This window comes from Pteropus medius, unplaced genomic scaffold, assembly GCF_902729225.1.
Source record: "Pteropus medius unplaced genomic scaffold, Ma_sr-lr_union100, whole genome shotgun sequence".
Classification (NCBI taxonomy): domain Eukaryota; kingdom Metazoa; phylum Chordata; class Mammalia; order Chiroptera; family Pteropodidae; genus Pteropus; species Pteropus medius.
Window position 1 is genome coordinate 2,592,294 of NW_024351732.1, and position 72,089 is coordinate 2,664,382.

General features: G+C 37.5%; 1 long non-coding RNA gene across 1 annotated transcript; it reads right to left on the reverse strand.

Moving 5' to 3' along the window:
• Positions 1-10,405: 10,405 nt before the first annotated feature.
• LOC120588986 (uncharacterized) lies at positions 10,406-19,789 on the reverse strand. Its single transcript, XR_005649362.1, has 3 exons — positions 19,436-19,789; positions 13,262-13,350; positions 10,406-10,455 (listed from the first exon to the last, which is right to left on the reverse strand). It is a non-coding gene; the product is annotated as an uncharacterized LOC120588986 (long non-coding RNA).
• Between the last annotated feature and the right edge of the window lie 52,300 nt (positions 19,790-72,089).

Here is a 72,089-nt window from a genome sequence, read left to right on the forward strand (position 1 = left end):
GCTGCTGTTTCCATGAGCACACATTGAGTAGCACTGCTCTAAAGTACTAATGCATTATTTGTTAGTTTTACACACAAACGTTAAGGAAATATTGGCAAAATAATAGAATATACAGTAACTAAATAAATATTTCCTATGATTAATGACTAATCTCTCATTCTGATTCTCAAGGTCCTAGCTTCTAACATAATAGGTATTCAAATAATAACATTCAGCGCTTATGGTTTTTATGAGGATTAAATAAAATGACATTTGTGCAAGTACTTTTTAAATGAGAAGTTTTATTTCAAATGTGAGATGTGATAATAATTATAGTACTAATGGTAATAGAACTCACTGAAATGTGATAGTACCGTAAGTTGGGCTTCCGAAGAGGAAGGTGAGTCCTAAATCTTACTCCAGAGATTATTAGGTTTCTGTAGGTTAGACAGGGAACCCAACTCCCATGTACAGAGAACACTACATTCACAATTGCTTCTATCCCTGGGAAAATGCACCCCAAATTCCAAAGTTAATTTTTAGAACACACCTATTTATGAATTAGAGAGATACAGAATATTGATTAAAAACACAGACTCCAGAGGCTTCTCACTGATGGAGAACTTACACATGAGTGAGAGGAGAAGGTTTGATGAATCCCTTTGGTACTGGGTAACAGTCAGAAATGCCATTATGAGCTCATGTTTATAGACAGATAATTATAGACAGACACATATAGACATGTTGACTAGTATGTAAACGTGTGTGTGTGTTTGTACCCTAACTCTGTCTGCTGAGGGGGCCTAGAGTAATACCTTAGTAGAAACAAGCAGCATACCTAGCACCTGAATCTTGGTTTCTAAACACCATTCTCCTATCAAAGAAGCCAGAGTGCCTTGCAGAAATGACTGACGCTAGAGCTATGGTGCAGAAAATACAGATGACCCTGGAGCCTCTTACAGGGCCAGAAAGTAAGAAAATTCCAACAAACAAAGAAAGTCAGCATTGAAGTTATAACCCAAAGAATAAAATAAGTAAAAGTGAAAGTATATTTTAAAAATTAAGAAACAAAACAAAACAAAACCCTACTAATTAATACCCTAAAGCCCTCTCCAAGATTCTAGTGAAAGGCATCTTTTAACATTACATGAAGGATAAAGGATTTGAAGTTAGGAACCTTCATTTGAAACTTGGTTCTGATGCTTACTGTGTCTTCTGAGAAGTTATTCAACCCGAGCCTTGATTTCCCAGTTTGCTTATATTCCTTTTTCTGAGTTGTTATGAGCACCACATGAGATAATACATACAAAAGCACTGTGAAACTATAGTGATATGAAAATATTAGTTGTTATCTATTAGCTTCATTAGCCTACTGCAGTGATTTTTTTAAAGCATGATCTGGGAGCCCTGAGGGGTTCCTAAAACCCTTTTTTGAAGGTCTATGAAGCCAAATGGTTTTCATCATAATTTCTAAGATGTGAATTGCTCTTCATTCTCATTCCCTCATAAGCATAGAGTGAGGTTTCTCAGAGTCCACATGCCATGGGATGATGTCATTATTTTAAGGGGACATGTATTGTTTTTCTTGTGTTTTAACAACTTATCAGCTTAATTTTCTAGTATGATTAACAATAAACATAATCCATAGAAACAAAAATTTAATATTTTCAATACATTTTAAGACTGTAAAGGGTTTTGAGACCAAGAAGTTTGAGAAGCAGTATTTTCTTTATTATACCTCCAAAATGATAATTAAAGCAAATTTTAAAATCTAGAATCAAATCATTTTAGGGCTGACTTTTCACTGAATTGGTTGAATGACTGTCAAACTATTCTGAATTTTGAGAAATTATTTCATTCAGTAACACAGGGGCTAGGGCCTAGTGCAGCTGAGACACTGACGTGCAAATGTGACCAGAACTCTAACCTTGGGTCAAGTGATGCAGAAACAGAAACAAATAATTCAAATATAGTATTCTAATACACTAAAATGCAGTGGCCTCCCTGGAGAGAGGTTAGGGAGATTTGTCAGAGTAGCAAACATCTGAAATTGGGCTTTAAGGAAAAACAGAAGGGAAAAAATCCAGAAATTGGATTTTTAGTCCAGAATTCTAAACATTCTGTAAGATAGAAATGGCAGCACAGAACAGCAATGTTTTCTTAAGAGTGACTAGAAGTTTGTCGTGACTGAGTTTCCTACCAAGTATAGATTTTATTGCCTGGTTTTACTGTCATTCTTTAAAAGATTCCTACTAATGTTAAAACGGAAGTTTGATGGGTGTTATAGATGTGAGTAGAAGTCAAAACAGCAATCATCTTGGTTTTTCTTTTTTCAAAAAAAGAATTTTTTAAACAGGAAGAGAAAGGAGGAAACAATAAAGGCACTTTTTTTTTTTTTAAGAGAGGTATATAGTATTCTTACATTGTTTGTTGTATTAAAAGTTCTTTTCATGGCCAGCTCAAGTGAGCCACACTGCTAGTTTGTCTGATTTCCAACCCTTCAAATTATATTGTATTGACACTTCAAAGTTCTGTTTCTAATATTTCTCTCAAGAATTTGACAAACACTGAATGGTTTACAGTACAGGCGAAATCTGATGCGCATTTCACATGTATCCTCTTGTGTTGAAAGAACAAAGTAAATTATCTTTTGATGGGTAGCTGAACGTATGCTTATGTGACAAGAATGCTTCCCTCCTTTGCATATGCTGTTTAAACTCAATTATCTTCCTTAAACCTGTAAAGGTTTTTGTTCTGTGGGGTTTGATAATCATTCAATGTGCTCCAATCTCTCTTTGACTTAAATATTGCATTGTCCTCTTGGAATCAGTTTTTACTTTGTTCCTTCAGGTGTTGATGTTCATAATATCAATGAAAATATTAAATCTTCAACAATTCAACCATTTTGCATGGCATGTTGCTCACAAATTTTAACTCTTTTAAACTTTTCTAATTGGTAAAGAGAAGGGCAACATTCGGGCTTCAGAGATACCTGTTTTGTAAAGTTGGACAAATATTATGACATTTAACAAAGGCCAATGTGTCAGTTTTTATAAAAAGTAAATTTTTATGTCCCTTAGATCTAGATTAGACCATAACTAGTGATGCACTCTACATTTCAAATAGCAAAAATTGTTTCCAAGTTAGGTATGTGTAGACATACCCCCACACAGGGTAATGGGCAATGTCGAGATCTTATTTAAGGAATTTAGGTTTTCCTCCTTTTCAAATTGATCATCTGCCTGAATAACATAATTATGGAACACAGCTCCAAAGAGGAAACCAGCGACCTATATGGGATCCCTGATCCTGAAAAATGCAACTCATTGACTTACAGATTGCTGTTGACAATTTAAAAACAAATGCTTTAATAAAGCAAGTTGTTTTCGAATGTTAACATAATAACCCTGATAGGCAGCTCTTTATAATCAGAGGCTAATCATTATTAATTCCTTTGACATTCAGTGCAGTGGCATTAATTATAACAAACTCGGCAAAAATCGACTTGCAGTCCAGAGCTCTATAGCAAATGTGTTCCGATTTGGAATTCGTTGTTGTGTAGTCACTGGGAGGTGTGGCTATATTATTCAACTTTGAGCATCTTATTAATCAAAGCTAATATCTTACTCTTTGTAGATTTTTTAAAACTCCTATTTTGGAAATGTTTGATAATTACTGCCTATTTTTTTCTTCTTGGATTCCATGATTCTGAAATTTTGTTTGATCCAAAGAAAAAGTTTCTATTTTCCATATCTAGACTTTTTTACACAAATCTCTTCTTTCGATTTATGTACATTCTCATTATTTGTCTTAGTTTCCTGATTCATAAAAACTTTTAAAAAATGAACACTGCACCCATTTACTATAACTAGTAAACCGAATTGACAGAGTAACTATGCAAACTAGTTCTTCACTTCTGAAATTTAGCTGTAGTAAAAAGTCATGAAAATCCGAACATTCTAAATTAGTGCTAATTTATTTTGTCTCAGGCATATAGGTTTTGTTACATCGTCATGCTTTTTTTTTTTCTCTAATTGCTTTTGTTAGTAATGTCTTATTCTAGGGACAGTGATGAGGCAAAAGGCAAGCTGTCTTTAGAATCAAACAGCTCTGTTGTTTATTTCATGATCTGAGAAAAAGACAATATTCAATATAATGGGAGAATAATTTTAGGCATGTTGTAAGGATTAGTTATAACGCAGCTCAGAGCACATGGAAGATGTTTAATTCACGGTGAGTAATAGAGGCTAACATTTACTGATCACTTAATTTGAGTCAGGCAAAATGTGAAATTACATATATCATCTCCTCTAATCTTCAGAACAACCTAGTAAGATAAATAAACTTCTTATCCTTGTCTTAAAGATACAGCAACGGAGATATATAGATGTTTAATATTTTGTTCAAAGTCATGTAACCAGTAAGTGATAGAAGACTTAGTGGACTAGGGATTTCAACCCAGGACATCTGATCTTAGAGCCTGTTTTTTAACCCGAGTTGTTTCTTCTATATTTTGTTATCCAGTTATTACTTATATTATTAGATACATTTATGCCATAGAATTTAGTTATTAGGCAACAAATTCCCTCTTGGGAATTCTGAAACAAGATAAGACTATTAGTCTAGGAATATTCCCTACCCCCAGACTGTTTCCCCTTTTTCTCTGTCTCCATCTTTCTCTTTTGTCTTTACTCTCCCCTGACCCTCCCTCTCTCTTTTATTTCACCTTTATTGAGGTATACTTGACAAATAGAAATGGCATATACTTAAGGTGTACAACTTCATGTTTTGATATATATGTACATTGTGAAATGATCACCACAATCACGCTAATTAGCATACCCATTAACTCACATAATTACCTTTTTCGTTATTTGTATTTCTCTTCTTGTGGTGAGAACATTTAGGATCACCCTCTTAGCAAATTCCAAGAATACAACACAGTATTGTTAAGTAGTATCTCCATGCAGTACATTCAGTCTCCAGAAGTTATTCTTCTTGCATACTGAAACTTTGTACCCTTGACCAATATCACCCCATTTCTTCTTCCATTATGTCCCTCTCGTAACTACCACTCTATTCTCTGTTTCTATGAGTCTATTTTAGCTTTCACATATAAGTGAGATTATGCAGTATTTATCTTTCTATGCCTGGCTTACATCACTTAGCATAATGTCCTCTGGGTTAATCTATGTTGTCACAAATGCCTTCTGCCACATCACTGTCCCTAAAATAAGACATTACTAACAAAATCAATCGGGGAAAAAAAAAAAAGCATGATGATGTAACGAAACTTATATGCCTGATAAAATCAATTATGACTAATTTAGAGTATTCAGATTTTCATGACATTGTTTTCTACTTTGATTTTCCTTCTTTTTTAAAGGGTGAATAATATTTGATTATATGTATATTCCACATTTTCTTTCTTTATCCATTCATCTGTGGATAGACATTTAGGTTGTTTCCGTGTCTTGGCTATTGTGAATAATGCTGCAAAGAACATGGAAGTACAGATGTCTTTGAGATACTGATTTCATTTCTTTTGAATCCCAGCAGTGGGATTTCTAAATTATGATAGTTCTATTTTTAATTCTTTAAGGAACCTCCATACTGTTTTCCATAATGGCTGCACCAATTTACATTCCCACCAACAGTGTACAAGGGTTCCCTTTTCTTCACATTGTTCCCAACGCTTCTTAGCTAATACTGAATTGCCAGCATCTCCTAACTGAATTTAGCATCAATGCTGGGATCCCAGAACTATGCAGAGCTAACTGGAGTGGAGACATTTGTTTTCTTTGGGGCATGGACTATTCTTAGAACCACCTTCATCACTCTGCCACTTCTTGCTCCACTTTTAAGAGTAAAAGTAAAAGACCAATAGAATGAATAAAATAAAATAATCTAAAAGAGCATTCTACAAAATGGCAACAATAAAATAGTAAAAATATGCAGCTGTAATACACACACACACACACACACACACACACCCATCTAGGAAAAATCAATACAGCGAATCAATTAGAGTCACTCACTTAAATTTGAAACTACTGAAAACAGAGAGCAGCATCCTGAGTTGGCTGCTTGCTCAAAGAAGGGGGCACCTCTCATAGGACAGTCAGTAGAAGTTGCCAGTCTCCTTCCTGCTCCTTTTCCTTCTTCCTTTCTCAAATTCTCTCAGCTGATTTTCCCCTTAATGAAACCTAGGCCTGCTCCAGAAGTTGCTGGTTTATGCCACTGATTCCTCCTATTGGTTGATTAAAAAATCTCTTAGGCAGCTTTCCCGGAACACACAGCTCTCCACTTACTCTTAAAGGCAAAGGAGCATGTGGCCAGTATAGCTTGAAAATGCCTCTAGGTGATTCTAAATTACAACTCCCATTTTTGCTCCTCCAATTATTTGAATCACATTTATAGACTTTTAAAAGTGTGACTGAATCATCTCATTTTATTTCCTGATAGACTCAAACACAATGCTGTCTTGAATCAGCACTCTACTGGTGACTGTGTAGGAATGAATGAAGCAGGAAGACCTGTGGCATCTTGGAGACATTCTCTGATTCCTCAATAAAGTAATTCTCATTCATATAGTTAGACCTGGACCTTTTTGTTCAGGATCCTAGGAAGTTAAGAGTTGGAAAAAGCACTACAGATCATGTTGTTTAATGATTCCATTGTAGATTAGTAAATGAGGTCAAGGAAAGGGAATGACTTGACCTATCAAGTCCCAGAGCTGACTGAGGGCTAAGACAGGACAAGAGACCAGTTTTTCTTGTTTGAAAAACACTTTGTAGAGGTGAGAGGTCGTTCTGAGAAAAATACTGATATAGCGGCAAGCCGCTAGTATTTTCCCCTCCTGAATCTTCTTCTTGAAATATCAGGAAGGTTTGTCTTAGGATCATAGCCTGAGTGCATCTTGTTCTCATCCAATGTCACTCTTCACACCTGTGACTCAGGTTTGAGAAACACATGATCCTGATTTTTTCCTGTACTCATATCAGTTGCATCATAGTTCATACTCTAAAGTAAAAGAATAAGTCTGCCATTTTATACCTGGTTGACTGTTTGAATTTTCCAATTCCAAGTGTCACCCAAAGGCTTATGCCTATTCTGGATAGCAATGCACAGCATCCCTTATAATAATCCTAAGGCAATGGGAGTTTGTACAAGCAAATACGAGAAAGAAGCTCCAATTACTGAGAGTTTGAAGACAAATTTTTAAGACAAAACTTTATGCCCCTCAATGTCCAGTCTTTAATTTCAGACTTCATTAACTTAATATGCAGGAATGTCAAGAGGGTATCCTTATAGTTGGAAGGAGGCAGAGAAGTTAAGGAAAGATAATGCAAATGGCTAGTATATGCTCATTAGAATCTTATGGGCCTGAGTTGGAAGCTAGGCTTTACCATGCAACACCTGTGGGACCTTGAGCAAGAATCTCGAGCTCTTTGGTGATTAATAAATGTGGTAGCACTTACTACTACAACTACCAATATTATTATTATTATTATTATTATTATTATTATTATAGAATTTGTCATTAGGAAAGATGGAATATGCTGTTTTCTGATTTTGGTTTTAATCCTAAATTCCACTATCTGATGTTACTGTAATTAAATAGATGATTTTCAACTGTATAAAACCAAAAGTTTTGCTTTCAAATGAGCGGTAGCATGCTACTTACATATATTCACTTAGGATGGTGCTAATATTTATTTTCATGTCTTTATTATTGTTTTGTTCAATCATTTGCTGAATTACTGTTTGTTCACTAGGACTGATAAGGTTTTACCAAGTCCATATCTAAAGGACATCAGATTGCCCACTTTTAAATAGAAATGCATGTATATACCTACGTAAGTCTTTCTGGGTATAAAAGTACAAGTAGGATATTTTGGAAATCAAACTGATTTAGCCAAGCTTTTAGGATGACATTCGACTCTGAATAAAGACTCAACAATTGATATTTAGTACAAATTAAAGAATGAATGGAACATGGCCATCTTTATCTCTGATTCCTCCCTTTAACCTAAATAACTATACTATCCAATTCCAACTAATTCTGTAGGTCCCTCACATGGGTGAGTCTAGCCATGATTTGACATCAGATTCAGACTCAGAATGACTATGGGACTTGTGACTTTCTAGGCATTATATAAATACTGAATTCAACTTGCAAACCCGTAGATTGAAAGTCAGACTTTTGGCTACAAACTTCCAGAATGGTGAAGTACAGAGGAGAGCAGGAGTGAAAACAAGCAGAACAAAATGAAAGATCATCGATCTCCTTTCAGCCTTCAGATTTAGAAATTCGAGCTTTTGAAGATGGACAGGGGAATGCCGGAGAAGCCTGGAAGGGTTGAAGAGTCTATTGATGAGACAAATAACAAGAAATATAATTTTACTTGGTGGTCCACATGACACTCATGAAACCCACCATTCCCTACTCCAGATGATAATACGGGCCGAGCAGAAATGTATTCATACTCTTGGGGTCATAGTCGGGGAGGATGCTCTTACTGCTCTCTTACTGATGACTCAGAGATTCTTTTTATCTTCCAAGAAATTGCACCTCACGACTTAAAGATTTTATCAGAATCAGCTTTCTCAGGCTCTCGTTCAGCCATGATTCAGTGCTGTCTTCTTACTTGGTAGCCATATTAAGTGTCCAATGTGAAAGCTGAATTATTTTACCCTTCTGCCCACCGTTTGCGAATTCTTCCAATGATTCCCCTATTGCCCAGATCCCTGTATGGCAGGCAAAGTCTTCCCCAATCTCACCCATGCTCATCTAGTAGCATATTTTGGTGCATTTTTTGTTGACTCCAGATTCAACTACTCTCAACATCTTACATTTCTCTGTGCCAACTCATGCCTCCATATTGCTTTGTGCTACTCCTCTTTAAAAATTCATTCTCACCCTTGTTCAACTCCTAGTCAATTTTCAATATCAGCCTTAGTGTCATCCCCTGTTTAAGTCCTCTACACAGGAAGAAATAAGTAGTCTCTCTTTTGTTTTCTCTACTGTACATGCAACAATCACAACACCTACAATACTTACCATAATTGTTTTTATTTATTTATCTATCTTCCCTACTATGCTGTTATGTTTCCTGAAAGAAAGATTAGGTCTATATTCTTTTAAAGTGACATCTATAGGCAACAAGTGAGTTTTTCAGGTTCCACACTAGACTCATTAAATCAGATTAATTGGAGATGTGGAGAAAAACTCCAGAATCCTCATCTTCAGCAGTCACCATGTAATTTTTATGTGAACAAGTTTGAGCAGCACTGAACTATGACTTATTCTCTCTACTCAGATTGTCTGGCATAGTGAGCACAATAGGTGTTGAATGAACAAATGAATGAAAAGATGAATGGGTAAAAAATCTTATACATATCCTATGTCATCCATATCTAATGTGGGGTACTCTTACTCTTAAGGGGCTAGTTAACATTGCTTTTAACTACACATTTTATGTTCTGTGGAAGTCTAAAGATTTGTCTATATTTTATAAGTCATCTGCTCTTGTGGTCCATGATGCTTCCTACTCCAGCTTTTGCACATATAGTTTTGCTCCATATCAGCCCAGACACAAAACTTAACTCTTCCACTAGTTTCTATGAGAATTTCACTCACGTGGAACATTTTGAAAAATTATTAGATGTTTTGAAGATTACAGAGTTCATGGGGGAAGAGGCACATCATGGAATCTTCTCCTTTCATTTCCTCTCTTCTCTTCTGCCCAGTTTAGCCCTCTAAAATTTCTCCTTATGAAGCATAGCTCTTCAGCTCTCATTAGCACCTACCTTCAAACTTATTTAGACAAACTCCACTCTAATTATTCAGTAGAAGTACACAAGCTGTTTCATTAATCCACCATCCTAAGACAGAGTGTATTTGTTGTTATAGAATTAAAACTTTCTCTCTTTCATACATCTACACCCTCTGCAGGATTGATGGAGAGAGGCTATCTTTGAATCACAGAGCTGAATTCTTTGGGGTGTTCTGGGATAAACAGACAGAAGGGGTAGTTTAGCAGGTAAAGGTTAAACCTTGAAAGATGCACATAGGGGACAGCACAACCAGGATTCCAGATGGGTTTGTGTATTGGTAGGAAGAATGAGGAAGGGAACAGTCAGGAAAATAGCAAGCTTGTCTTGTCTAACAGGATGCTGAGCTGTCTGTTCTATTTTCAACCTTCATTTCTTACATAGCGCTCAGTTCAATCCTTGTCAGGCTCTCCTTACATTTGGCTGAACCCAGAAATCCAGATCTGCACATCAAAAGTTGATGAGTCCAGATGTTTAGTGGAAATTAGTTTACTCATCATTCTGACTGACTCTGTTTAATTCACAAGGCCAGCAAACTCTGGTGCATCCCAACCACAAAGGTAATTTGAAACATGTTAAAGGAAAACTAACCTTGAGTTGGATCAGTTGTCATGGCGATATTGTGGGACTTTGAGATACCTGTACTTGGACAGAAAAAATATATGCAAGGCTTAAAGCAAAACTTTTCAATGTTCTGTATTATTATTATTATCTTGTTCAACAAGGCATAGAAAGAGAAAGCACAGGTTTAAGGGTTTAAACATACTGGGGCCTAAATCCAATTCTAGCATTTACTAGTCTGTGATTTTGAGCAAAGTAACTTACCTACCTATGCTTCAATTTCCACATTTGTACAAAGGGGATAATAATAATAATATATTAGATTATATGGTTTGATGAGATAAATGAATAAAAAGCACCCAGCTTGGTGCTAACAAAGAAAGGATTCCACCTCCCCTCCCCTGTCCTTTTCCCTGTTAATTCTGAGGTTATTTTGTCAATTAGGCTCATCATGTGTCTATGGGGTATGGAGGCTTGCACTGAGGTATAGAGTTGTCCAAGGAGACAACTAGTGCACATGTGTGTGTGTGCATGTACGTGTGTGTGTGCATGTATGTGTGTGCACTATACATATATACAAGCAAGGTCATCTTTTCCTTTGTTTCAAAACATATTTGACCATATAATGCAGTGATTAGGTTATCATAGTTTTAGTTATTTATTGTACACACATATTACTTATAGTTTTCAAAGTGATTTTATGTCCATTATTTTACTGATCCTATAATAACTCTCTAAGGTTGGTAAGGCAGGGATTTCCATTTTATAAAGGGCATTGAGGGTCTCAATGGTTGTTCCAAGTTTGTCTTTCAAAGAAGTGATGGAGACAATTCAGTCCATTTCTAACCAATGAGTTTTGCTTCATACTAAGATATGAGATATAATATTTTTGTTTAAATTAAACCTAGTTCATGTCTTTTTCCACTAAGGGTGTCAGGCAGTGCAGTGACAGTCCTTTTTCAAGGATGCATTCCTATTTCTTGGATTAAACAATGCATGGGGAAGGGATGTGGTCTTTTGCTGTGGTGGTCACTACTGTCATGCTCCTTGCCTGGGCCTCAGTGACCTTCTTGAGGGTAGAAAGCTCCCTTGGAGCATCATTCTCTCCATGGGTCCGGCCATAGGAGTCCTTTGTCTGATCTCTGCAGGCCATGGCTTCATGGCCACTCTCACTGGTTATCTACTGCTGAGGAGCACAGTACTTCCAAACTTGCTTCTGCCGATGTAACTCAAATGGCTGAATCTGGAACAATTGGGCTTTGGCCAAGACTCTCCCCTTTTCTCTGTCTTTGTCTCTCCCACTGTCTTACCTTTTATGTGGCTGGTTTGGGATTTCTCCTAGCAGAAGGGCTTCTGGGTAATTAGCACTCTAGCTCCCAACAGTGTTCCCAGGGACAGGTGGTAGAAGCTGCTCCTAAGGCATGGGCCCAAAACCTGGCACAGCATCACTTTCTGTTGATAGTTAATGGCAAAACAGCCCTCACATTCTTCCAAGACTCAAGAGAAGGGGACATAGTCTGCACTTCCGGGTGGAAGGAATGTCCAGGAGCACACTCTGTGCTTCACTGCACCACATGCCTGGGACCCTTACACCTACAGGGAACAACATTTCACTTTGCTCAGGTGACTACTCACCACGAGTCAGGTATCTTTGAAGCGTCTTTCTCCTGAAGGTGTAATTCCATCATTTCTAATACTCATGGTGAATGAGGTTTAATCACTATTAATAAGTACGTGATAGTTACATAGCCAGGTCTCATTTCCTAAAACTGGAAAAGGTCTACCCACTTCCTGGGGTCCGGGCTGGCCGAGGGAGATATTTTATTGTGTAGTGGTAAGTCAATTTTTTTAACGAAACTAAATAATTCTTCTAAATTAGGCACACATATCTCATCCCAGCAAGTCCCAGTCTTCTGAGTTTTTGTCTTGCCAATTTTATTTCTCATTAAATCTTTCTGATATATATATGTTTACATATATATATGTTTACATATATATGTTTATATCTATATATAAACATATATATGATATATATGTTTAAATATATATGTTTATATCTATATATAAACATATATATATAAATAAAAAGTTTCAGGGGCATTGACAAACTGAATGAGTAATTGAAAGAATGAGTAGATACATTATATCGAAAGGATGCATATTTGTCATTCCTAACAAGGATGGCATTAATTAACAGCAGTAGGTAGCAAGGCTACTGTCTATGTCAACAATGACACCCTATCTTCAAGGGGCTTAGACTTTCATAGTTTCCTACTGTTAAAACAGAGTAATCCAGGTGCAAGTTTCTCAGTCCATGGACTCCCAAAAAATGGCAGTTGGCTTTGTTTTCTCTCCTGTGATAAGACTTTAAATGACAGCTCACTGTGACAATGAAGTCATTGTTAATTCTTACATGGGAATCCCTCAGGCAGATCTCTTTAAAGCACTAATTTTTGAGGTAACTCAAATCAGACATCAAATTGTACTTTTCATAAAAATTCAATGAAACATCAAGCCAAAGGCAGGACAGATGTTGCCCTTATGAAATGATCAGTGGATTGTTTGCTAAAAGTTCATTTACAGGTACACCGTTTTGTGTAATATGCTTGTTAGTCATGTTCAGAATGTCTCGTTAATGAGCTGTTTCAGTAGTTTCAAGCTCTGGAGTGGGATTGTGGCACGTGCATTTTTTACAAGCTCCTGCGGGGATTGTCACACACCTATGTTTGAGGCTCGATCTGGTAACATACACGCACACATATTTGCACAAATAAATAGGTACTAGTGTCTTCACTAAAAACATAGACGTAAAGAAGCCAAGAAAATGAGGAGTGAGATAGTGGGAGGTTAAAGAAAGGAATGAAAAGAACAACTTCTTACTAACCTGTTGTGGCTTTAATTTCACTTTATCTCCAGTCCATTCGCCATTATTCCAGAATAGTTACTTTTTTAAACCACTAATCCAGTCACGCCCTTTTGATTAAAAAAAAAAAAAAAGAAAAACATTTGATGGTTTCATATTTCCTGTGGAACGGAGTCTAAATTACTGATCATGACTTTTCATTGTGACCCTTCTCACCTTCTCAGACCTATTTTCTTCTCTTATTTATTCCAGCCATATTTAGCTACTTGTCATTTGCTAAATAAGCCTCATATTTCTACATTTCTATGCCTTGCTTTAAGCTTTTTTTTCTGGAATGCTCTTTTCACCACCTGGATTCAGAAAATATTCATTTGGCAATATGAAGCTAAATCTCAAGTTATTGAACTTTCCTGACACTATCTAACATTTGAAGAGATAAGATTAAGAAAATCTACCTCACAGGTTGATACATGCAATTTGGGGGAAGGGTAAATTTTGATGCAAGCTCATCTTTCTAGGAGGTTACTAGAAGGCAACATTATTGAAAATGATATACCCAATTGGATTTCTTTAACTATCAAATTTGTTAATGGTTAATGTCCATCTTAAATATGTTCATGACAGAGATATTTCATTCTGACATTATGATGAAGACTTTTTAGGGCCTCAGAGTGTATAATGCAGATTTTGAACAGGTTAATTATTTTCCTCTGGAAAAACCATGTAGCTCTGCACCCATACACACTACCTTCATGCATTATCAATGCTAACAGAAGAAAATCATGACTTTCTATTTTTTCCCCAACATCTCAAGATAGAAATTATGGAACATGCAGAAGTTGAAAGAATTGTAGAGTGAACATCTGTATACCTAATACCTGGATGCTGTAATTGTTTATATTAATTAATTATATTACATAATATAATATAATATAATATAATATAATATAATATAATATTTGCTTTATCATATACACATCTTTTTATCTATCCATCTGCCCATCCATGGATTCAGCTTATTTTCCATGCATCTCGAAGCAAGTTGTAAACATCAGTACACTTCAGATCCTTTCTCTTGTTGACGCAGAATGTTAGGAGTTCCATGTGAAAGCTTGGCCATTGAAGCATATGCATTTCCCTTCAATCAATAACAAATAATATTTACACTAGAATCTTAATCTGTTTCCTGTCAAAAGCATGGCTAAACTGAGCAAGCTCACCTATTTCTCTGGTTTCTCATAAAATTCTCCTATCAGGTCACATCACCAGAGAGCAAAGCATTTTTAATATAGAAAGCTTGGGTATTGCAGAAATTTCATGAGAAAATGATCTGATAATATGTCATTATTATTTATGAGAGGTTAATATAAAAATTGTGGGATAGCCCATGCTTTTTCAGCTTCTGTAGAGCTATGGTTAAAGACAATTTCCTTAATATGACTTGTTATCCTTAACCTATGAGTCAAGGGATACTGCCCTGTTGAACGAATAAGTAACAAATGTTAAGAGATACACTCCTTGAAGTTTCAGAGTTGCTCAGTGGAGGAATGAGAATAGTGACATGGGAATCCGGGAAGAGAAGGTGCAGGTAGGTTTGTCAGTAGACAAACCAAATGTTAGGCTGTTATTTAGCATTGTGAAATTAATAATCAGAAGCAATAAACCTGGAAATAATTAAAAATAGGGAACTCTTGGGAGGTAGACTGGGCAGAAGCAGGTTATGGAAGGAAACTGGTTATTTTTATCATAAGTTCTTCTGTAATCATCATCATCATCATCATCATCATCATTATCAACATCATCATCATTCACAGCACATGTAGTATTTATTATGTGCCAACAATTATTTTAAACTCTTTACATCTATAGTACAGTTTTTCTTAAAAGGTACGTTACATTTTACTTAATTTTCTTTTCATCTTTATAAAAGTCCTATGAGCTAGATATCATTGTTATTGTAACTTTACAGATGTAGCTATTGAGTCTCAAAGGAAGACTTGAGGCTTTGAACTCAGGAACTGTGTTCTAAAGTCCATGGTTTTTACTGTTGCATTTTGAAAACATTTGTTAAAGAAAAATATCCATAAGTTATGTTTAGCCATTAGTGAAATCTTGTAAGCTTTCTTTAATCAGATAATAAAACTCATGTAAGTGCTATATGCAAAGCCCCCTTTCCTGTTTTGTTTTGGAGGCTTAAATGTTGTAATTATTCCACTCTCGTTTTGGTTTCTGATCTCACTTTTATTTTTACCTTCTCTGTGTGTAGTCAAAATATCCCAAGTAAATAAATAAGCAAACTGACAAATGTAACAATACATTATTCCTTTGCTCACTTTTGTACTTCTACCCTGATGATTTTATTCAAAATTCTATACCTTTGTTATGACTTTTGTAAGAATGCTCTCTGTGTTCAAAATAACCATCAAGCCACTCACTAGTAAAAATTCACATGGTGTTGAAAATGCAACATAAAAATCTTTATTCAGGTTACATTAAACTGATCATCATTTGCTTCTCACTAATGAGAGGTTTGCAAAACTTGTGGATTCTGGGCAGAAAATCTGATGTTACTGAGTCAATCTTTATATCTCTAAAGATATAAAGAGAAGATCACAGGGCTTACATTTTCTCTGTGAATTAATGCTTCCCAGTATAAAAGTACCCATATCATATTCTGACCCGATCATTTTTGGTCATTCATCCTTCTTGAGAGAATTTATTCTTCAACATTCTAATACTGCTATACCTCCCAAGGATTATCAGGAAGTGACTCTGCTCACATAGCACTGGACCTCCGAGCAAACCACTCCAGGAAAGAGTACAGGGATCCTATGAAATCCGCAGGGACCTAACAATCCTCTAACATTTCATCTCTAGTGTCAAGAGGCTCTCATCTCGAAAGGGATCAATGCATTAAAGTAGGCTTAAAATATCTTCTTGAGGAGTATATCCTGCCTTAAAATATATGTATCCTCCCCTCCCCTTCCAGGATTGATGGATATTTCAGTCTCTGGAACCAAGGTGAGCTGAGAAAATGCTTGTATTGAAGAAAAAAACAAACTGTCAAAGAACATCTTAGAATTGCAGCCTGAATCTATCTCGAAACAATCAAAGGAGAAGTCCTCTGTTATTGCTACAGTACCGGCTCCCAGTAGAGTTGAAATGTAAGTTGCGAGTAACTATGCCTGATTTCATGGAGTGTTTGTACCTTAGCTAGGGATATCATACTGCTGTTCCTAACATCACAGAAGGAGAGGATCTTAGCACTGAAAGTGTAAAAACAAACTAGAAAAAAGTTTGAGATGATGCTATTGTTAAAGCAATCAATACATGAATGAATTGAATGGTATTAAGTGTTAGAATAGAGAAGAGACAAGATCTGAATTATAATTTAAAGAAAAAAAATTTGATTTGGTTAAAGCGTAGAGAAGATATAGGATGGGGTGGAAATAGGAGCGGAATCATCAGGTAGTTATTACCATAAATCGGATATCAAACGGTAGTATGGTGGATTATGGTGGAGGAAGTGAAAATGGAGAGAAGTATGCATTTGTGGTACATACTGTGGACATAAGGAAGTGAAAGATGTACAGATGAATTATGCAGGTGATGGAATCATGGATTGAAAAAGGAAGGAATCGGAGGTGACTTCTAGGTTTTTGGCTTAAGCAACTGGATGCTCATTCACTGAGATGGAAAACTTTGGATTGAAACAAGTTTGAAGATATAAATAAGGACTTTGAATTACAATGAATACACTATTGATCTCCACGAGACATATGAAAAAGAACTTGAGCTATTTTAATATGAGACAATATGTTCTATGATCACACATATATACAAACATGCATAAGATAGAACCAGAAAATGAATGAATTAGGTTTCCACATACATGTCTATGGACAGCTCTTATGTTTTAAGTTAAATCCAAGACCTTAATGAAGTATGCAAGCATCAGAAAGTGGTCACTTCTTAGAAAACTTAATGCTTTAGTTAATTATTAATAGCTTTGAAGAAGAGGGCATTTTATCGAAGTAGATCTTTAAAACATGAATGATATGATTTGTCTATAAAAGAATAAACTAATTTCTTTCTTTCTTTCTTTCTTTCTTTTTTTTTCATTCAGCGGGTAGATTTTGCATTACTCTTAAAAGCCATAGGGTGCAGTGGAATTTCTTGATGCAAGGGATATAAACTGAAATTACTAGTGACTTGTATTTTTCTCCACTGTTATAACACCTTGTTTATTATGAAGGTTTCAAAATGTTTGTAGAATGAATGCCCATTTGCATATCTTGTCTTTTCAATTAGGCTGCAAGCTTTTGACAACAAGAATAATGTCTTATACTTCTTGGAATCCATCCAGTAACCAGGAACATGGTACAATGAAAAGAACTGAAATCTGGATTACAGAAGACACGAATGTGAATTACAGTGCCACTGCTTATCCTTTGTTTGACTTTTAGAAAGTTACCCACCTTGATAAATGTATACTTTCATCCGAAAACTGTAATACTAATACCTATGCTCATGTGGCTGCCTTGAAGATTAAATAAGAAAAGCGTAACAAAGCCTAACACAGTTCTTGGTATATACTGAAGTGTTCAATAAACATTAGTTTCCCTTCTCTAAGCATGATTCTATAGACGGTCAGTAAATATTTGTCGAATAAATGAATGACATTATCTTTAGAATATCATCACCATTAATTCCTAATGGGTTATGCATTTTGGGTCAAAAAGACACTTTGTCAACACTTTTCTATTTGGTGTTAATCGTTGTGTAGTGTCACAGATCACAAAATCACACTTAATGTTTGTTGCTGTTATCAATCAGTACACCTGAACACAACCCACAGAATATAATTGAGTCAGATTAATTTTAATAACTGCAAGTGAACATTAGCATTCGTGGGAATGGGAATAAAATTGTCCCCATCACAAGTTAAATTACTGCTACTATTCACAAATTTTAAAACAGCTGACTCTGAATTTCCACGTGAATCTTTTAAAGCAATCTTTCTATCTTCCCATTATTTTTTAATAGACACTTAGGCAGAATTTCATCTCAGTTGTACTTGGAGTAAAGCTAGAAAGTTGCTGGGAAAAAAAAATCTGTTTCTTATTAAATGATTTATACCAATATTACTTAAATCTTAAGTGAGGAATTAGAAGGGCTAAAAATAGCTTTCTCAAATATGGTTTTGACATTGTATTTTGTATGATTATTCTCCCATTGAAATACTAATTCATAGGATCCCTATACTAAATACTATGCCATAATTCATGTACACTATAAACTCTAGGTGCTGGGCAGAAATTGGAGAACTACTTCTTGATAAACAAATAAATAGATTTTCTAAGGATTTTCTAGCTTTTATAGAGGTATTTATGCTCTAACTTCCAATTAACGTTTAACCCTTTTCCTAATAACACATATCTAAAGAGATCAGCAGACTCTTCTTTACTCTGCCGAGTAAACGGTTTGTATTTAACACCCCCCCCCACACACACACAGATACATAACGTACAGAAAAACAATATACTTAAGTCACATATACAGGGTGAAAAGGCTACTTGGTCTATGAGGGACCGGAGATTCTGGTTCACAATAGATTCTAGATCCTGGTTGTTTAAAAAGCACTTCAGAATTCCTTCCCAGTCTGGTATTCCAGGAAGTATCTAGGTACGGCGTAAAGTGGCTGGCTTCATTGGAAAAGGTACATATGCCAAAGATACATTCCTAGGACTACGTGAAAGGAAAATATCTTAAAAAATGCAGGCTAAATTTAAAAAAAAAAACCACACGCATACAGAAAAACAGTCTGCCTAGGAAGGAAGGATGACTTTAATGCACAAAAGACTTTTACAGGGTTAATTTGAGATAAAGTAAAACAGGGGCAGATGTTAGGCACTACACATACCAATAGATTGGCTACGGCCATATAAGACTTACCCTTTTCAAGGAGAGGTGATAATTAATAAGGAGAACCTTAAGAGAAGAAAGTGTTGAGGCCGCCTGCACCATATACGACGTGACCGAACCCAGTTAAAGCCTCTATGTAAACGTTTAAGATTCTGGTGGGAAGAGGGCGCAGGGAAGAGGGGGAGGGACAGACGGCGATCTACTCGTCTTGTGGCGCCTAAGACAAGCTTCATAAATTAAGTTCCCTTGTTCGTTAAACCTGCTACTTACAGATCTGGAGTGGGCTGCCTCTTTCTTCCATCTCTCCTTGCCCTCCTCTCATGGGGACCAGTTTCTAGTTTCACCCTGGAAACTCTGGGAAGGAGTTGGGGAAAATTTGCTCCGTGCCTGAGCTGGGAAATCTATTTTCTGCCCTCGGATCTAGATGCTTCTGGTTTTCAGGCCCTTTGGATTTGAACTGGAACTACAATCCCGGCCTCCCTGGGCCTCCAACTTGCAGACGCGAATCACGGGACTTCCCAGCCTCCCTAATCTCGTGAGCCAATTCCTCATCATAAATCTCTTTCCATATACAGCTGTCCCTTGCACAATGCAGGCGTTAAGGGTGCTGCCTCCCTGTGACTACCCCCCCCAAAAGTTAACTACAGTGGGCTCTTCACATCTGCAGATTCAAACAACTGCAGATTGAAAACAGTATTTTTGATCCGTGACGGGGAATCTGCTGTTGGGAATGGTAAAATACTGTTTTGATCGGTGGTTGGTTGAGTTCCTGGATGCGAGACCTACAGATTTGGAGCGCCACTGTATTTACTGAAAAAAACTTCGTGTATAAGTGGATCTGTGCAGTTCAAACCCATACTGTTGAAAGGTAAACTCTCTCTGTATTTTTATATCTGATTGGCTCTGTTTCTCTAGAGAACCCTGACAAGTACAATTTCTATTTATTAAATTGGAAAAGATAAAAAAAGATGGATAAAATTTATTTGTTATCAAGGTTATACAAAAATTGGCATTCGTACGTTTCTAATGGGCATGTATATTGATATCTTTAAGAAAACAGCATGTGAATGGGCCACCAGCTGTAAAACTACATACTTTTAATGCCAAAATTTCTCTTCTTTAACTATAATTAAGAAAGTGTATAAACTTATAGGTGCAAAAATATTTAGTATGGAATTGCTTATAGTAGCAAAAAAGTAGTAATGTATTAAATAGTATTTTTAAAAATAAATTTTGACTTATTTATTAAAAGGGGACTATAATACCAACATAATTTAAATAATAAGAATAGCTAATAGAGCGTTTAATAAGTGCAGTCACTGTGGTCATTAAAATGATTATGTAGCTCTGTACTTACTGACAAAGAAATAACCGTATTCATTTTATGTTAAAAAAAACCAACAAAATTATGCATAGTATAATCCAATCTTTCTAAATACGTAGGAACTTCATAGTGTGCATATTCTTAAAATAAGTTTTGGAAGATTATATGGATTATTCACCTGGCACAGTCACCTGGCACAGTCTATTGTCCCAAGGTAATTATTCACACCCCTTTTCACTCTAAAAAGGTCCCAGTTTGGATAACAAATAATAAAGACATGCTAGTTATGTACGATTTTTAAAACTCCCTTATTTATATTTACATTCAATTAAATCTTGACACGAACCTATATTTTATAAATCAAGCATGGAAGAAACAAAAATGAAATTATTTTAATGTGGAGGAACCAAAAAGTATGTACCAGCCAATATGTACAGTATAAACAGTAAACATACTTAGATCAAGTACATTATAAATTAAAAGCTTATGAAAAATATCCTAGTTTGGTGTTTTTGTCCATGTATTTTTAGTCATTTATTTGTTGAGAAGAGTTGAAAGGAGGTAAAAAAAACAAATTACCATCATTTGCTCAGCTTCAAGAATCTGATCCTGTGATAAAACAAATATAAACCCAGTTCAAAAGTTTTCTCAGAAGGAAACTGCTTTTTAGTGACAGGAGGAAAAGAATCAGTTCCTATCAATAGCAAGTAAGACGATAAAAATCTCTAAAAGTTGAAAAAGATTTGTAAAGAGGACATATTCAATAAGTAACAAATGGTCCAAGAGGAGAAAGGGAATGGAGGAGTACGTGGCGAGGAGAAAGTCTCCAGCAGTGATTCTGCCTTGGTTAGAGGGTATCCAGGGAGAAACTCACTGTATTAGAGACAGTGTGTGCTTTTCTTAAATACCTGGGTTTGTGAAGAAAGAGAGAGATCTGTAGAGAATTGGAACAAACATTACATAATGGAAAGATAGTAGTGGTGGTAGGATTTTGGGTTTCGACGTGGGACAGAAGGCTTAAGTTAAGGTCTAGCTAGAGGAGTTAGCATCAGCCTCTTGATACAGTGGAGGGAGCTGGGTGAGAGAAAGAAGTTGTTTTCACTGGTTTGAATTGAAGTTTGAATCAGCATAACTCAAACAATTGCTGATCTTAAGGGGGAAAAAATAATGTGACAAAGTTAAGCCAAGTCAGAGAATACCAGAGTTATATTTAGCTGGAACTTGTATTGATGAATTTTTAAATCATAAAATGTACCATGCTCAGATATGAAATCCAAATGACAGCCGTGGTGAATCTGTAACATCTAAGACTTGCTAAAGCCCCCCATGCTATGATTTGTGAAAAGTCCAAAGCTGTCCGCAAGAAGTCTGCAAATTCCCAGGGGAATTTCTTTCTCAAGTTCACCTTTGATCTGAGTTCTACTTGTTCACCATCGTATGCTTGCATCTCTCCTCACCCAAGTCCATAAACTATAGAATTCAGTCTTTGTTGAACAAACATGCACACACGCATACCACTCACACACCCCTCAGTGAAGGCCTTCGTGGGTGTAACTGACTTTACTAAAAATTTGGGAATAAGGAGAAATTTACAAACCAAACATTTTTGACTGATTAGATCCTCTGGATTTTTAAGTGTCTTAGCCATTTCTACAAATCCAGCTTCTGTTCCTTGCTGTTTAACCCACCTCTCCACTCTTTCTTTCTCCTTTTTCTCATCTTTTATTCTCTGGCCCCTTTTTTTCTCAGACAAAAAAGAAAAATACTTTCTGTGTTCTTATACAGAGCAAGTTAGCTCTTTCTAGTACACAGGCTTAGTTTTGAGCTCCTTTTGTGAATATAAGCTTTAAAATTACTCTGATCTAATTAATTTCTTTGACAGTGTGTCTTATTCTCCATCACACATCTGTGTGAGGTGCAGATTTATTTTACAGTTTTAATCCTATTTCTCAGTCTTGCTACCAATACATAGAAGTTTTGTATTTCTTATGGTGGGCAGTTAAATAATTCATACTCTTAATAAATAGCAGATGAGAACAGTCATTGAAAAGGGAAGAATATTTTCATCTTATCTCTAGCAGTTAATCGTTTAGAGTAAATCTAAGCATTTGATTATATTTAAAAACGCAAAGCTTTATTGTTTATCTGGTGGTACTGAGCCAAGTTTTAAACATTGGAGAAAGTTCAGGTAAGTAACATATGTTAGATTTCAGAAAATTTGCTAGGTTTTTTACACTATTATGCTTGTCTTTTTATTTACACATTAGTTAGATTTATGAAAAGTGGAAAGAAGTTAGGAAAACGTTCAAATTAAATTATATATTCTCATGAGAAATAAAAAAAATTAAGTAGAGTCAGTGTTATAGCAGGTTGAAAAAATGTTACATTGAAGTTATTTTCTTCTTCGCTTTTGCCACATATGCTTATTGGAATAATAAATACACAGACTTTGGGGGAAATGAATGCATACAAATATTCTCAAAACAATTCAACAAAAGTTAGAGGCAGTGATCAATCGAGCCACAGAATAAACCTATTAGCTCTTTTATTCTCCATCTTCTGTCATAGAAATTCTTGCATTGGAAGGCGTTTCTATATTCAGTTGCTCTAGACTTAGCACATCCTTTAATCTCGGCAGCACTGTCAAATATCTCAGTGACTGGGCTTTTTCTCTACGTTGACAGTGATCCTTTCACCTTTTCCAATGGTTCTTCATCTGACGGCTTCCTTGTGACATTAACTGATGTTTCTCCAGACAAGAATTTATTTAAGAGTAAAACAGCAGCCACAACTATAAATCTCTAGAAACATAAGAATTCAGAGAGTATACAGCCTCAGATGTTATAAAAACAAAAACAAAAACAAAACAGAAGAACTAGAAGGGAATGCTTCCCACTGCTGGCCTGGTGTCCTTACTCACAGTGGTGCTAATTAGGTCCCCCTTGCCACCAGTACATTGACCTCCAAAACTTTGGTATGCATTTTTTTTTCAGATATTAATGTATATACATTTTACTTTATTTATTTATCTGTCATTGTATTCCTAAAATAGTGTATCTGGTTAAGCAAGTGATAGCAGAAACATAAGGTCCAGCTAATGCTACGCATGTCTCCATCCCAACATCATGCCAGCACAGCTTTCAAGTTTCCCATCTTGTTAACTCACTTAGAACTTCCAGACCATTAGTTTTTGTTATGAATGATTTTAGCATGTGGTACATTTTTCTTCCTTTTCAGTCATTTAGTCAGTTCCCTCACTTGGGCAATGATATAGTATCATGCATCACATAATCATTTGATTTGGGTTCATTTGGTGTTTCAAGTTGGATTTCTCAGAAGCTGACACTGAGATTCAGATTCATGAATAGGATGCTTATTAGGGAGTGCTCTGAGGGTATACCAGTGATAAGGGGGAAGGGAGCACAATTGGGCAGAAGAAGCTGTGACACTATACTAATGAAGGGCTCAGTCAACCCCATAGGGGGCCTAGGATGGCTCTTTAAAGTTGTCCTAAGTTGAGGCAAGAGGGTAGTCCTTTTTCCACTTATACAGATTGGTGGTTGGATATAGGCGTTCCCTGGAAGGAGGAAGACGGAATCAGGCAGTTTTGTTTTGTTTTTTAATGGGAGGCAATCCTCAAGGATGAATGTCAGCTGAAGGTCATCTGGCAGCCCTCACAGCGGCTGGGAGAAAAATTTTCTCATTCTTGAAGATCCAGGTGGCATATCACATTATCTACCACACACTTCAATGGTTATTCAATTTACAAGATTTCTTTAGATCAATGAATTACAAACTTTTTTTTTAAAGAAAAAAAAGCCCAGTCACAGAGATATTTTTGTTCCAAACAATAGCTTACACAAAATCTTTCTATATAAAAGAGACAGAAGCAGCTGCTTTCCCAGAATGTCCATGAAATGACTCCTAAGATAACACCATAGATACTTAGATACCCACAGTTTCTTGGAACACAATAAAAACCCATAGCTGTAAAACTTGGGCGATCATCAGAATCAGCTGAAAAACTTAAAAAAACAGCAAAACCACACACAGATTCTTGAGCTTCATACCTAGACACTCTGGTGCATATTCATGTGATTCTTCTAGATTTGCACTGTTGATAATAGCTTTTTAAAACTATTATTAGAAGAAAAAAGTATAGTTATGAATCACTGTTTATTATCTGAAAATTAAAAAGACCATGTTATACTGTTTGGAAGCTGAGCCTGGTTAGCAGCCACGCTGTGCTGCAAATTTCTTCTATTCTTGTTTTACATTTTATTTGCCAGTCTCAACATGGCTGCTTCTTTATATCCTTAGTTATAGGATTTGCATTTGGCTAGACTTCAAACAATTCCCACTGATATTTGTTCTGTAGGTTAGCTGTAATTTTGCCATGGTCGTGAGAGGAGGCCAGCACAGCCTTTACCTACTCCACCACCTTGACCAGAATTTCTGTTCTTAATCTGCCTCTTTCCTTAGTTATGTGGTGTTGAAGTTTATGAATTTGTATTATTCCTCAAAAATAACTTGATGACTCTTTTTCTAGGTGCTTTTATTTTTTGGTTAGGCGTTGGGAGAAGGAAGTTCTGAGATGACTCAACCGGCCATCTTCACATGGACTTCTCTGGTATGTGCTTCTCCAAATATATTTGACAAAGCCCAATTCCTCTCCAAAGCAACCCTATCTACCAGCACTTTTTGAGTGATCTTGCTACTGTACATACTAATTAACACATGGGATTATTTATTTATCAAGCAAATATTTATTACCTGCTGTGTGCTAAACACTACTCTAGGTGTTTGGGATAGATCAGTGAATAAAACAAGACATTCTAGCAGACTGATAATAAACAATACATGTGATAAATAAGTAAATTTTATTGGATGTTAGAAGCGAAGTTCTATGGATAAAGAAAAGGGAGAGCAGAGTAAGAGAGATCAGGAGCGTCACAGAAGGAGAAATTGAGATGATAAATTTAAATAGAGGAGTTCACATCTGTCTTATTGAGAAGGTGACATTTAAATAGATTTGATGAGGTAATTAACCTTGTTGTTATCTGGTTATCTATTTCAGCTAGAGCTGGGTTTCACAATTATGACACTATTGACATTTTGGGTTGGATATTTCTTTGCCGTTGGGGTAGTCCTATGCTTTGTAGGATGTTCTGCAACATCCTTGGCCTCTAGCCACTAGGTGCCAATAGTATGCACTCTTCCAGCTGTTGCAAAACCAAAAATGGTTCAAACACTGCCAAATGTCCTAAAATTACCGTGATTGAGAACCACTGGTATAAACTACAGAAATAATTTTGTCTTTTCTATGTGGATCTTATTCATGACTACACTACCTATTAGAAAATCTGTCTTCCTGTTGAATTAAAATGCTACTTTTGTCAAACAGAAAGTCCTTATATTTTTGAGGGTCAGAGTTCTATTCTATTATGTTTCAAAGATCTATTTATCGATTCTTGAATAAATATTCCCTTAATTACTATAACTTTATAAGTCTTGCTATCTGATAGGGTAAATTCTTTCTCCTTATTCATCTTTGAAATTATCTTAACTGTTCTTAGCTGTATACCCTCTTTCATATGCATTTTCAGACCAGCTTGTCACAGTCTACAAAAAAAAATGTGATGGGATTATGATAGGAATTCATTAAATTTATAGATTAATTTAGAGGGAATTGACACATTTATGAAATTGATTCTTCCCATCCATGACCAAAGGTATCTCCATTTATTTCACACTGTTTTATGTCCTTCGGTAAAGATATTATTCATTTTATTCATATAGGTCTTAGGCCTTTTTGATAGATTTATTTCTGCTATGTGATAGGTTCTGCTGCTAATATGAAGTGTCTTTAAAAATTATAAAATTTTCTTAATTGCTGTTTCTAGTGTATAGAATTGTAATTTTTGTGTTTTCAATATAACAATCTTGCTTATTATTTCTAGCAATTTCCTACAGATTGTATTTAATAGTCAAGGAGGACAATCATATGTTCCGTGGATTAAGAAAAAATTTCTAGTTCTTTTACCTCATTTCTTTTTGCTGTCTTTTTGCTTGAGTTAGTGATATAGTGGAGATTTTTCATTATGTCTCTGATTTTAAAGTGATTGATTCCAATATTTTATCTTTAGTGCAATCGTTGCTATAGCTTTTTGGTAGGTAACATTCATCAGGTGAACGATGATCCCTTCCATATTCAGTTAACTACGAGTTTTCTCTCTCATGGCATTAAATTGTATCCAATTATTTTGATCTATTGAGATGATCACGTGATTTTTTTTGCTTTATCAATGAATAGAGCAATTACATTAACAGATTTTTCTAAATTTAACCATTCTAACATTCCTGGAACAAACCCTACTTCATACTCTCTAGAAAGAAGAATAACTCCATTATTCAAGGAAGAGGGTGTTGGTTCCATTCCGAGAGACCTCATTCATAGAGGAAGTTGCCTGCAGAGGCAGATCCAGGTTTACGGGGACCTGAAGCTTATTCAATTTGGGGTCTGTCTATAAGAATAAACATGCAGATTTATGAATGAAAATGAGCTATAAAAGTGAATATTTTAAATTGTCCAGAAACCTTAACAAATTACAAGTATTATAAAAGTAATGAATACTATAACTATCACAAAATCTAGAAAAGTACATTAGTTTTATTGATCAACTGCTTGATTGATATATTAGTGTAACTTTTTTTTTTAACTTTTGGCCGCTTACTCTTAAAACCATCTCTTTATGTGACAATGATTTTAAGATATTTTCTATGTAGTTTCTGGACAAATAATTCAGTCTCCTTTAGCATGAACAAAACAAAATTAGGTTTTTAAAATTATGAATATTGAGTATTAATAAAATGTGCAAATCCCCATGCAGACACCCTCTCTGTTTTATGTTTCTGCTGCATGTCTCTGCCCTACAAGCACCAGAGTTCTGATTAATTTTATTTTGTATGATATCCATAAAAATTTTGGGTACATTACTAAGTATAAGCTGCATTGTTACTATATTTATGATAGAAGAAAACTTCTCTTTGAATGGACCTTATTAAGAAGCAAATCCTCTGCTCGTGATATTTGGAAGAAATTTTCAGAGACTATTTCTGGCTCTACAAAGTTCAAACTTTGTTTCCCCTCCACTGCTCACTCACTATCATTACTGAGATCTGAGGGGCCTTGAGATTGTGATAACACCTCTGGCTCTGGACTTCCACATCATATCATGGTAAATCTTCACAGTAGCAGGAGGAGCGTTTCTGGAAGCCATTCCGACACTGGGACGTTTGGTAACAACTTAATTATATGCAGAAATGACTCCCAACCACTTAACTGTAGCTCGCTAAATACAAAATAAATGTATCCCCCAACTCAGCTACTTAACTGGATTCCAAAAATGCTCATGACCATATTACTATCAGTTGGCACAAGGAGAAGTGTGAAGGAAAGACAGTTGAGGTGGAGAGAAACAGTGCTCTTAATGATCATAGCAAATATATCTTAACAAATTTAACAACAACAAAAAAACATATATGACCATATACCATTGCTAAGGCCCCTTCCAGGGCCTTGGGGAAAACCTGTGCATGATAGGGACCTTGAAACTTGAGATTTATGAGCTTCATGGTTAACCTATTATGGGAGGGACCACACATTAAGCATTTTTTAAAAAAGAAAAACAATCGAAAATGTAATGTATGAAATTAGTAAGCTTGTATGACATTTCACAGTGTGTTTCCTTTGCAGTCTTGTGAAGTGAGGACAGATACTCAACTTTTCATAGAACATTTACCTCCTTACTGCTAATTAAAATAAGATACTCATAAATTCTTTCTCTGATAGCTTGCTCACTGAGACAAAGGCAAGGAAAATTAACTTTAAGAAAATGTCTGATAATTAAATTTTAATTTTCCTTTCCATTCTGAAAATTTGCTTTCTTTTTCTACATATAGAAATCAGCTAAACTCTTTCCAAACTCACATCACTCCCACAATATTTGATATTAATGAAATGAACACTACTAAACACTCTTGCTTTTGATGATTCTGATGGATGATAAATAACTCTTTCTAAGTGTTTTGGTCTCCACAGAGTTCATTCACATTTGCTTTTATAGAGGCATCTTTAGAGCTAGTGAATCGCTGTTCTTGAACTTGCCCTCTGTTGGAAAACAGCTCCATATGCTGATAAATCAAAACATCCGCTTCACATTCTTCTCTCCAGAATATTTTCATATTTCTGAGAGTTATTGGGGAACTCAGACAGGAGAACCGTTGTAAGGAACTACGGAACAGATAATGCTTTCTTCTCTCTCAAATCTTCCCTTTCTGTGTACTTTTTCTCCTTCCTTTCTAGACTGGCCCTGTGTGGATACCTACAGTATTCATATCCTGCCTTGCCTTTCTCAGTCTGGGTTTATAGAAGGTTCTATATAGATGCTTGTCCATCCAGGTATCAATTCCTGATAGACATATTCCTGATAGTTTGTTTTTCATTGCCATTTCTTCTAGAATTTGTGACACTTAACACACACACACACACACACACACACACAACCACACACACGAAGGGTGATTTTCTTTGGAAGTGCTCAGAACAAGGAAATAAACGTTGGTTTCAAATGTAACCAGAAAGGACTTAAAATGCTTCTGGTTTATTAAAGAAATTATAAACGAGAAAGAGACATCTTTAAACAGAGGAGAGGAAAAGTAAAACCTTGAGAAAGATATTGAGGTAATCATGGCTTTTTTAAGTCAAAGGAAAATTAAAGATGCAGCAATGAATCAACTCCAATTCTAAAATATCCAGAATGTCTAGGATGAGTAGACCTTCTCAAATAAACTTTGGAATTAGAATATTAAAGCAAACGTTCGATGTAGATAATTAGCTTACTTATTTTGAACCGAGACTGTAAATTCTGGTGAACGTGAGAGCAGGTACCCTCTGTTCTAAGCATAGAGTTGTATAAAATACTTGGTATTTTTAATAAGCACTCCAACCCTTTGCTTCTGGGATGAAAATCTTTGCACATAGTGGGATAAAAACACATCGGAATTGAAAGATGGTTGGTATAACATACCTTGGCGGTATTGCAGGTTTGGTTCCAGACCGCTACAATAAAGCGGGTCATATCTTTTTGTTGGGGAGGGTCTTGCCTTCAATTTGTAAATATCTCAACATCTGTGAAGCACAATAAAGTGAAGTGCAATAAAACGAGGTATGCCTGTACACCAAATGTGTTAAGCATCAGTAGCACCTGAGGAGCTTCTTAAACTGCAAACACCAGGGCGCAAGCCAGTAGTGGAGACCCCTGACCTGTTAGAGCAAGGTCATAGAAGGGGTCGAATTGGTTACCTTTAAGGAATGGGTAATTTTTTCTTTTAATCAAGGTTTGGTAATCTAATAAATCACACTCCCCCACTAAGCATAATCTGGCCAAGCGTTGATGTAGTCATAGAGCAGATCTTTCAGTCAATGCAGGAGTCTTCAACTCTATAGTTCTCATTTAAGACCACCCTCCTTTTTCTGCACCTGCCATTTTAAAACCACTCTTCTTCACAATGGCAGACTCACCTCAACTATTATATGCGTAAGTGTGGAGGGGTTAAGGATATGAGTCTTGGAACTGTATCTGGACTTGCATCGTGATCTGCTACTTATCCATCCTGTGAACTTGGGTGCACCACTTCATCTCTGAGCTGCTTTTCTCTGTCAAATGAAGATAACGGTGCCTAATTTATAGGAATTTATGGGGATTCAATGTAATGATGTACGCAAAAGTGCTTTTCAAGGTACCAGGCACATTTTAGTTACAAGTTGTGACTGCTTCCTGCTGGTGCTTAAAAGAAACACCAATTCCTTTAGTGAACTATTTACATATCATAGTGTTGGACGCATTAGTCTTCTGAAGGGTTCATTAGAAATAACCTGACTTTTCTGACCAATTTTTCATTATTTTCTGAATTGTATCAACTTGTAACCACATGTATGAGTTCTAGAACACCATAAGTATCCAGGTGTTAAATGAGTAGTGGGCACATATTATTTATCTTTCCAAAGGAAGTATTTATTATTTTTTCCTATAGAGACCACCTCGCTCTGATGTGATAATAAACTTCATCAACCCCCATCACCTCACTCACCTTTTAAGAGCAATGCAACATTGATACCATGATTATTTTAGAGATTGCCATGCTGTACAAGCCAGACCTTTGATATACTTTTGCAGGAGTTTGTTAAGAAAGACACTTTTTGATATCCTCTAGGTCTAGGATCAAGGCAGCAAGGGGCATGCAAGCCTGAAATTGCTGGTTCTCTTTCTCATCATGTGGAGACCACCTCCCTGATGATGAAGGCAATATGGGTGGGGAGCATAGAAAAAGACAGAAACCAGTGGCGCAGTGTGAGCACCTGGTTTCAGTCACACCTGAAGTGGATAGTGAATGTTAGCTATCTCGATGGGTGTTCTCGTTTTATAAGCTAATAAACTTCCCCCCACTTCCCTTCCCTGCCAAGCTAGTTTGTACTGAGTATCTACCCTAATTTTAACCAGAAGAGTTCCTATCAGGAAACATCTGATATTTCCTTTTGCCTGGAATACCTATACCTTTTTATGCATCTATAAAATCCCAGTTTATTTGTAAATTCCTCTGTAAAGGCTTTCTGAACCATTTCCTCTTCTCCATCCTGATTGAATTAATGGTTTTACCTTTTGTGATTCCTCTAGTATTGGTTATGTGATCTATTTTAAGTGTATGCCTTCTTCGTAGACTATGAACTCCCCTAGGATATGGATTGTGTCCCCTTCACTATATAACTTCAGCATCATGCAGAGTACCTCATATCTACTAAGAGCTTAATGATGTCTGTTGTACAATCTGATGACGAGATGGCTGTAATAAGTTATGTTCTGTTTTCATATGCAAGACAACATTTTATTTCCTCTTTCCCACACTCTCCTATAAGTAGACTCAAGGACTGTTTGATCACAACTTTCACTGAATGGGAATATGGGAATCTGGGAGGCAAGAGAGCACATCTTCCATGACGGGGGTTGTGGTGATAATGTAGTTCAAGCACTTCATTTTCTGATGATTTAACCACTTGGAAAATCTAGATGTTTACCTAGTCCATTAGATTCTCTTTCTTTGATATCACCTGTCTTAAACAATCCTTTAGCAGATGCTGGCTTGCCATCAATTTATGATTGAGTTCTCTAGCAAACGCCCATGGTGCATCTCTCAAGCAGATTTCCCCACTGGGAAGGGAGTGTACTGATCAGCTGCTGGGGATAGTGGAATCCCAACACTCAGGGTTCCTCTTTGCAATTTATTAAAGTGGCTTTCTAATGCCAATCAATCCCATGTAGGTTTGATTGGTGTGAGCCAGGTTTCCTAGGGCTAGATCACAAGTAAGCCATTCAGGTTGCACATCTGGGGGAGCGGCGTGTGGATCTGTGTCCACAGGGGACCTGCCCGATGGTCGCTGTCAGTCTCCTATTGCACTCCACCCCTTTAATTCCGGTCTTGTCCTAATGACAGTCACATTGAACATATCAATATTTCATCAGGACATGCATACCATTTTCCTTTAAAGGTGGCATTTGCCCAACTTTCAAATACAGTTTTGATTATGCCTTGAGGCCTCTTTTACCTTGGACTCTCATCTCTGAAATTCAAATATAAGGCAATGGAGAAATAGAATTTAACTTAAAAAAAAAAATCTTTCTTTTCTTTCTTTACCGATTTTAAGAACATATATCATTCAAAATTGGAGAATCTAAAGATTGTATAGTTCCCAGTGTTTGTGAAAGTCTTCGAAACTCCAAGACTTCACCCCGCCTTTTCTCCTAGCTCTTATTTTTTACACCTACAGCACCTGGTCTTTGTGGTCTCTCATCCAAGTACTAAACAGGCCCAACCCTGCTTAGCTTCCAAGATCAGCCAGGATCGGGCTTGTTCAGGGTGGCATGGCTGTAGATTCTCCTAGTTCTTGATTCTTGGGTTCGGATATTTTATCACTAACAAAAACATTTCTCTGGGAAAATTTTCTAACATCCTACTTAACATTGTGGTTAAGAGAGGAAGGGTGCCATTCTTCGGTCTCAAAATTCTCCTAAGATGAAACAATACTAATCCCGTCAGTGTAATTACTGCACAGTTGCTCCCAGGGGATGTGAATCATGGTTTGTTTTGCAAACAATTGTTTGTGTTCCTTCAGAAGGATCTTCAAGCCGTGTGAAACCTAATAGGGATTTAGATGAGAAGGAGAAGATTTACTTCACCAAATAGTCAAAAAGGAAAGCATAAACATTTACTGAACTCTTACTATGAGGCCAGTGTATCAAATATGCTCTGTCAGCAAAATTCACTTAAACCAGTAAACACAGTCATTCTGGAGGCAAAATACTTTTGGTATCAAATTACAGTTCTGTCCTTTCCTAATTGAAATAACAGGCAAGTTACTTAGCCATTTGGAAACTCCATTCCCTCTTTTGTAAAATTATATTAATAATAATAATACCTAAAATTACAGTCTTTTGAAAAATGAGAATTAAATAAGATAATGCCAGGAATTGTGACTTTCAAAACTTGTTAGTGTATAATTGTTTTTATTATTATGACTTAATCATTATTCATTATTTAATTAGAAACAGTCTCAAATAAGATGTCCAAGGCCAATTATGAATACAGCTTGACCTCCCTTACAACGCCCCCTCCACCTCTTTTTGGAGGTAAAGGTGATGGGAAGCAGGGAGAGGTACGTGCCTTTTTGAAGAAGAGAGATAGATAGGGTCAGGATTTTTGTGGAGTCTTGCCAGACTGGACGATGACAGCAGGGCTCACTGTTTTTTTTTTTTTTTTTTTAAGTATTATGTTATAATTGCAGCTGCTCGGCCTTCCATTATTTTTAAGACTATTTTAGAGCTTTTGGCATTTTTAGTTTTGTCTATCACATATCTCAATTTTTCTGATGTGAGGAATGGCTTTGAAAAGTTATACACCACTGCGGCAACCTTGGTCATCCATCAGCTCTCAAGCATCCATAGCGCTGCTGCTATTGTTCGGCAACATTGAAGGAAGGGAATTCTCCCCCCGGGACTCGCTTTTGATTGCTATTAGATTTTTAGTCATAGCTATTGCCCTCCAAAGGAAAATCTGTACCACCTGGGCTACCCTGCAGTTTTCCATTATAGTGCCCAAGCTATTCATTGAGACACGACGAGGGTCTAAAGCAATGTCATCTATCCCAGTCTTGTTTGACTTGCGAGTAAAACCCAGTGTCTGAAATCTCTGTCTCCTGCCATCCTAAAACTGTACCCATCAAACCTGCTTCTCGTCAGTTCTAGCAAAAAATGACAGAGACAGACATTTTCCTCTTCGCTTCTCAGTTAAGCCTACTGAACGTACTTTTAGACACATCACCTCTATCACATTACGCAGCTAGAATAGAGCCTCAGCTGGTTGTCTGATGAATGCGGGTGCTACCTGTGACCTTGCTTTGGAAGGACAGTTTCCTGTGTGAACATGGTCCTCAGAAAAGAAACTGAAGCATGAACCACTCAAATTTGTTTTCCTAAAGCCCGCTTTACTCCTTTGTCACTAGAGAATCTCAATATTCCATGAAACAAGTACAGATGTTTGATGTTTTGGCTTCAGATCTGAAGTGGTATCTATAATAGGAAAGAACCATTATCTAGTTCTTCAACTTTTGAATAAATACAATTTTTTGATAAATATTTTCTTACGAATTATAGTCATTTGTTGGCTTATATAAGCTTTAAAACCTTTAGGATAAATATTACTGGTGGAATTATGTCTGAGTATTCTTCTCTATTGCATTTTTTTCCACCATGGCAAGACAATTTCAGAGTCACTGACCAAGCAGTCAATATTGTTAGGGAACTACAGTGATACGAACAGGGGCAAATATTTTATCTCAAGGAAACTGGGGTGTTGCTATGAGACAAAAAGCTCATAAAGTTGAATGAGAGGCTTGTCTTAAATATGCAAGGTAGGGCTTTATCAGAATATGTCAGGATAAGTCTGGAGATAGAACTAAATCCTTAGCCATTTTAATGCTACAGCTTCCAGGGATGATATAAAGGGTCAGTTATGTTAGATTTTAAGATTGTTGTGGGAGATAGAATATAAAAATGAATAGGAAGGATTGTGCTATATGTTAGGAAATGTGGGAAATCCTAGATTGACTGAGTGGGTGTTTCTATAAATTATGCCATCTTGTCCAGATGGAGGGCTAGTCGGGTATATATGGCCCAGAAAATCTACATCAGAGATCTCAAATATCTATCTGTTAGCATTGGCCTGGGAGTGATACTTAGAAGATGATCAAGAAACAACCAGACCAAGGACACAGGAAATACTAGATCTAGAAACTGTGCCAGATTTTTTCAAAGTAAATCATAACTATTGAAACTTACAGGTCATGGGAGGTGCCAACTATCCAGTACTATAAACTGTAAGGTCACAAGAATATTGCAGAGGCCAGAAGGAATCATAACCTTCTGGCAAAAGTGAATCTGGGAAGCTCTTATATGTGAGGATAAGAAGGTAATACCCTTATTACCTTCCCACATAAGGACAATATTAATATTTGCAATGTCCTAGAAGTCTAGTTTTGGAACAGAATAAACTTAAGAGTCGTGGGTAGTGACAGCATTAAAGTTGCAGCTCTTAAATAGTTTTATTCCAAAAGAGCAACAGAGGATGAAAAGGAATTACAAAATGTAGTATATCTGTATGCTGGAACACTATTTGGCCATAAAAAGGAATGAAGTACTGATTTATGCTGCAACATGTATGGACTTCAAAACCATGATGCTAAGTGAAAGACAAAAAGACGACACCTTGTGTGATTCCATTGATACGAAATGTCTAGAATAGGCAAATCTGTGGAGACAGAGAGTAGATGAGTGGTTGCCTGTGGCTGGGGATGGAATGGGGAAGCATTGCAAATGAGCACAAGATTTCTTTTTGGGAACGGTAGAACTGTACTAAAATTCACTTGTGGTGATTATTGCAAATTCTGTAAATAATCCTGAGAAACACTGGCTTGTTCCCCCAAAATAGATGAATTTTTATGGTATGTAAATTTTATCTTAATAAAGGTTTCAAAAAAATAAAAGAGCAGGAGGGGCTTTGCAGAGGGAGACCTAATCAACTCTGAAAGACAACAACAGTCATCTCATTAAGAGAGGAGCATCTTTGATCAGGCACGGAGGCCTCAGGCATGAGACGTTTTACACCATCTCATTTTCCATGGAGAAAGAGAAGCTCACCAGGCTCTTGAGCTCACCTCACAGCCTCTGGGGCAGTCACTTCAGTTGTCACTAGAGGGCACTATTATGCCATCACTGTTAGGGGCAATACTGGGCCGTCTTTGATTCTACTCAGCTGCTGTGTATGCAGGGACACTGACGACCAAGGGCTCCCCGGGGTACATGACGTGGTATTCCTTGCACATGACCAACACTTGACTTGGGCCTGTTGTACTGGCTGTCAGTCTTTTAGATTGTGCTGGAAAGTGCTGGAAATAGGAGAGTCTCTGAAAGTCTTTACATTTATCTTCTACTCACGTGGGTAAGGAGAGATTCCAGGTAATAGTCACTCAGCTTGTTTACCTACCTAGGGCTGAATTATTGTAAGCGTTGGCATCAAAATAGATAGGGTCTCTGGAAAACCCCAGGCTTCAGGAGATAACTTGTGAATACTCATCAATGACCTAGACTGAGTCTCCACAGGCCTCAGGGATAGGGGTTATGTGAGAATTGTCCACGGTGTTAGCAGACAGAGCAAAGCTGACTCTAATCTATTTTCCTGAGTAGAGAATTTTGGGTTCTGCAGCCGTAAGACCTGGGACAAAGGAGAACTTGCGTCAGTGATATGGGTGAAAGTAGATGGGAAAGGCATTAAATAGTGATGGCAGATGGACAGGGCTCAACACATTGTCTAATATTTGGTTGACACAATTAATATGAAAAAAATGAAAAAAAAAAACAGATGAATTTAAAGTCAAGAGGATTGGCAAAGTACTTTCAGAAAGACCAGAAGCCTTGTTTCTGGGAGCAGCACTAGAAATTACCCTGATTAAGTCAAAATTATGGGAAGTTTGCCAAAGATCTGGGTTAAAGCCAAAAGTTTGTGAGATCTCTAAGTTTGGAGTGTAGATAGGTTACTACCTAAGCCTTAAACCTAGTTAAAACTTAGCAGTAACATTCTCTGAATTGTAAAGTGGAGAACAATTGCTGACTATTCTTGACTTCTTTTAAATAAATAACCCTTCGAAATTTCAAAAGAGAATAGTTCCTGTTAATTTCCCTTTAATTTCTTTAGAAACAACTGGAATTAGAATAAAATTCCTAGGAACAATGCCATCAACTCCAAGAGTAAACATATGCTAACGTGATTGCTTGGGTTCACTCAGCTAAACCACAGATGTGTCTTTACCCTTGCAAACCGTCTTCGCCCCAGAGTGTTACAGTAGTGTCCTTTGTGACTTGTTAGCGGGGAGCTCTGTGTTTTAGTGATGTCGATCTTTGTCTGGGGTACAAGAGGTTTATGTCCTTCACATATTCTACCGCTCGCATAAATTGAGTACTAACAGCTTATATCCAGGCTTTCATTCTTGCTGTTTCTCCTGGCTTCTTTGTTGGTAACTGAATTTATTTTGTTAGAAATTCACACACGAATTCAAGTCAGAGAGTCCTTCTGAGTTATGGCTGAGCATTTCTAGGGAAAAATAGGAAAGGTTATGTTCATTTGAATCACAAGACTTCTCTTTTGGATTTTTTTTTTTTCTTTTATACTGTCTTTGATTTTGGAATCTGAGTAATGCTTTCCTCATAAAATGAGTTGGAAAGTTCCCTCTTCTATTTTCTGGAAAGTCTTGTGTGCACTGATTTCTTTATTTCTCTTTGGGTTTTATTTTATTTCATGGGTGTTCACTCACTGTTTACGTCACTGTTAGGTCAGAGGAAGATTGTGTTCTGTGAGGCAGAAGCTCTAAGAGTGACACAGAACCACTCACATTCTTCACCATTCCCCGCCTGGGGGAAACTTATTTCCATCTCCCTAAACCACCAACTGTCCATTCAGTATCTTCCTGAAACAGTTTTTCAGATCAGACAGAACTGGCTTCAAATTTTAGCTTTGCTTTGAATTTTTTTAATAACCTCAGTTTTTTTTTAGGCTTACAGAGCATTTTTAGGCTTACGGAAAAATTGAGTGGAAAATTCAGAGACTTCCTATATAGTCCTTTCCTGCCTTACACAGTTTCTTCTATTGTTTTCACACTGTCTCCTGTTATTAACATCTAGTATTAGTGTGATCCATTTTTTAAAATTGTTAAAACAGTATTGATATATAATTATTAACTAGATTCCATAGTTTATATTAGAGTTTATTCTTTGTGTTGTATAGTTCTTTGGGTTTGGACAAATGAATAATGTCATATATATGTGTAAAAATGTATATTTATCAACATCAATATCTATATATGTATATGTGTGTGTATATATATATGTGTGTATACAGATATGTATATATATGTGGACTAAGATTCTTAACTTTTCTCAACTTCAATATTCTTCTCTCAGAATATGAGAATTACAGCATCTAACTTATTTAGTTATAGGGTTGTTTTAAGAGATGGAGGTAACAGATTATGTCAAAGAACCCAGTCTACTGCCTGGCTCGATAAAAGTTAGCCCTGTGGCTTGCTGCTTCTTCTCCCAACCCCAAAGCATATGTCCATTTAACACTTCTTTTATTTGTATGTAGTGGTTTTTATCAATGCTCTTCACACTTTGGTAAACCTGTAAATTGTAGACTCTGATTCAGTAAGTCTGGGATGGAGCCTGAGATTCTGAATTTCTAACAGGATCGCAGGTGATATTGGTGCTACTGGTCCATGGAGTAGACTTTTGAGTAGCAAGGGGTTACACGGGCTGTCTCCTTCTCTAAATCGAGGCTCTTAAACTTCTGTCTTGACCTATTTGTGAGTTGTGAAATCAATTTTGTGGATTGGCAATCATCATTTTTACACACACCGAATACAATAGAAAATCAGAGTCAACCACTAATGATATTGCTTCATTAAAAAAATTAAGCTATACACACAATATGAATATTGAGATCAAAGTAAAAGAAATTTGAAGTGTACTATATTATGCTGACAGAAGGCCAGAAACTTTGCTTGTTCACGTACGTGTTTCCAGTTCTAAAACATGTGTTTGCACATAATAGGGGAATTAATGCTTGTTTTTTCCAACTGGGGTATAGAGAAGAGTAAGATGGGTAAGTTGTGAAATAGTCTGAGTAATCCTCATGGTGAAGCAAAGACGTGGGTCGGGCTTTGAGGAATAGGTAGGACGACACTTGGTAGAAAGATGAGGGGAGGTGGGAATGACACTCAAGCTTTAAGTAGAAAGTGTGCAGTGAGGGCTGGCCTCTAGCGGGGGAGACAAAGGGGAAAAGATGGTTCGAGTATGGGAGGAAACAGGGAGCCAGTGAAGAGCTTTAGTTGTGTGTTTAGAATTGAAAGATAAAAGCAGAAACACACTATGGATTAGAAAGAGTGGGGACAGTAAAAGGAGTGAGGCAGGAAGCCCAGCTAAATTTCTTCTCTGTTGTATTAATAGAGGAATGAGCTGATAAGAGCCTGAGCTAAGTTATTAGCAGAGGAAATGAGCCTCGCAAGTCATTCCAAAGGACAATTCAATGTCCTAAGCTCACTGTCTATTCATATTGCTGGAGGGTACCCCAGTTAAGCGAAGGAGCCGACCCTTAAGCCTCTTTACCTATATTATCAGATGTTACCTTTGGATGGCTATTACTCTGCATTCATTTCTAGGGTAGACTCATTGTGTCAGTGATGGAGGACCATGGGAAAGTGAAGTATGAGAAAAGAAGGATTAGGTGGGAACGTTAGACTGAAGTCTATCTGTCTCTTTATCTCTGTAGTTCTCTTCCCAAACCTGTCCTCCATGGCTTCTCACACCACCGAATAAATAAAGACCCCCCGTTTAAACCAGCAACTCTATACCAAGTTTTACCATTTTCATGAGCTTCTCGTTATGCAGCCAGAAATATAAGAGCTAGAAGAAACCTGAGTGATTTTCCAGCCTGATGTTTTCATGTTACAGAGCAGGAAAGGGAAACTGAGCCATTTTCATAGCCAGCAGCATGGCGACTGGCAAGGGGCGAGCACTCCATAGACGTTTTCTGAATGGAGCAAATGAGATACTGACAGGAAAGGATTAGAACCCAGAGCCTGTGACTCCCAGACCACTCTACTCGTCTGCTTGCCCCTTAGCTGGGGCAGCCTCAAACCCACACTACTGAGTCAAAATCCAGACTCCAAATATTGGAACCACACAGGGAAACCAGAGTTCATCCTAAGACTTCAGCTGCAGTGGACCAACAGGTTGGGGCAGAGCAGATGTGAGGTGTGTACCCCTTCCTGGTCATTCTCCTGGAACTCTTCTGCTTTAGGACCTAGGTAGCAACCTCTTTACCTCCTGAAAGCCAGTAGTATATGGGAAAGCCATGAAATTGGATTGATTAAGGTGTCAGGGCCGCCGCCCCCCAACCCCCAAACAAAAAATCTAGACCCACTTATGAAACACTGAAATAAAACAATTGGTTGGGCTGGCCACAGGATCAAAGGTTCATAGAGAGGAGTAAGTACTAGAGGCACCGAGAAGAAAAACGGTTTCTGGAATCCCTCAAAGCCAGCAGTACTTGTTTTTTTTTCCTACAACTCCATTTGAGCCTGGCTGTGTATTTTATGTTGTTTTGAGCTACTTTATTAAGCCTATGGATCTCTCAGGCAGGTATATAGATAGCAAGAGGGTGAAAAAAAGAGAGAAATAGTTGCTATACAATGGAGAGAATCAAGGGAAAGCTATTTTGTGAGGAGGCTCTGGAAACCTCAGGTCTCTCTATATCTATGCCTGCTCCTTAATTTTCTTCTCAGTTCCCAGAAGTTAAAACTATGGGTAATCAGAAGCGTGAAGGGAAGCTCTGAAAAGGGGATGGTGACCCTTGTTGGTATGGTGGAAAACCCTAGGAGGAAGGCTGAGGGGTCTCTTGGCTGTGGGAATGTAAGATTTATATTCCTGGGCTCTGAAATCAAACAGACCCAGGATTGGATCTTGGCTCTGTGATCTTGGGCGAGTTCTTAACCTCTTCATTCAGTTTTCATTTCAAAAGTGGAGATAACGATCATACCTACTTTATATATAGTTTCACAGATCAAGTGGGATAATTTACGTAGAGTACTGAGCATAGCCCGCTGCACAAGAAGGATGTAGGAAATGATGAAAATCATCATTCTTACTAGGGATTATTGTTATTACTAGGAAGCTTCTCGGAGCAGCTGTGAAGGTGGCAACTGTGATAATGTGGTTGCAGCACTGGCAGAAGATGCGGGTCGAAGAGGAGAGTAAAACAAGAGTTTGGCCTCCGGAGCTTTGGGTTTCTGTCTTCGCTCTAACACTTTCCAGTTGCATTTTACTTGGAGAAGTTTACAGTCCTCTCCAGGTCTTGGTTAGTTCATCTCTGAACCCTTGCACTTCCAACCCCCTGCCTTTTTAATGTCTGAAGCCAATCTCAGAGTGCTACTGGGGCCGTCATAATCATCAAGGTGAAAATTGATTCTAACTTCCTATTTGCTTGCTGTGGCGATCTGCACTGAGATTTTGTCCAAATTTATTGTCACATCATAATTCTCCCAGAAAAGATATTGGTCACTCACTGTCTTTACTTCTCCACCTTTCTAGCTTCTTCTACCTACAGCATCCAAATGGCACAGGACACCACCCCACTGCCTATGAACCAGTCTTGCGTTACATGGGAGGGGACTCAGTCACTCAGAAAACCAAGAACAAGGGGGGACTTTCAAGAATGCCACTCAATACAGTATTGTTAGCTGTCGACACTATGCTGTATAGTAGGTCTCCAGAACTTACCTTGCATAAGCTTATACAGTGCAGTATTGCATACTTAAAATTTACTTAGAGGAAAGACCTTATGTTAAGTGTTTTTACCACCAAATAGTAATAGTAATAGTAATAGTAATAGTAATAGTAATAGTAATAGTAATTAATAGTAATAGTAATAGTAATAATAGTAATAGTAATAGTAATAGTAATAGTAAGAATAATAATAATAAAGAGGACAGGAGAAACGTTGGGAGGTGAAGGATATGTCGTCTATGGCTTTGATGGTGGTGATGATTTCATGGGTGTATATGTGGCTCCGAACTCATTGAGTTGTATGCATTAAATATGCCCAGCTCTTTATATACCAGTCATACCACAATAAAGTATTTAAAAAAAGAAAAGACTCCTACACTGATTGCCACGGTGTGGCCTCAGTTCTCTTTGGCCGGTTTATGCTGTCTCCTCCGACAGATCTGTTTCTGAGTCCTTGGGAAAGGGAGTAAAAGCAGAGAAGTCTTTTCACCTGGGGGAGGAACCAAGTTTGCAGAATAAGAGTCCTTTGCTCAGTTAACATCCCACCAGCCAAGTTGTACCTGTTTGCGAAGGTCCTCAGATGGGATTCCTCAGAGACAACTCGCATGGGATTCATCTGTCTCTGAGCCTGTGTCTGGGAGCCTGTGGTGACTGAAGCACAGAGATTGCTCTTGGAACAAATATTCCGGCATTCAAATCTCCAGAATAATGGCACCCTTCAAAACAGATGCTACTGGAAGCTAGTTCTTATTCCCTTGCTATTTAATGCACCCACTGTGTTAATTCCCACCACGCGAAATATTGGGGATTCTTCCTTTGGCATGTTCCCAGAGGCAGTTATAAATTACAGCAAAAAAAAAAAAAAAAAAGACTCATCTTACATTTGGTTGCAGAATTGTATTGCCCAACTTTTATCAACCATGTGATCTTTTTTTTTTATGAAAGCAATAATGGGAAGGACTTATTCAGTATGTTAAGTCCACTCTGTGTTTTCTGTCAAATTCCAAGGTGGGAACAGTCATCCTGGGCACAATCCCCAGTTTTTAGTTGTCCTTTCAATAAGCTTCTCAGTATAATGTCACACTTGGAACCATTTAATTCCAAAGTCAATAAAATTTCCATTACAGCAAAGGGATTGTTTTCCAAGTTTCAATCCATCTTCAAATGACCAAAAATTGCCAGAGAATATGCTATTGAGAATTCTGAAAGTAGTTTTCTAAAATATAACTTGAGCTAGCTTTGTTGGATGAAGCCTATATACTCATGTAATATATAGCTACTTTTTAAGGAGGGGTTGCTCACTTCCTATGGCACATTTCATGTGTTTATTCAGAAAAATGATTTCCACTTCAACTCTCATCCATGGGCTTTCCTCTTACACTGTTCTTCCTTTTTATTTTATTTCCTCTTCCTGTTTATTTTCTTTTATTTCTAAAAGAATTTATAGAATGTTTATTAGAGGATATATCTGGTTGTGTGTTCACTGACTGGCTCTGCGGTGACTTAATTTTCTTAATGAAGAAGCCTTCATTCATTCAGCACACCAATATACCCAGGTGCATTCTGCGATTGCAAGTCAGATCCAAAGCAGCCTTTCATAACTCTAAGCGTCCTTCCACTTTCTCTGTGTCTGACAGTTGAGAAGACTTGCACCTAAGTGATACCATTGACCAGCCTGCTCACCACTTACCTGGCCTAGACCCATGGCGGTTGCAGCATTGATTACGAAATTTAGTTCTTTTTGTTTATCTGAGTTCCTCCATGTCTTTGATGAGTACTGGCTTCTATAGCTTCACGTTCCAATTCTAAGAGGAATTCTTCTCTTAGCCACCCTAGACAAGACCGTTATAAATAAAGAAGTCAATTTTACTCAAGAGACAAGCAATATATTGTAGAAATTAGCTATCCTTTCATTCAGATCCACATCGCCAGTAATCAGATCATTTTTACCTCTGTGGTATAGATCCTAGTACAGTACCTCAGAGACAATAGGTGCCAAATACATGTTTATTGGAATGAACTTGTAAATGTACTTATCTCTTATTTTGAATTATTTGCCTCTTGAAGGGAATGACTGTGTCTTGTTTTGTCTTCATTCTCTTTACAATGCTTTGCTCATATTAAGAGCTTGGGGAGGGGTTGTATTTGGACCATGAGATATGACTAGTGAGTATCCATCTGCTTTTGCCTCTAATGAATTAGCGCCAATGAAATATTTAGCAACAACATCTCAGGCAGCCATTTATTTACTGTATTTCAATATTTAGTGATAACACTTAATGATAATAAGAATAGCAAACAAATATGTAAGGCCTCTAATTTTAGCAGGCTTCTGATAATTAACACAATGGTTTTTAAATGTCAGTGAGATCAATACAGCTTCCTAACTACCCTTCATAAGATGAATTCAATAGATATAAATATATAAAAGTTATATATATATACTTCTTCAAAATAAATTAATTCTGCTTAATGTTCACCTTTGTTACAGGAAGTTTTCCACAATGAAAATGATATTCTTTTTAGGACAAAAAAAAAATCATTGTACTTTTGGTATTTGAAATGATTTGCAAGTTATTGTGATTAATTGCTGGTTCAACTGGAATTTCTTTGGTCATATTTTTCACATATGGGGAGATGTATTTTTCCACTCATTTATTTACTGAATGGCTATTGTTCTGTTTTCATTAGCACTATTATTAACAATTCAATATGTCTCCTTTATCTAGAATCAATTAGTTATAGTATCTGGTAATGTGTTTTATTTCACTTTGGGACATTCTTCCTACTTGATGAATAGTTGTTTAAAAAACATAGAACAACTTGTAGTCTTTCTATAATTTCAACTTCCATAGGGCCTTGTAAACAATTTAATATTTTAACATGAATGTTAAAAGTGTAGATACAGATTATTACTTTTAAAAATAAAAATTGAAAATATTTCTTGGCAGAGTTTCTGATATTTTCAGTTTAAACATTATATTGCTCACTATTCAGATTAATCATATGTTTATTAAATTCTTACTAGGTACCCAATACTGTGCTAGCCTCCAGAAATATGGAAAAGGGTTATACAGAAACCCCTACATTCGAGTTTATTATCTAGCAGTAAAATGTGCATAAACTCAAATGTCAAATCATGGTGAATACTCTCATAGGGTTGGTTACTCAGGAGGAAATAGGAGGGCTTAGATTTAACACCACTTATAGGCAGATTGGAGCAGAGGGAGTAAATGAGGAAGTAATAGAGTCAGAAAAAGCTAAAAACTGAGTTGTTTCTTAAAGAATGAAAAACAATACCATATAAAGAGAGTAAGGGCTTATGTAGCATCCTAGGCAGAGAGAACAGTATGTTTAAAAACATGGAGGTATATACAAATCATATGTTCCTTGACATATATTCAAATTGATAAGACCATGTTTCAGGATATATAAGAGAAAGAAGAAAGATTAAGCTAGAGAGAGAGAAATGCAGGGGTCAGACCACGAGAATATCATGCGAAATCAGAGCTAAGCCTTTGCCTTACAGGAAATAAGCAATTAGTGAAAGGCTTGTAACAAGGAGTTGCATTATCAGGAGAATTCTTAGCATCAAGTTTCATGATTGGGAAACAGAGAACCGCATAATAAACCACTCTATTGTTTTCCTTGTCTTTGAACCCAGTTAAATGATGGTTAACTTTAACTCAAATATCACTGACTTCACAGGCTGGTGTTTAAACTGTGGTCACAGTTTACAGTAAGGAATTAAGTCTAGGTATTTTGAGTCTGTGCACACTGACTAGCAGGAAAGCTTTATTTTCTAGGAAATTCCCTCTGCTAATATTCTAGAGAATCCAGAAGGCTTTTTAGATATCCTCTCTAATTTTGGTGACTAGTTAAAGCCTTGTCTTTCTATTGCAGTTTTTGATGTTCAGTGAGGCATAGGAATGTATTACTTACTACCTGCTGTTTGGTGGATCCTCTGCTCATTTGCCCAGTGTTCCTTTGCTGGCTTCAGGCAATTTCCCTATCACTACTATCTTCCTTAGATTGCAGATCCCCAAGCAGCCCCCAGGATGTGTTTGTGATTGCAGGTCCCTCTATATCCCAAATTCTTTGCCATTTCTATTTACTTTTCAGAGAAGGGTACAACAGCAAAGGCGCTCGAGATCTTAGGAACACTTATGTTTGTATATGGTATTATCTTCTCACAAGGAACAGACATTTAGGATGGTATGGCTGGTCAGAGAGTAACCATAAGCTCATGTAGTAACATAGCTCAGGAGAGTGATCTGTTCTTCCCCGATAGTCTCCTTAGTTTATAATTGTGTATGTGTGCACATGCGTGTGTGCACATGTGTGTGTGTGTGTGTGTTTTCTGACTCATCTCCTCCAGCTACGGAGGGAAAATGGAAAACTATTATCAGAAGTAATGATAATTATAGATAAGATTCACCTTTTTTTTCGATCTGGCTCCTGAGCTCCAATCAAAGCAATGAATTTTTCTGGTATCTATTTCACTATTTTCATAAATTCTTGAAAGTTAGGTAATCTAGGATGTCTTAGCGGGGGAGGTGTTACCTTAGTCTGCATAGTGGCCAACTTGGCTGTGGTTTAGCTAACAAAGCCTACCAATGTAACACATTTGTAGACCTCAGATGACTATTGACTATTTTATGAAATTTTTATTAAGCTTCTGCAATGTGTTGAGAATTGCTTCTATTGGGTAAAATGATTGTTGCAGATCTTCACCTTTTGCAGAAGATCACTTCTGGGAGAGAGAACTCCAAGGATGAGTCTTGTTCCTCTTTCTCTCCTTCCCTTGTTTTCTGAAGGTAGGCAGGTTCCTCGGACGTTTGCATTTGAAATGACATGGAAAAATATACTTTTCACCCATTAGAAAGGTCAAGGGTTACCACTTGCAACTGAAAACAAAAGAAAAAGTTTTAAATGTACTAGACGCCAGCTACTTTTTTGGTCTGTTCTACCGTTTATGTCTTCCGTTTTGGAAATTTCTCTATTCCCTGTGATCTTGGTGGAGAGTTCAGTCGTTAACTCATTATTTCCTAAGAGAAGGATGAGCCTTTGACACAACACAGGTAGTGGCAGGCTGATAATCTACCTTTTCAAACAAGAAAGTCTTGATTTGTTGCATTTGCGTATAGAGTGTCTCCCACCCTCCTACCATGGCTGACTTCATACTACCAAAATGGCATCACTAAATGTGGCACTGGGGAGAGGAACACGGAATTGACTCTGCTGAGTTGATGCAAGCTCACTTCATCAAGTCACTGCCAACGGCCCATCCTGATACCGTCAATCCCTCTGGACACAGATCGGTCCAGAATCAAGTATGTAAATCCAAATACTGATAAACGCCGGTGTAGAGAATTGGTGCAGATGCCGTGGGGAGAGGGCCACAATCTTTCCCGTGGGTTAAGGCTGTGGGGAATATGTAAAAGCCTAGGGCTGCTGGTCACCACCACCTTTGCTACCATATGGAGAGAGCGTATACTAAAATGAGACAAGAGGAAGGGAAGACCAAGAGGCGATGACAGAGAGTCCTGCTGACAATTTGAAACCCTGTCTTCCGGTTTAACCTGGCCAGAGTCAGCCCTCTGGGACTTTCTGATTACATAAGCAGATGTATTCGGTTTTTTACATAAGCGAATTTAAGTTGGGTTTCTGTCACTTGCAAGCAAAATACTCCTCATCCTAACAGATAAAGACTGTCTTAGAATAGGGGATTTATATTTTTGTATTCTGAGAGTGGAAAGTTTGGAAATCTTCGGAAACCCAGATAAGGATGATTAGGTTTTCTTTAAATAGAGGGTGTGCACAAAAAAATCTAAAATTTCCTTCAGAATCAAAACAAATGAGACCACAAGAGCAAAGAGGAGAGCAGCTGGGAACAAAAGACTTTAGGAGCAGCCTCAGCCAGGGGACTAGGCCAGCAAGGACTTCATGCTTCTCTACACAGGAGGCTTCTCTACCCTTCTAATCAACTGTCCGTGCTTAGAGGGGAGGGGGAAAGAGTCTCCTAGATGCTAAACTCATTCTATTTTCCAAATTCTATCCTCTATACTGTTTCCAGAGTTATCTTTAGAACTGGACGTCTGATTACTTCATCTTAAATGTAAAATGCTTTCATATTTTCTCTTTCGTGATATGGTGATTTATAATAAGAATCATATGTTTGGTCTTCTTTCCCTTTTCTGACCCAGAACTCCTAAAATCCTTGGAATTTCCTATTTGAAGAGAGCAAAAGTGTCTTTTGTTATGTTAATGTAGTGGCTAAGTGACTGCCCCTAGGTTGGGGACTGAGGCACTTATTGGAACTTTTAGCTCCACTCCCATGACCTCTGGGTAGGGGAGAGGGACTGGAGGTCGAATCCATCACCAATGGCCAGTTCGATCAATCATGCCTATATCATGAAGCCTTCACCAAAAGGAGGAAGTTTGGAGAGCTTCTGGGTGGTGAACTCCTGGAGCTTGTGGGAGAGTGGTACGCTGGGAGGCGGCATGGAAGCGCCTCGCCCTTCCCTCGGCCTGGCCCTATGCATCTCTTCCACCTGGCTGTTCCTGAGTTCTATCATGTTACAGTAAACTGGTGATATAGTAAGTAGAATGAGTTACTCTGAGTTCTGTGAGCTGCTCTAACAAGTTAATCAAATCAGAATGGGGGTCCTGGGAACCTCTGATTGATAGCCAAGTAGGTCAGAAGCACAGGGGACAACCTGGCCTTGCAGTTACCATCTGAAGAGAGTCAGGGGTGTGTGTGTGTGTGTGTGTGTGTGTGTGTGTGGGGCTGGCCGGGCTGTGTGTGTGTGTGTGGAGGGGAGGTGTCGGCATGGGCAGTCTTGGTGAACTGAGCCCTTTACCTGTGAAATCTGATGTTATCTCTCTGTATATAGTGTCAGAATTGAGTTGAATTATAGGACATCCAGCTGGTGTCAGGGCTTTGTTTGCTGGCATGGGGGAATCCCCCACCCCTAACACATACACACACACACACACACACTTAAAGGGTGATCAGACCCTTTATCTTTACTTTGCTAGAAAAAAATCAAAGCACCCTTTCATGGTACATTGGGTCCTGTATAATTTGGCTTTTCAATAGCACTTCAGCCCCATTTCCTTTCACTCTTCTGTAAACACCCCCACTCCTAAATTTTGAACTTCCCAGACCCCTGAATAGAACTTGCTCACATGTGCCTCTGTATATTTTCTACCTAAAAGGTTCTCACCCTGCTGTTGACCTACTCACCATTTGTGTCTTAGCACAATCGTCATTTCTACAAGAAGTATTTTCAGATTCCTCTGGAAGGTGTTCATAACTTCCACCTCCATTCTCCTTTATCACCATATCTATCTCTCTATTGTAGCAATGATAAGTTTCTTTGCTTTTTCGTTTGTTTGTTTTTGTATAACTGCACCTCACTAGACTTGGTGACCCTTGAAGATGGGTTCCTATTGATCAAGCCTGTTAAAAATGTAGTCTAAAGGATGTTCACAAGTACAAGCCTTTGGGTTGTCTCAGATATTACAATAGCAGCCTGATTCTGTTCAAGAATATTTGTTAAATCTCAAACTTTCTGCAAAGAAGTAGAAAGATTAACAAGACTTGGCTTAAGTCTTCTACATTCTAGAGCAGAAGATCGGTAGAGAGGTAGATAGATAGTAGATATAAAAACAGATACTTACAGAATATAAAGGAGATGTGTACACACTGCAATAATAGCCCAAGAGGCATTGTGCCTAGGTGCCTAGGTCAGCTGCAGAAGGCTTCATAGAAAAAAAATAACATTTAAATTGAATCTTGAAGGGTGTATAGAAACTCTTTGAGACAGAAGAGACTGTGCTTGTGAGATCACAGACAAGTGTAGTTCATGGTGTAACCAGATTGGTATGGCTACTATGTGATATTTAGCTCAGTTCTGGCATATAGTAGGTGCTCATTAAATGTTTGGTGAATGAATGAATGTAAACTGCATGAGTAAGAGTAATGGGAGCATGTGTGGAAGGTCATTTGAGATCTAAATTAGAAGAGTCTTAATATTTCATGCTAAACAGTTGATACTCCCTCTAGACTTAAATAAGTCAGTGTTTCCTAGTGGTTAAGCCCAACCACCAATCAGACTGCTGGTTTGAATACTGGCTCCATCATGTACCAGTTTTGTAGTTATGTAGGACAGGGCAAATTTCCCTAAGTCGGAGGGAGACCAAGCCCTGTACCAAAAGAAGAGGATCCTTTGGCAGAGAATGTAGAAAGAATTCAACACACACACCAAAGTAAGAGTCAAAAGGAAAGTTTATTAGATAATGAGTAACACTCCACAGACAGGATGTGGTCTCCTCTCAGAGGCAGAGTGAGAGGGACAGTGAAAGACATTGAGAGGGACAGAGTAAAGACCCTAAGAAGGTCCTTGAGTGTTCAGGGAATTCAGTTTCTATGTCACTCTTTAGTTCTTGTGAGTTATAGTTTAAAAGACTTTGTTAATCCATTTCCTTTGATATGGACATACAGTGAGGAAGGGGAAAAGTATGTAGCTGAAAAGGTAAGACTATGTAGAGTGAAAGGCCTGCTTGGAGTTCTTAGACTTTAATTCATAAGTTCCCCGTGATTTTAGCAATAGGGAATGACTCTTGGCTCCTGTTTCCCCTTCACAGGTGTGGGGAATGGGCTGTTAGGAATTCCAGCAGAAATCTTCTTTGTTCTGCATGTGTCCTCCTGGCCTGGCTGCAGGGCTGATCTGATTGTGGCTTTATTAACATTTTAATTCTCTTGCCTTCTCCCTACATTAGCAGCTGTAGGAAAGCCTAAACTTCAGTTTCTTCATTTATAAAATGGGGTTAATAATTTAACTTACTTCATAGAGTTGCCGTGAGGGTTAGAATTGAAGCATTTAATATAGAGCTTTATATAAGGTGAGTCTCTGATAAAAGTTAGCTCTTTATGCCCTGAAGAGCTTTTGGATAATTTTAAGGGAGAGAGTGACAAGAGCAGGTTTTGTTTTTTTTTAGATACGACAGGGCCGTTGGCATACCAGGGTCCAACAGAAAGTCATCTTTCATGATTGTTTCTGGCCTCTCTTGATTAAGGGGGAGAAGCCACTCACAGCTTTATGAAAAACACTGATGATTTCAGAGAGAGGCCAGAGGCATAGAAAAGTGTCAGTTAAGGCCTTGGACTAAATAATGATATCTATCTATCTATCTATCTATCTATCTATCTATCTATCTATCATCTATCTATTATCTATCTATCTATCTATCTATCTATCTCTATCTATCTATCTATCTATCATCTATCTATCTATCTATCTATCTGCTTGTTGAGACTGTTTTAGCCCTGGAGGGGGAAACAGTAGCTTGGTAATGGGTCTGAAGTAGGACCCTTAGGAATGAGAGTTGTAAAGGCTAGTGTTAAATATCAAATTTAAGCAAGTATAGGAGAACAGGCAAGAAGAACTAGAGAAAATGGAAAAAAAAATGGCTAAATGGCCAATAATAGTTACCAGAGGAGGAAAATGCATTAAAATGTATAACTATCTCACCGTTCCTGTGTACCTCTACCCCTTTTAAGGACAGCTCCAAACTCTCCTATATTCTTATTTATGATAAATGCAGTCCTGGGTGGGGAGACTTTGGCCTGAACTCCGATTCGGAATGGGAGAACAGGCAAAGCTTTTTTGCCATTTTTTCTCGCAACTTTGACTTGATTCCTTCGACTATGGTTGGAATTCTAACAGTCAGTTGGTATTTTAGAGCATGAGATGAACTAAAGCCATTATTCCTAGACATTCTTTTACATCTATGGATCCCATGGCACATCAATGAGACATCGCTGTAGGAACTGATAGCTCAAATGGCAGCAAAGAGGAAAATGGCACTTGGAGTAGTGGTGTGCGGGCTATTCTTTGCCAGTTTTGTGAGATGTTAATACATGGCCTGTGAAAAGTGATTCTGTGGTCATATTAGTTTGGACACAGTGACAAGCAGAATGAGATCAGTTGATTCAGGGTAGATGCCTCATATGCCATGTTTACTGTTACTCTCCTAGAGGGAAAATCTAGGCAGAGGGAAAGATGGCAGGGCATGGGATAAAGACTTCTGGTCTCAATGCAGCCAATCTGGTGAGGAGGACAGAGAAATAATCCAACTAGAGCAACTGTTTGTGAATACTTCTGTGGAGTAGAACATCCTACTTATGCCACTTCATTTTCTCAATGCCAAGACCAAAGCACTGACCTTATTTTATTGGCATTTACTCCTTGTCTGGCTTGTGACATCAAGGAATTAGCTAAATACTTAGACTCCTAGGTATACAAGAGGGAAGCTTAGTCTTACGTCTGCGCTACATTTCATGATCAATTCAGTCTTAGTGCCTAGACTTTCTAGAGTCAGAGACATTAGAATAGGAAGAACTTAGCCCTCATCATATTCAGCCCCATCCTTAGACATCATTATGTTTAGTATCTTAACTTTCTAGCAGAGTTCCACTAAAATAAGTAGGCTTAGACATGGCTGTCTTGTTTAGCTGCCCCAGTTGTGTACTATATAACTGCATGGTGCCTTTACTGCATGGTGACATGATCTGAATAGCACCCCATAAAGTAATCTATGCAACCACAGCTAGTAGCCCTGACCTAGATATAATAGTATTTAATTTATTTTCTCCTAGAAGAGAAGAAAAAGAGGCTGAGAACAGTGATTAAAATGTAATAATCAAAGGCTTATAAATCTTGAAATCTGAAAGGTATATTATGTATCTAAAACATAATGTTCCATTATAACATAAACTGCTAGGATGAACATGTTAAATTTACTTAGTAAAAACTTGTATTATATTTCTAATTTCAAAGCTTCACCTTCTCTATTTAGTAAATGATTAAAAACTAATAGAAAAAGAGAGCAGGGAGAGAGGAGCAGCGGTGAGTGACACTGAGGTGCTTAGGAAGAGGACAGAGGCAAAGGAAAAAATATTCAGAGCATATCTAACAGAAACCAGATGTCAGAATAACAATAAAATATATATACACACGCACACACACACAAAATCTGAGGTTTATATTATACTCCTTAGTGAGTCATCTCTTGTGGCTTGCTAAGCTGCAAAAAGAGTAACCCAAGTATTTTAGTTTATAGATAAGAAAATTGAGGAAAAGGAAGTTTTAACATGTTTTCTGGTAACCCCTGGGAGTTAATTTCCAGAATGTATAACATAGGTAGCTTCACCATTAAATCTGAGTCTCATGCCCGTTCCAGCTTTATGATCTGTCTCCACTTGGCTTGCTGAGGTATTCAAAGATATTTAAGCAGCCCCCAGGAATAGCAACTCTGTTCTCTGTCCCACCGTGAGGTTTACATCATCAGGTAAGACTTAAGACTGTAGTCGCGGTGGGGATGCCTCAGCACTGCCACGGTAGCTTTCCTTCCTCCACTTGCTTTCCTCGTTTCTCCCACTAGATTATGACTCCATTGAACACAGCTCCTTTATTTCATCCTGAACATCCCTCATCTCTAACACAGTGCCTTCCACATAGAAGACACATAATACACAATTGTCGAGGGAGTGAGAGTTATGGTTTTTCTTGCCATCACTTGAAAATCTCAGCTCCAGTCTCTGTAAGCTATTTTCTCCTGCTTATTAAATCCCATGCTCATTAGTACTCTACAAAGTCCAAGGGCTATTTTAGTCAAGATAGACGTTTGCACAGCTTCCTCACTACCCTGGCAAGTGTGGAGGTGGACAACACTAATATTCATTCTGGATTAAAATCAGGAATTCCTGTTTGTTTAGGTTCCAGGGGTAAATCTTCCCATACATAGAAATGTATCATGTTGATACTCCTGACAGGCAGGCTGCCTGGAGCTTCATTGAGTTATCACTGTTTCTACTTGATCTATTGGCAATGGAGGATTGAAAGTAAATAGCTTTGCCAACTCTAAATAGCTGGTTTGAGGCCGGGCAAACAGGAAAGTTTTGCACGAAGCTAAGAGCTGGCACAGGGCTTGGTGTTTTCAGTAAGTTTCTGCAGTTGGCTTGAGGAGTGGAAAAAGAAATCTGGATTCTAGAATCAGGGCAGGAAATTAGACCTTGAATCCAATCAGTGTGTGTAGGGAGCACTGACCCTCTGCGTATTGCTGTATAAGAATGAGGGGGAAGTAGGTTTTAAGTCTAACTGTACCACTTAGATATCTGACCTCTCCGACAGCAAATTTGTAAATCATTTCTGTATCTCATATAAGGAGATCGTGACAGCAAAAATGACTTGCTAGAAAGGGAGGTGTAAAGTACTGATACTATAGGGAGATAAACCTGGATTCCAGTCGTGGATCTACAAAACCCTACCTTTGACAATGTAAGACACTTCTCAGCTTCACTTTGGCTATTTCATCTGTAAAGGGGTAAAAATATCACTAAGGATTAGGCAGAAATAATGAGCTCGATAGTCAAATAGCAACATAGGCAGAGCTCAGGCATTTAACAATGATCGAGGAAAGCAAGAATCAGAATATGCATAGAGCACTATGTGTGTGTAAATGAATATATATATATATATATATATATATATAGTGAAAATTGGGGAGACATCTTTTAAATGGACTAGAGCTAGGAAGGAGTACAAAGTAATGAAGGGTAAAAGTAAAACAAAAGAATCGTATGGCATGTATAATTGTACTCCTGAACTGAGTGATATGATTCACTCAAATCTGTGGTCCATGAAGGAGAAAAAAAAAGTAACCATGCAAATAAATACCTAATTACAAATTATAATAACTGATGTAAATTAAAAATATGCCATGATTACGAATAGAGGAGTAGAGGGAGCTCAAACATAGATGTTAAAGTGAGTCAGATGAAGAGCTGGGGAAAGAACATTCCAGACAGCGGGAACAGCCTGCTAAGAGTCCATGGTTCTATGAATAGGTTGATGTATTGAAGATACTGAGAGAGCCATGAGGTTGGTGAGTGAGGGTTAGAGTGGTAAGAGATGAGCCTGAAGTGGTAGACAGAGGCTAAGTGATGCAAGGCCTTGTGGGCCACATGAAAAGGTTGCATTTTAATGGAAGTGCAATGTAAAGCCATTAAAGGTTTTTAATGCAGGGGCTGGTGGATAGTGATGGATTTGGTGGGCAGAGAATGTATGTGGCATGCTCCGACTTTTGTTGAGTAGTCTCAATGCTGTCAGAGAGCCAAAGTGAATGTAGATAGATTTATTAAGAGCTTTCTTGCAGCAGTCCAGATGGGCCATGAGAGTAATCCGGACAATAGTTTAGACAACGGGAATGCAGAGAAATAACTGCTTGGAAAAATAATTGGAGATAATATCAAAAGGTCATATAAGACTAATATGTCTTTGGCATGGATTATATATGTATTTAAATATTTATTGCTGCTTTTTGTTGCAGGATTACATATCCCTTTCTAATTGACATAAAAAATAGCTGCGTTACTTTTCTTTAGCCAAAGAATATGAATTAAAGCAGTATGTCCCACTTCTAGATAGAATTTTTAAGAGCCAGAGAATGCTTCACGGCGCTCTCTGTTTCCTGTGACATGAGAAGAGCAGTGCCCCAGATAGAGGCTCCCTTATCAACCTGGATCTCAGGGTGAGCCTGATGCATGACAGAGCCTTCACTGACCAGTGATAAAATGAGTGAGAAATAATTCTTGCTTAAATGCACATCAAATGTTTGCTAAGATATACCATATGCTAGGACATAAAACAAAATCTCACAGTGTTTCAAAGGAGTGAAATCATACTGAGAATGTTCTCTCACCACAATGGTGTTAAATTTGGAATCAATAATAAAAGATATTTGAAAAGTCCCCAAATATTTGGTATTTAAACAGTTTACTACTTCTTATTTGAATAAGAAACAATTAGGAAAATTAGAAAATATTTTGAAGGAATAAAAATGGAAACATAATATGTCAAAATCTATAGGAAGAAGCTCAGTGAAATGTAAATTTTAAATGACTATCAGAATAAAGAAAATATAAAGCCAATGACTTACGATTTTACTTTAAGAAGCTAGAAAAAGAAGAGCTAATCAAACCCAAAGTAAATGGAAAAAAGTCTAATAAAATCTGTAGAAAACAATAAAACAGATAAGTAATTGAGAAACCAACAAAATTTTAAAAATCGGTACTTTGATAAATTTAATAAAATTGATAAAAACCTAACAAGATTGCTTAAGAAAAAAATGATAGAAAATATAAGCTACCAATATCAGGGAAGAAAGATAGGGCATCATCACAGATCCTAGAAACGTCACATTGTCAAAAGATATACATAAAATCAATGGAATAGAATAGGCCTAGAATTGAACCCACACATGTGTGGTAAAAATAGACATGTCGTGGCAACTCAGTGGGTAATAGAAAGTGTTCTCACTGATGGTGCTGGAGCAACCGAATATCTGTATGGAAAAAATGAAACTCAGCACATGCTTTATATCATCATACAAATGATTTGAGATAACATGCCTAAATGTAAAGGATAAATCTATAAAACTTTACAAATAACGCATAGAGTTTCTTCACAACTTTGAAAAAGCCAAAGATATTTTTCCCTTTGGAAATAATACAGAAATGACAGGAACTAAAAGGAATGTATTGAGAAATGGAACATCAGAATTAAAAACCTCTGCACATTATGAAAACAAATAGACAAGGCATACATTGGCTGAAAATATTCACAATGTATATACGTGACAAAGGACTTAAATCCAGAATATGTATACAAATAATTCTATAGCTGATTAATATGAAAAACAATCCAATTAAAAATAGGCAATGATTTAAAGAAACATTTCACATAGGAAGGTATTTCAGTGGTCAATGAGCATATGAAAAGGTGTTCAACATCATTAGTCATCAGGGAAATGTAAATTAAATGAGATACCACTGTATACCTATTAGCATGATTAAAATGAAAACGTTGGCATGTATATGCAGCAACTCGAATCTTGGCGGGAACATAGAATGGTACAACTACTTTAGGAAACTGCTAAACTGTTCAGCAGTTTTTTAGACATTTATTTATATAGTGACTCGGCAATTCCACTCCAAAGGAAATGAAATCGTACTTGCACCCAGGTGTCCATAGCTGCTTTCTAATAGTAAAGAGACCAGAAGCAATCCAAATATCCATCACTAGGAGACTGAACAAGCAAACTGATATGTTTGTGAAATTTGGTAGTACTCAGTAATAAAAAAATGAACTAGTGATACAGTGTGCAAACTAATCTTTATATGGCCTTTCTGACCCAGCCCTACATTGTCAAAACTGTTTACTTTTAGCCTTGACCTTGTCATGCATATCTCTCTCCTTTAGTCATGCCCCAACCACAATGTCCTTTCAGTTTCTTGTAGAACTCAAAATTTGATGAGTGAATGAGAATTGAGTAGCATGGAACATGTTCCTTTATCAAGAATGCCTTCACTCATCCTTCCACCATCTCTAATCCCGAAAGCCCACTCTTTTCTTCAACAACTTATCATGAAAAATTTTAAAGTTAAAAAATTTTACAGCAAACATTTGTATACCAAGCACCTAGATTCTACCATTAACAATTTATTTTGCTTGTTTTACCACATATCTATTTATTATTCATCCTTCTATTCAGTGGCCCACTTTTATTCCATCAGTTCTTCAGAGAAGCTTTCTCTGAATCTCCAAAGAGGTGAAGACCTTATACCCCATTCTGGTACCCTCCCTTACAATTTCTCATTTGTCTTTCATGACACTTGATTTAATTACCACAAATAACTTTGTTGAATATTTGTCTTTTCTGCTGAACCAGTGATTCTCAGAATTGAGCTTGTATCAGAATCTCCTGAGAGACAGGCTTGCTAAAACACAGGTTACTGAACTCCATCTCCCAAATTTCTGATACAGCAGGTCTTGAGGTTAAAATTTTGCATTTCTCATTAAGTCTCCAGATGATGCTGATACTGCTGGTCCAGACACTTGGAGAACCAATGAGGATGATTGTAAGCACACTGTCTGCATGGATTGAGTCTGTTTTATTTACTGCTAATTCCCATAGGCCGGGGATCCCTAACCCCCGGGCTGTGGACAGGTACCAGTCTGTGGCCTGTTAGGAATTGTGCCGCACAGTGGGAGGCGAGCGGCGTTTAAGCTAGCAAAGCTTCATCTTTATTTGCAGCCGCTCCCCAGCGTTAGCATCACCTCTCAGCCCTACCTCAGATCATCAGGCATTAAATTCTCAAAGGAACACTGGTCTCTGGTGCCAGAAAGTTTGAGGACCGCTGCCATAGGCTGTCATAGGCAGAGCGGGTACTCAGGACATAATATAAATTTACTGAATGAATGACTATATATTATATATTATATATTTTCATTTATTGGATCATAGGAATTCATCATAACCATGATTGTCAATGAATACCTTCATCAACCAGCATATCCTGTTTACTTTTCTTCTTCTGTTAGATAACATTATTTCTAATTATATCTTGCTACATTGATTATGATACTTTTTTCAGATAGGTTTTGATTTTCACAGGGATTCCTTACCTTCAGGAAAAAATTTGTAACTAACAAAGGACGAAATACACTTTCTGTTTTTCTTATAATCCTGGGCTGTAAAATTAGCATGTTGTTTTCCACTTAATTGAGGTAGGAATTATGACTTCAAAAGGCACTTTTCTCAAGGGAAGGAGCAAACAAACAAACAAACGAAACCCTAAGCATACTTTGACTAATTGCAAACAAGATAATATTGTATGAGTTTGGATGCACAGGTGTGAAGGTGGAAGGTGAGGCTGCAGAATGTGCCTTGAGCCGCCAGTGTGTATTATCCCAAATATGAAAACACCTGGTTTAAATGAGTGGCGGGATCCATGGCAACTAAAGGAATTTCCTGGCACCAACTTTGAGTTCTTCAGATAAAGGATGCAAAAAAGATGGCCTTGAGTTGAATGTGCCTTTTTAAAAAATAAACTTTATCTTTTAGAACTGTTTCAGATTCAGAGCCAAGTTGGGAAGGTACAGGGATTTCTGATTTATTCTCAGCCCCCACACATACGTAGCCTCCTCCATATGAAGATCTCCCACCAGAGTGGTGCATTTGTTACAGTCGCTAAACCTACATGGACATCACCCAGAGTCCATAGTTTACATTAGGGTTCACTCTTGGTGTTTATTCTATGGGTTTGGACAAATGTATAATGACGAGTATCCACAATTATAGTATCATGCAAAGTAGTTTCATGCACTGCCCCGAAATCCTCTGTGCTCCACCTGTTTCTCCCTCCCTCCTTCCCACCCCAGCCCTTCTCAACCACTGATCTTTTTACTGTAGTGATAACTTTGCTTTTCCAGAATGTCATATAGTTGGAATCATACCATATGTAGCATTTTCGGATTGGCTTCTTTCACTTACTAATATACATTTAAGTTTCCTCCATGTCTTTGCATGGCTTGCTAACTCATTTCTTTTTAGCTCTGAATGATAAATACCCCATTGTCTGAATGTACTGCACTTTATTTATCCATTCATCTATGAAGGATATCGTGATTGCTTCCAAATTTTGGCAAGTTTGAATGAAGCTGCTACCAGCAGATATGTGCAGGTTTTTGTGTGAGTGTAAGTCTTCAGCGGCTTTGAGTAAATACCAAGGGATGTGTCTGCTGGATTGTATGGCAAGAATATGTTTACTTTTGTAGGAAACCACACCAAACAATTTTCCAGAGTGGCTGTACCATTTCACCTTCCTACCAGCGATGAATGAGAGTTCCTGTTGTTCCACATCCTCACTAGCATTTGAAGTTGTGCATGTTCTGGATTTTGGCCGTTCTTATAGGTGTGGGTGGTGTCTGGTTGTTTTAATTTTCAGTTCCCTGATGACATGTGTGGGGCATCTTTTCATATGCTTATATGCCATTTGTGTATCATATTTGGTGAGGTATCTGCTAAAGTTTTTGGCCCATTTTTTAAATTGGATTGTTTGTCTTGTTGAGTTTTAAGAGTTCTTTGTATATCTTGGATAACAATTGTTTTTATCAGATATATTTTTAATAAAGATTTTCTCCTCGTCTGTGGCTTGTCTTTTCCTTCTCTTGACAGTAGGTATCTTTTCGGAGTAGAAATTTTTAATTTTTATGTTTAGTTGCCTTGTCAATTTTTGGTTGGTAGAGGGACATGATATACTATGTATAAGGAATCACTGTCGATAGGCTTTTAGTCATGGGTGGTAAGGTTTGGGGGAAGGGGAAGCATTCTCTAGTCCTATGGTTCGGTCTCAGTCTTTTGAGTAACCTATGCCTGTGGACTGTGAACTTCACAAGTGTTTCTCAGTTTCCTCCTCTCTTATGGTTGGACAGAATGGCTGAAGCTGTATATTTCCCTTCCATCCCATGGTGGCAGGTTGGAGCCAGCTGATGTCAGGTGTTTTCCTACCCTCAGGTCAGGTGGGCTCTGATAGATCTGCAGCAGGTTAGGCTTTAGTTAACTAGCTTCTCCTGAGCGCAGAGCTTGTTGGGAAGAACTCTGATGCTCAAGGATATTTAAAAATGGTTCCCTTTCTTCTTCACCTGCAGGAAGCAGGAAGGATTTTCCCTCTGACATTGTAAGAACCTAGTGGAGCTTCTATAAGTAAAACTCAAAAAGTGTGGAGTCTCCCTATGACTGGGTCCCCCTAGAGTTTTTAACTCTCAGATGTGGCCACATTGAGCCTCCAGCCATTCATCAATTACAGTTCAGGTTTTCCTTTGGAGCACTGGTTCCTGTGGAGGTTTCTGCTCAGGTAACCTGTGATTCTCTGTACTTACCTGTTTGTCTGTCCAATTTAGGATAGACAGATCTAAGAACAGTTGTTAATTTTCCAGTTTCTTTAGCTTTTTACTTGTTGTGAGGGGAGGGGTGACTTTCCAGCTTTTTGCATGCTAATCTGGAAACCAGAAGCTTGAGTACAACTTTTTAAATCTGTTTACGTTTTGCTTCCTTGGCTGCAACATGAGGATGGAGGACGGGGGGCATTCACTGCATAATTTCATTGAATTTGGTAATTATTTCTACTTTATTCACATGATTAGAAATTTTCAAAGTAACTTTTGTTTTCTCTGCCTTGGGATATAGGGACAAAATCACCACAGGCATCATTCTCGCTTGATACTATAAGCTCCTCATTTGCGAGTTGTCATGAATCTATTTACAATGTTCTTTATTCGACACAGGATAAAGTTAAGTAGAAAGCAAAACGTTCATCCATCCATAAATTCATCCAAACTCCATTTACTGAATGCCTTCTTGTTACAGGTAGTGTTGGTAAACAAGTTCCTTAGAGGTGGTTTTCCTAAAGGAACTGAGTCTAGCAGGGAATAGAGTTAATAATTTTAGTGCAAGGTGGTGTAATCTTCAAGTAAATTATGCATGGGTCTTGTGGGGGGGAATATTAGTGTTTAAATGCGTGGAGGTTTCAGGGGAGACACTGAATTGAGCTTTGAATGCAAAGTAGCTTTAGTGTAAGAGAGGTGGCCATTGTACTTCTTAAACTTATGTGTGCTATATGTCAATAATATCTTGATTAAGCTGGGGGAAAAAAGGGTAGCCAAAGCAATTTTAAGTAAAAGATAGCATCTAGGAAAAAGGAGGGTAGAAACAGAATGAAGCATTTCGAGGAAAAATAATCTTTTTATGTAGATAGCTGTGGGATGTTTAGATGAGATAGTTCTGAGATTATCAGAGAGTTTGACTAAGATCAGATGATGAATCGCTGAGAAACTGACCAACTCATTCTGGCCCCTGCCTACCTCTTCAGCCTGATTTCACTGTTTACTGTTTATTGTCTGGGGTTCAGCCCCACTGGCCTTAGATCATTCTCCGACATCTCTCAGGATTTTCCCTCCCTTAGGACATTTGCACACTGCCTGGGAGTCTTTCATGCAGCCTTCTTCATCCAGGCGATGAGTACTCCTTCAGATCTGGCCTCCAGTTTTACTTTCTCGGGAAAGATGTCTCTGACCCTCCAATGAAATCTGTTCTATTGTGCATCTCCTCCGTCCCCATACGCTTTCCACTTATGCCTTGCCTTAGCTGATATTTGTGAGTACAGTCACTCTGCCACTATTCTGTCACCTCTAGCAGAAATTCTGTCATACAATGAGTACTTAGCAAGTACTGAATGAAAGAAGACAAAAACTAGTATTTATTCAATATCTATAAACCCTGCTGCTCGCTCGCTCGCTCTCTCTCTCTCTCTCTCTCTCTTTCTGTATGTGTGTATATTCAAAAGTTGTTTTGTTTTTCCCCACTTAATCCTAAACTAAACTCTTTGAGGTTGGTGAAATTATCCCTATTTTACAATTAGAGTTGTGATGTAATTGGGTTAACTGAAGTTAATTTCCTTAAAGGAGCAGTATGTCCTCACATCATCATTTATTGTGTGCATTAGCCTCTCTGTTAACCTACAGCCTCCAAATTCTACCCAGAAATAAAGTAGTAATTTCATCATCTGAGGTCTTAACCCATCTGTGGGGCTTCCTTTGCTCATCCCTGCACCAGAAGCAGGAGAGTCTAGGCCGTTTCCCTGTTAATTTCCATTTAGCTAGTTAGATTCTTCTAATTTGTCACTAACATTGCTTACTTGTCTGTCTCCCCCGTTTATACTTTGACACCCTTAAAAACTGATTTTTGTCCTGTTCACTGTATTACTGTTGCCTCTCAAGGATCTGGTATACAACAGGGACTAAAAGTATAGCCAGGGTGGCTTTATATAAGACAGTTTTAAAATTATCAGAAATGTTCATTATAAGATTATGAACTACAGAGAAACTGAGTCTGTCACCTGTCTACCTTTAAAATGAAATTAAATAGCCAGATAATATTGATCAATTTATATACATGTATTGAGTACTTACTATGTGACAGGCACTGATCTAGAATCTGTGAATATAATTACCAACCAAGTCCAAGTTCCTGTTTTCATGAAGCTTATGCTCTAGTGGAAGTTCAGAGCTGCAAGATGACAGAGCCAGCTGTCAAATTTAGGTCCGTTTGTCTCTGAAGCCTTTTACAGGCTGCCTGCCGCTCCCTAATCTAGACTTCAAAACAAATATATTTTGTCTGATGATCACATTCAGCCTAATTTAAGCTTTGGGTGTTACTCCTTTCCTGAGAGTACTCTTATCAGTTAGTAAGGTGACCCAACCTTTCTTGCCATCTTGACAAGAAAACTTTGCTTCATTCTCGCCCCCTCCATTATTCCTTTGCTGTTTTAGCATCTATTGTTGTTCCAAAAGCAACAAACATACCCTCCTTATAGTTCAACAAAACATCCCAGCTACAGAAGAATTTTTGTGCTTTTTGTCTTGAAAAGTAGTACCTTTTACTTCATGTATTATGGAGTCCAGCCTAAATGCAGTCAATTTGTCTGGTGTAGTCTTTTTGTCATAAGCCTGATTTCTAGAGCTTTGGTTACTTATCCTCCAAAGTCCACATTCTTTTTTTTTTTTTTACCCAGAGATTTAATAATCCCCCTTTTAACACTGTCCTTTAAGCCAAATTCACAGAAGGTGCTTCGTCTATAAATGCTGTTTTTTTTTTAATATACATTCATATACATTTATGCTGTTTTCCTTTTATATACATTTATAATTTCCTTTTTATACATTTATATACATTGATACTGTTTCTATTACCTAATTTATTTTCCTACTCAGAGCTCGTGTTCTTAAATGCCCTGTTTTGTTTTAAAAAATACACTACCTGTATTGCTCTTTCTTCTCTCATTGACCATTGCAAAAATCATCAAGTTAGTCCCATTGTAAAAAAAAATAATAATAATAATAACAAAACAAAACTTACTTTCACTGATTTTCGTATCTCTAATACTTTCCCTCAGAGCTCTGTAGGGGACAGCTCTAAACTTCTACAGACTTCCGTTACCTGTGCTAGAGTTTGCTAAGGAATAAATCCTCACAAGCATTTCTATGATTTTAGTTCATCCATTTAGCTTCCTTGGTATCTCTCTTTTCTTCACTTTTGGCATTTTTCTCGATCCTTTTCTGCTTATCAGTTCCTGCAGGCCCAGTTAATCCAAGACTCAACTTCCTCAAACACAGCCTCCTCTGCAAATCATCCTCCATCTTCCCTGTTGAGTTCACTGCCCCACCTCCTTCCGGATTTTCTTTGTGAATTGGAGTCAAGGCTGAATTTTGTAAGGCAAATCTTCCTTCGGAAGGTGCTTCCATTTGCTACTTTAATATTGTACTCTTTGCTGAGAACTTGCTGTTATATTTCTCTTCACTGCTTGCTGAAATTTAACTTCACTTTTATTTTTATCACTAAAGCCCTTCTATTGTCTTCTCCTTCAGGCTCAGGAATATTTCCTGTGCTCTTTGGGGAAGGTGTTCATATGCACCTCAGGAGTCTTAACCTCAGAGTTTTTCTTGCTGCTTTTTATAAATTTTCCAGAATCTTTTGGATATTTATTCCTCTTTCCCGCAAGGGTGAAATAGCTAGTCCCTTTTTGTAAGGGCACAGCTGTGTTCATTTTCACATCATCTTTTTTTTTTTTTTTTTTTAGGATTATGCATTACAGTCACCTTATATTACATCCATGCTATATGTTTTCCTAATTACAGGAACAGCTGTTGTTCTTAAGAAAGCTTGAAAATAACATTTAAGAATTATTTACATGCGTTATTTTATTTAATTTCAAAATAACCCTATGGCATATTAATCTTATGCTCATTTTATAGACTGAAAAATACAGACTTTTTTTTTTTACTAGAAATATTACAAAGGCAATATGAACTATTTAACCCCAGGACTTTGAATTTTTAAAAAAATTTAGTTTGGTTATTCTTTCACTTACTTGAGTAGCTAAATATTTCAGATAGTGTGCTATGTACGTTCTGGGAAAACATTTAAATAAATTCTCTGCTTAAAATGTACTCAACTTTCATGGAGATACTGAAATATAAATAATGTCGATTCATGTGATAAATAAAACTATGTGATAAAGAATTATGGGAATATAGAGGTGACAAAGTCATATAGAGAAGTAGAGAAACTTCATAGAGGAGCATATCTTTGAACTGTGTATAAAAATAAATAAGCATATGCAATATGGAAAGGAGATGAGAGTTGTTCCTGTTGCAGTAATGTATGCTATATGCAAAGGTAAAAGATATAAAAGAGCATGATGTAATTAGGGAAAGGAAAGTAGTACAATTGAATCAAGTATAGATTCTGCGAGGTGAGAAGAAAGACTAAGTGGGCAAAGTAAATTAGGAATAGAGTATATCTATCCAGAGTTTGAGCTCTATTCAAAAGTGATTGCAGATAAACTCTGGAAACTTGATAGGTTAACCTGGAAATCTATTTGTTGGAACATTCCAACACTTGTAACTGAATGTTCTTGTTTAGTGGTGGTTGATGGTCTTTTGGCTGCATGATTTGTTGGAGCTCAAACTGAAGCCGACTCTGCCATCTTCAACTCCCTGGATAGTGACATCGAGCCAGCCGGGGGAAAGGAAAAGTGATGGTAGAGGTTAGGACAGGAGGTTTTTATAAGCCAGTCCTGGATATTCGGCACTCTGCCCATATTCTATGGTTAGAACTAAAGTACAAGGCTCTTTCTACCTGAAAGGGTCACTGGGAAACAGAGTGGAGCTGTGTGCCCAGGATAAAAGTTTGTTCCAGCAATGTAAAAATTTTAAGGTGATGGAGGCTTTCAAGTAGGGAAAATGACATCTGGATTCTGATTTAGATGAAGAAAACCAAGAAAACAATTTTGGAGGAGATACCGCAAGTTTAAGTTTGTATACATTGAGTCTGAGACGGCTTTAGCATAGGAATATGACAGGAGGTTAAACCTGGAGCTTGGAAACACTTAATTATGAAACCTTTGAGAAGTAGCCAAACAAACGTGAGATAGTTAAAATCACAAAAATTGATTCTTTAACTAGGAATAGTGAATACGGTAAGGAGAGAAAAGAGGAGAAAGTGTAACTTAACAAGTCCTATTTAAATAATTAAAGAAAAATGAATCTTAAAAGGGCATTAATTGTTAAAAAGTAGTAAGAAAACTAGGATAGAGCAGTGTCATCAAAGCCAAGGGAAGAGATGGTTTCACAGGAGGATTTATTCAACAGCATAAAATACAATCAAAAGTCAGATAAGAGAAGGACAAGACAATGAGATTATTAATTAGAGGTTTTTAATAGCCTGTGAATAAGCAGTTTCTGTTAAGCTGTTGGTGTAGAAGTTAGGATGCTGCGATTTAAGGCAACAGTGGGAGAGAAATATATAGAAACAAAATATTGACTCTTCCAAGAAATCTAGAGAAGAAGAGAAAAAAGAGACAGTGACTTTAGGGAGAATGGGGTTGAGATAAGGTTTTATTTTGAATTTTTTAAAGATAGTAGCTATTTGAACAAGTCTGTAGGATCAAGGGAAGGAGCCAATGGCAGAGGTTTGAAATATCCAACAGACAGAATAATTGATGGAGCAGTGCTTTAGAGGAGAAAATGTTGCAAACATCGGTAGAGGCATCAGCTTTAGAAAGAAAACGTCGATACCTTCTTTTGGAGAGGCATAAAGAAAGAAAAGTTTAAAGAATACATGCATTTTTAGGCCAGAGGGAATATGGTTCAGAAACTCAAGTTCTATAGTTATTTTCCCAAAGAAGTAGGAAAGGCAAGGTCTTCTGATAGAAAAGAGTGAGAGGAGAGTCGATAGCTAGACAAAATGGAAAGGGTTCAGAGATTCATGGTTAAGGTTAGGAGGCAAACATGGTCGTGTGAAAAACTTTCTGGCCATCATCGAAGGCCCAGCCAGGATGGATGTTATATAATGTCACATGTCTTGAGAAAAAAAATCCACCCTCTAAGGCTACATCCTTTGGCCTCTGCCAATCAATCAAATATGATATGCCCGACAGGCAAATGGACATAACCTTGGCTATTTCCCTGTTTCTTTCTTCTTCCAAATGCCGATTTGGGGGTAATTCTTACATCCTGGCTATACTAAGTTGGAGGAGGAAATTCAGGTCTGTTTCTCAAATCTGTAATTTAGCTTTTTCTGCAGATGCATTAATAAAAGCATTAGTGATTTCATTTCTTGTGCAATGACAATACTCATTTTCTTCAAGATATTTACTTGCTAGCTCATGCTTAAAAAAAAATACTAGCTCAAAAGTAGTGTACCTTATCACCTGGGATGCTGAGATAAGGAAGGAAATTGACGTGGGTAAAATTGGGACGAAGAAGTAAACTTTGATTCCTCCTTAGCTTGGTCCTTAGAGGGATGGGGGATTCAGACATTTGTCGTGTATTAACAGAACCACTATCTCAGACATGGTTGAGATGGTTACCAATACCAAGAGAGTCCAAGCCGATTCTTAGTTGACCTAGGCTGTCATAACAAAATACCATCGACTGGGTGGCTTAAACAATAGAAATGCATTTCTTCGTGGTTCTGAAGACTAGGAGTTTAAGATCCATATCTCAGCAGAACTGTGTCTGATGCGGACTCTCTGTTTGGGTTACAGATGGCTGCCTTCACTGTGTGCTCATGTGACTTTTTCTTTGTAGGTATGCAGAGATACAATGAGTAAACTCTGTGGTGTCTTTTATGGGATCAGTGCCCTGCCCTTATGACCTCATTTAACCTCACCTGTTTCCTTAGATGCCCTATCTCCCAATAAAGCCACAGTAGGGGTGAGAATTCAACTTATGAATTTAGGGGAACACAAACATTCAAATCCATAAAACCAGCCAACAGAGAAAAGCAAGAATCCCTAAGGAAGGCAGTCATCAGCATAAAGAACACATTATCAGTATGATTTAATAATTTCACTTTTAACTGGGATCCTAGTTGGTCCTTGGGTCGTTTGGAAATCGCCGAGATGTACAAAGAATGTCATGACCTAATTCAGGTAGCTTTTCCAACACAGAATAAGAACCTGGTACAAGGTCATGAGAATTTTGTGAGACACAGCCAAGCCCATACTAGGGAGGCAGGAGTTACTGATATAGAGCTCCTGGGACCAGGACTGAGTAGACCTGGATGGGTTTGCATTTAGTCACGTTAGCTGGAAGAAGAAGGGACTTACTTACTATGGCTGTGTTGCTTTCTTCAGCGTATTCCCCACTTTTGAGTAAACATGGGAGAAAGAATGGGAAGATTGAAAATTGAGTCAACTGCTTAAGATCAGCCAGTGATAGCAGTGGGGCTAAAACCCAAGCCCCTAACTTTCCAAGTGTCATACTTCCTTTGCTGATATTCTCTTGCATTTTAACTTGAAAGTGAGATTTGACATTGTCTAAGGGGAACAGAGATTCTATCCCTGTTTTATGTCTCTGAATTACTGTTTGAGACCTAAAACAACTTTTGGGATGGTGATAAGAGCTCATAATCTTGGAGCACTTATTATGTGCCACATACTTCCAGTGTAAGCTATCATTTAATCCCCCGAACAACCCTGTGTAATAGGCTCCATTACTATTTTTATTTTATAGATGAAGGAAGAAAGATTTAGAGGAGAATGAGATGTCCTAGCAAAGAAGTAGCAAACCCAAGATCCAAACCCAGCTTGACTAGAGTAAAAGAAAAGATTATAACTAGGAAACCTATGCGCCTGTTAGAAACTAGTTGTTCTCATAGAGCAGAAGGGGATAATTTAAATCTTTATTAGTATCTTTGCAACATTTATTCTATGTGAATATGTCATTTGACCTTAATCATCTGAAGGTAATGCACATTTTCCTAAATGATAAATAAAACAATAATAAAAAATGTATTCTCCTTCCTTCCCACAGACAGAATTTCAGAAACACATACTTCACAGAGGCAAAATTAGGAGCCCTTCTCTAAAAGAATGAACAATTCAGAGTTCTATGATTGCCTGAAATAACGCCCTGATTCAAAGAAATGCAACTGGAGGCTTAAAGAGAATAGAAGTTGAGATGCACAGTTGGTCTCTTTTCCTCCCCATCTTAGAGAGTTTCAATTATCCTTAGAGACACATGGCCATGCTGTGCTAAGTAATAGCCTCAGAATTTCAAGACTCCTTCTCATAGCCCATCTTTACTACTGACTCATTGCATGATTTGCTAAAACCAGGTTTGCTCACACACTGAGATGAGCCAAGGGAAATAACACTCCTTGTAATTTTTATGGCTGAGAACAGACAACCGTGATATCTCGGCAATAAGAAAAGAATGCTTAACAACAATCAGTTTAGTATTGCAGTCAAATAAAACTTACAACAAGAAATCATCTGACACATAGTTAATGATATGCTTCGTCATTATTTGGCTGCCTTATAATTTGACTTAAATGATGAAGAGTTTGTGTAAATTACTGTATTTATTAGCAATGGCTTTCTCTTAATGTTTCTCTGCTACTTTAAAGTTTACAATGCACTTTACCAAAGATTATCTCATTATCTCACATGGGAAGATCTAACAAGCTCAGTAAATTTTCATTTAATTTAAATCACTCAAAACCATGTTAGAAAAGCTAGATAGGAATTACTAACATCTTTTATGGATGAAGAAGCTGACTTCAGATGTAGACACACAACTGCTTTTTCACTGGGCCAAAGCTAGAGCCAATATCATTTGACTTCCAGTGATGGCTATTCTTTTTTTATACCACATAGGCCAAACATAGCATTTCTGATAGCATCAGTGCTGGGTGGAGGAAGAGGCTGGGAGAATGGGTGGGACTGAATTAAAAAGGTAGCTTCTCAGATGTCCCTCTAAAGTTTAGTTCCCTTTATCTCCTTCAAGTGACATGTCTTTCAATTCCTTGGGGCAGAGCTCCTCTTTATGTTTCTGGAGATTTTAGAGGAAAAGGGAGAGAGGGAGAGATAGGAGGTGGGGAGGTGGAGGAAGTAGAGGGAGAGATACAACACATCCACCTCTCAGAATACTACTACTACCTGTTCATAGTGGAAAGAACACTGCATTTTTTTGTATTGTTCTTTGTAGTTTTTAGAGCACTCTCTGTAGGGAAATGGCAAAAGTTGGATCAGCTTATCTTGTCACAGGAGGCTTTTCATTACCTGACCCTTGCCCACTTCCCAAGTATCAGCTCCTGTGCTCTTGCACGTGTTCTCTGCTCCAGCTGCACAAAACAGACTAACAACAAAACTCGAAGGTATTAAGCTATTTTGTGCCTCCATCGCCTTGCACTTGCTGTTCCCTTTGCTTTGACTGCCTCTCCTCTATTCTATCTAAAGGCTTCAGTTCTCCTTCAGTCCTTAGCCATCAGGGCCCCCCCGGTGGGGGGGGGCGGTTTAAGAAACACTGTGTCTAAGCTCCATCCTAGGCCAGTTATATCTGAATCTTGGGGGGTGAGCTTGGACATCTATAAAAAGTCTCTCTGATTTCAGTGCCTGTGAGGGTTGAAAGCATTTTTCATATCTCTGACTTATCCCATTAGATCTTCAGCTGTTCAAAGGGATGGAGTATTCAATTTTGTATTTTCAGAACCTAATGTGGGTCAGACTCACTTACTAGGTTTTCATTTGTCTCAGAAACAGGGCTGGTTGGGCATGCCAAGGGATGCTGGAGTTTCACACCCCTCTAAACAAAGACACTTCTGTATTGTGTCTTCAGATAAGCTGTAAAATGTGTCAGTGCTCCACCTCTGGCAACGTTGGGTAACACCTTCTGGTTCACCTGTTCTGACTTCATTTCTTCGGTCTTTCCTCTTGGTTCCCTGAGACCCAATGTGTTTCCATTTTGGCTCCTGCCCTCTGTCTAGCCCACATAACTTACGCTGCCATGTCCACAACTGCTCTCAGTAATTGATGATGGCTCTATTTTTCACTTAGCCTGAACATGGCCTCAGAATCTTTTTCAACCCAGAAACCTAAGATGCCAGTTCAAATAAATCAGAGTAGGTATATGAGTCAAAATCTATTTGTGTTCCCTGACCTAGACCCTTGAGTTGATGACAGGGATTTGGGTCTAGCTATTCTGCCTGGTCAATTTCCTCTGGTATTGAACTTCCAATATCCCCTGGCTTTAGTTCTACATTTATAGAAAAGAAGCATACTGTCCTGTGCTTCCACCTGCTTTAGACCGAATGTTTGTGTTCCCCCCAAATTCATATGTTAAAACATCCCCAATTTTGAGAATGCATTATAAGCATTCTAATACAAATATCAATACCTGAGAATCTTGCTATCAGGAAACTGTCATACCTGTAGTCATTACTGTCTCATGTCAGGAAGGATGCATGGAGGTAAGACAAAGGACAAGCCATCCCTAGCCCCAGAGTCCACAGTCATCCTTTATCATACTGGCTTCAGAAGCTAACAGGCTGATTTCACGTGTCATTCTGAATCAGAGGTAATTCCCTAGCTTCTATTGAGCCGAATTCCCAGCCTGTCTTTTACTCCCTATTTGAACCTCAAATACTTGCACACTCAGATTTTGTTCCTTACTATTGAATGATGGCAACGTTGGATCCTGATTTCATAAGGATTGTGTGCAGTGGACTTTTCTTCTGTGTTGCCTTTCTGATTTTGGTTTAGAGGAATCTACTCTTGGCATCTGCTCTTCTGAACAGAAGCTTGTAACTACATCTGTGCAGGGCTCACCTTCTTCTGGGTACCTTCCCCCACTCTATCCATGTGGTTGGCTGAGAGAGTGGCCTTGTGTGTCCACTGTGACCCATCCTGTGGTCACAGATGACGAGTTGTGAGAGGGTAGGGGATAGCCTACTTGATCCAATCTTGTTCCCAAGATTATGGAAGTGGAACTAAGAGATTTTCCTCTTAGACTCATTAGTCCCTTAAAACAGAAGTAAATTTACATCAAGAACTGTTAGGTGTAATGTTTTTCTAAAACAGAAAAATCAGAAAAAGCACCAGTGGAGTTGGGGGTTCATAAAAATAGAACAAGTAAGCAGACATCAAAGAAGCACAAAGAAAAGAGAAAAGAGAGACAACTATTCACATTTTTGTCTCCAGCTGGTCCAGAGAGGGGAGTCAAGATTCATTTTTTCTTATAATGAATATCCCACTCCCTGAGCTCCACATTGAACAGACTTTCATATCACCACGCACTGAAATGTCATCTTTGTCATAAATCGATACTTTTATATGTCTAGTTCTGGATTCCCTCTTTTGGTGCATTTATCTATTTGCTTATCTTTGCACTGTCTGAAAATTACTCATTATGGAAATCTTGATATCTAGTAGATTAAGTCTTCCAGTTTTGGCTCTTTTTATTTTACATACATCTTATTAGCAGCTTATTAATTTTCACCACTAAGAGCCTAATTTGATTTGGATTGTATTGAATATATAAATCTATAAAGAGAAAATTTAAATCTTTATAATAGTCTTATAATTCCAAAACATGGTATTTCTCATGATTTAGTTCTTTAATTTTTCTTAATCATACTTTATAGTTTTTAACATAACAGTTTGTACCTTGTTTGGAGACTTATTTCTTGTTTTTTTGATACTATTGGAAATGTATTTTTAAAAGTAAAATACCCATAATCTATTTTTTACAAGTATTTAGAAATACAGGTGATTTAAAAACATACTTTGTATCCAACCACCTCATAATATATACTTATTAGTTGTACTAGTTTTTCTGTATAT